This window comes from Lolium rigidum, chromosome 4 (genome assembly GCF_022539505.1).
Source record: "Lolium rigidum isolate FL_2022 chromosome 4, APGP_CSIRO_Lrig_0.1, whole genome shotgun sequence".
NCBI lineage: Eukaryota > Viridiplantae > Streptophyta > Magnoliopsida > Poales > Poaceae > Lolium > Lolium rigidum.
This window is the reverse complement of record NC_061511.1, coordinates 210,127,152-210,195,832: the sequence shown is the minus strand read 5'-3', so window position 1 is coordinate 210,195,832 and position 68,681 is coordinate 210,127,152. Positions and strand designations below refer to the sequence as shown.

Below are 68,681 nucleotides of genomic sequence, written 5' to 3'. Positions count from 1 at the left end.
GTCATCATTAATTTTAGGAAAACGCTTCAAATCCGTCGACCGATCGCGTTCGCAGAATCGGTCGCTCTAGCTCCCGCTCGCGCGCTCTTTCCGCTGGTCCCAGCCGAGCAAGCTCGACAGTCGACACCCACCTCCTTTTCCACGGCGCGCAGCTAGTTTGCATGCTCATATCTCTCTCCTCACCTTGCAACTTGATTTTCTCGCGTGGGGTGGACCACTGCTGCTGCTTTATTGTTGTTGAGTACTAGTACTTGCTACAGTCTGCAAAAGAAATGGAGAGAGAGAGGCTAGGACGTGACACTAGCTAGTACAATATTATTTTATTTTCCATGCTACAAATATGTCAGTGATTAACGAGAATTTTAGTGGAAAAATGTAATTATATTTTTTGATTATATATTATTGATAAACTGGTGTGTCGTTAGTCTTTCGCTAAAAACACACGATGGACCAATATGGATGAGTCGGACGTCGATGGATCTAGTGCCGCCAGCCTCCGCAAGCTGGGTATGTGGTCGCCGTGTCGAATCGGTGAGTACAGGGTCGTGGTGGACGATATGTTTTGCCACAGAATTTGTTGAAACAACATATAAATCTTTTTGTAAATAGATATCCCACAAGCATTTTGCTATTGTTAGATTAGTTGATTGATTTAGTTAAGATAGTTATGGAATAATGTTGTAAATAACTAATTTATTTCTTTTGAATTTTTTTAGCACAGGAAATTGTTAATATTGTTGGCTATTATTGTAAACAACACACAAAACAATTGTTGGTTTCGTTGTTAACTATTGTTGTAAATATATCGATAATTTGTTGTAAAGATATTGTTCGCATGGGATTTTTTGAAGTGTTGAAATTATTATTATTTTTTTGTAAAAATCGTTGTCCCCTATTGTTGTAAACAACCATTTGTTTTGTTGGTTTTGTTCTTAATTATTATTGTAAATATACTGGTGATTTGTTGTAAAGATATTTTTTCCTTGGGAAATTCTTTAGTGTTGGATTTTTTTTGTAAAAATCGTTGTCCCCTATTGTTGTAAACATCCATTTGTTTTATTGGTTTTGTTCTTAATTATTATTGTAAATATACTGGTGATTTGCTGTAAAGATATTTTGGCACCAATTATTTTTGCTAAAACCGTTGCTTTTGTAAAAATCATCGTTGAGTATTGTTGTAAACACCCAGCATTTGTTTAGCTTACTTTTACCGTAAACACTCAACAACAATACATGGTGGTTTCTTCCCAGATGACCAAAATAAAATAAACAGTACATGTGTGCTCTTCCGTGATGATGACCAAAATAAAATAAGCTACCTCCACCCACGCAAGGCAGCAGAAAAGACGTGCAGGGCAGCAGCGCAGCAGGGGGAAGGGACTTGCCTGACACATCGTACCAGCAGGAGAAAGCAGCAAGACCACGTGAGGTGAGAGGGAGTGATTGCTGATCACAGGATCTTGATCGAACGGTGGAAACAACAACCGAAGTTTTGACCGGAATCGGCCGACCGACGGCTAGCACGCGCCTTAATTTTAATGACCACACTACCTCCCTTGAAAAAATGATGGATCCAAGCACTCCACGGTTCGTACAAACCCTTCATTTTGTCCCTATTACACGGCTCGGTCCACTCTTGGATCAACTACACGAGACAAGAACGTTCGTTGTAGGTTTTTATATTTTAGAACATTTTTATAGTTTTTATTAGAACTTTTTACTAGTGGTAAGATTGTAGTAGCACAATGAGGAGCCAGCCAATGTGTTTTTATATAAGAGACATTTTGTTAAATCAAAAGTTTACATCAAGATTAAACCAATTATACCCAATCTTTATACAGTATATTATTATTTAGGATGCACACAGCCGCAAGAACACATATTGTACAACAAAATAGCAAAATAGAGCTAGGTTTTGAATTTTTCATAACTGGATACGCGCGTACCCAGGTTCCGTTTGGCATTTTCGAATAGAGCTAGTCATACTAGTAGACAGAGAAAACAAGGAAAAGATAAGCAGACGACGTCAGCTGAAATTTTGGGGCACGCAGCCCCGCAGCCAGGAGCAGTGTATCTGATGTATGGTGAACGGAACAGCAATTTTGTTTGACCTAGTAGTTTATCAGTTTCTCATTGATAAGAAGGAACAAGCTTCGGCGAGTTGACTTTTACCAGACGGTTGGTATCCACTGCTGGATCTGCTCTGCTCCTGCTTAGTCCTAGCTCGCTGCAAGGTCAAAGCCTCCGTCGATCATCCAGCCTAGCTGGAGTATATATAGTTTGCGATCCGGCAAGAATACAAGAAAATCTGACATGATCTCCACCTCCCAGATCCCTGGCAGCCATTAATCGCGCTCTTAATTGCACTCCATACATATACGCATGGTGGAGAACTGATCGACCAGGAGGAAGAGTCAAGAATCGATCCCATGGCCGGCCACACCCACACCGGATTGACCCCGTTCCTCGTCTCGCCGGCGAGCGGGCACGGCACGCCCACCTCTTCCTACGCCGGCGACGGCAAGGCGGCGGCGGCTGCGGAGGCGGGCGACGCCGGGGCGGCGTTCGTGCTGGAGTCCAAGGGGACGTGGTGGCACGCGGGGTTCCACCTCACGACGGCCATGGTCGGGCCGACGGTGCTGACGCTGCCGTACGCGCTCCGGGGCATGGGCTGGGGCGTGGGCCTCGCCGCGCTCACCGCCATCGCCGCCGTCACCTTCTACACCTACTACCTCATGTCCAGGGTGCTCGACCACTGCGAGGCCGCCGGCCGCCGACACATCCGCTTCCGGGAGCTCGCCGCCGACGTCCTCGGTATGTTCCTCTGCTTCGTCAACAATTAATCTGCAACTAATTAATGTTAACCGATTAATTAGCAGCGTTATTAATCTGCGGTTATTATCTCGGCAGGATCTGGGTGGATATTCTACCTGGTGGTGACGGTGCAGACGTTGATCAACGCCGGGATCACCATCGGCAGCATCCTCATCGCCGGCAACTGCCTACAGGTACACACATACAGTATATAGTTAACCACACATGGTTTGATTTTCAGAAACTCCATACTCCCTCCCGGTCGTAGAAAAAGTTGAGAAGCTTTGTTTAGAACAGAGGAAGTATGTACTTCCTTAAAAAAGAGCTCCTATGAACTTTATTTGGCACCCTCTTGCAATCCCCAAACATGGGACGTGTAACCAATAGTCCAAGACTGAAGTTGCGCACTGAATTAGCCGCGATCACGTCGTTGACTGAATTAGAAATAATGTTAGGCTCGTGTAATGCAATCGCGCGCGTCCGTACGTGAAGTTAAGGCTGGACGGACGACGTAGGAACACAGGGGGTGCGCGCAGCTACTGCTGCAGGTCGATTCGCGCGCGCTCGTTTGGTTGACCGAGATCCGGCCCGCTGCCAGCCTGGAACCAAAAAGCGCACACACGTCGGCGTGACACCTCCAGGCTCCAGGCTCCAGCTCGTGCGTGCGTATTCCGCTCGGCAACGCACCCCGCACTACTCCCTCCATTTCCGCTTTTATGCTCGTGCATGCAAGTCAAGTGTGAAACGGAGGAAAAGGTGGGCAATTCAGTTTGGATACCTCTATAGTGTCTCGATGAATGATCTAGCGTCGTGAGCTACTACTTCCTTCACGTACGTGGCCGTGTGTCGTTCATTCATTCCGCTCTACGCCTCACATTTACCTAGTCAGCTACTACTACCACTCCACCGTACTCTACTCTACACACGCCTATAGTTTGCGTGGAACACGGTGACGACTTCAGTCACCGCGTGATGCGCGCAGACGAGAACAACACCAGGGTGCCCATCAGCAGATCCGACAACAACGAATTCGCCGAGAATCCCCTCCCAATATCCATCACCATGATGACCATAGAGAGGGGAAAACATAGCGGAAACACCCAGATCTGGTGAGCAGCCGACGAGCTTTATTGAAGAGGTCGCAGTCGCGCCGCCGCCGTCCGCCTTCGGCTCCTTCCATAGGAGTGCCGCAGCGAGCAGCCACGCCACCACGGACCACCGGGAGCCGCTCCAGCTCCACCGTGGCCGAACCCCTAATGGCATAACGCCAATCTCCACATGGTCAAAGCAGCAGCAAAGCTAATCCTACTACTAGATCTAACCCTACCTACCCCGGTGCCTCTCCGAGACCTACTCCGGCCGGCTACTCCGGCGGAGGTGGCCCTGGATCAGCCCGGTCGCACACAGGCGACTCTCAAGGGAACTGTAGAGGCTAGAGAGAGGGGAGGGGGGAAATGAGAGACTCCCCGCCTCACAATTAAGTGGACTCCTTTTTTTTTCTCCTTCCTGGGCGCGCGCGCTACAATTCTGGTGTGCATGCGCGGATTCTGATGACGCGAACGTGTCCAGAGATGTTTGGCTCCGCCGTGCAAAATACGGAATTAATTAATTGATTAAGAGTGTTTTCTCTCTACTTTCTTCCATGGGAACGCGCTTCATTCGGTTGCTCCGATCCACCACAACTCATCGATCCCCCACTTCACTTTGCACCTAATTAACCACTATTAATTTCGCGCATGCACAAGCAGTACTCCAATTTGTTTGCTTCAACAATAAATAAATACTACTATACTCCCACTCAGTTTTCTCTACATAAAAACGAGACGCTCTACATACTACAGTACATCCTTATCTCAAGAATTATTTAGACACAAGTTCAAAATTCACGTACTACAACCTAGTAGGCAACTCATATTTTTTTTAGTACGTACATGTTGTTGGTCATTCCCTTCGTCGCTTCAAAGGAAGAGCTTCTAGAAACCTGCACTAGAGGTTTCTACTCGCCCTCGCCATCTTCACTGCAATGAAAGAGCATCCAAAAACCTAAACCATAGGCTTTTGATCATCGTCGCTATTGATGTTGTCGTACTGCATGCGACATGATGTGTCGTCATCGCCTTCCCACAAGATGTTCACCAAGCAACCGACCTCCAGGTTGTGGGCGCGGGCCAAAATTCTCCCAACAAATGTGGATAAACATCTAGCCTTCGCCGTCGAATAGGACCTCGACATGCATGACAAAAGCAAAAAAAAAAAAAAACGCAACTTGCTCCCGCAGGTGCATCCCGACCGGCCAGAAATCGCATGAACTTCTTCGGGAGCCTCTTTGGGCCGAAAGAGTCCTCGTTGATGAGGACGACAAACTCAAATAACTTGTCATGGAAGCAACCCATCTCCTCCTCCTTCAGCGACGACAAGTGTTCATGCGGTGGGGATCCTACACCGTAGCCCCTGCCTTAGCGGCCTCGGTGGCCTCGGCCGCGACCGTGGCCCCTAGAACCTGCCATGGATTGCATGAGAGAGAAGGTGGAGGGCGGCGCTAGGGTTTGTGTGAGAAGGAGCCGGTGCCAAATCACCCTGTTTTATACCCAGAGGCATGCGTGGAAGTGGTGGTGCGCATCAAGGCCGACATGCATGGCTAGGGCATTTATTTTGTGTGGTCGGAGGTTGGTTGGCGGTTGCAGCATTAATCTCCAGCGCCCTCGAAAGTGGAGCCACCGTAGAATGTCGTCACTTGTTTGACCCGCATGCCAATGCTTACGCTGCGGCTGCCAAGCGGGTCCGCGGGATTTCATTCGACGTGGAGCGAGGCGCCGATCGACGCCCCAGGCGAAAGAACCGACACGGGGTTGCCGACCTTCGGAGGCACTTAACACATGCACTCGCCCGAAGCGACGACATCGATTGATTTGAGCACTCCTTGCTGCAACTTGAATGCAGGCAGGTTTCTTATCTCCAAGAGAAAAAAAAAATGTAAGAAACGAAAAGAAAACGACTACTCTTACCGATTCTTTCTCCATTAATTCGCGCAGTGCACGCTTGGAAATTGGCGTTCGTGCGGATTGGTTGCGATGACGACCCAACAATATTTGGCACATAGTACGGTGCGAGGGTCTTTTTCTCTCTCCAGAAAATGCCACCACCTGTCTGGCTCCACCAAACACGGACTTGATTAATGGTTTTGCTCTGTTTGTTCTCTGTTTATGAATCATTCGGAATTTGATTGGCACTTCTGGTTCGACCGTGCGTGCGTGCCTGCCTTGTGTACGTGCTCGGTGCTCTACCACCACCACAGCTGATCGATCCATCCACCCCGCCTGGCCGCTTCACTTTTGCACCTAATTAACCAAGGCTACACGTACTAGTACCAAACTCCAACGCGTGCGCGTCGATCATGACTAGTCCGAATCAATGTGCGCTGACCGTCCCACACAACACGACATGAACGGTCGATTTTCTTTTTCTTTACTTTGAAATGGAAGATCGCAGTCTTCTGTTACGACACGGAATCAAAGGAACAACGCTACGGAGAAAACCAAAACACACGATTTCGACTCTGCCCTCCTCCCGTTCTCACTCCTCACGCGTACCACCACCCCCATTCCCGTCCTAGCGATGCCAACATCGTTGTCTGATTTCGGCCAGTTCTGGCGAGGCCTAAAGCTGCTGAGCCCCCTCACCGACACCAACAACTACAAGGCGTAGAACCGCGTCCATCTGTAGCCCGTCCGACGAACCCTAGCCTGCAATGGAGGAGCTCTGTTGTGGTCAAACTGTACCGTGGCCCGCACACCTCAGTCCAAAACACCAAAGAGACAAGAGAAAAATTAGTCTCTTCTTTGGGCTTGCCCATCCAACAATTTGGCTGGAGCTCCGCTAGTGCTAGCCCACGATTTTGGCTACCCAACTCCCTATGCAGCCCGCTGACAAGCGCACCGGCTGGGCTCCCAACGCCGCCCTGCTACCCCACATCAGAATCCCCTTCTCTGGTGGGAGCAAGCATGGCGGCGTGATGGTGAACCTCGGTGAGGGCCACGACAGACGGGAGGAACGAGGCTGGCAGAAGCTTGCGCTGGCGCAAGACATGCAAGGGGGGGGGGGGACGAGCAGTTGGTCGCCTCCCCGACCTTCTACTGCCGCCGTTCATGGTGAGATCATTTTCGGTGACTTCCTCGACCACCTCATCGAGATACTGCTAGCACCGACGTCCGCGACATCCTGCCGGTGCAAGCCACATCCCAACATGAACCAACGCCCCATCAAAGGAACAACGGTACGGGAAACGCACAATACACACACACGGGTTCGACTCTATCCTCGCTCGCGTCCTCACTTCTCACTAGCACCAGCACATCAATCTCCTCCTAGCGCCGCCATAGTTGTTTCCTGATTTCGGCTAGCTCCGGCGAGGCCTCGCATTGTTGAGCCCCTCACCGACACCACATCCTCCTTCTCAACCGACTAAATGGTGCGTAGAGCCATCGATCTTCAGCCCGCCCGACCCACCACCCAACCCATCCATTGAGGGGAGGCGTGGAGGAAGAGCAGTTGGTCGCCTCCCGGACCTTCTAATGTCGTCGTTCATGGGGATCCCCTATCGGAAACTTCCCCGGCATACTGCATGTTGCCGTCGTTCATGGGGAGCCCCTACCGGCGATTTCCTCGACCACCTCCCCGAGATGCTGTCGGATTGATGTCCTCGATATCCTGCTAGTGCAGGCCACACCCCAACATGCTATGCCCGAGTGTGCTCATTCTTCCCCTACCACATCTATTATATTTCTAAACGCCGTTTGTCATGGAGGGATCATCAACTACGTCCCACACAAGTAGACCGACCTCCACCTCAAGGAGGCACCACTAGAAGGGTAAAAAAGGAGGGACAATGTCAACTAGCTAGCTACATGTTTGCTTTTACTTGCCAAATGGAACTATATAAGCTACCCATTCTGTAGTCCAGACGAGTGTGAGTGCTATTGAGAATGGCATGAAGGACGTGTGCATGTACTACGTATTCGTTTGTCTATAGCACGTACTACATGGCATGCATAATGATAATGAAGCCTATCAAAATAATTAATTACTCCTATTTTTTAATAGTTTGAGCACAGATTCTTAGGTGGGATCGAAGCTCACGCCCAGCCGTAGCGTAGTAAAGTAAAAATCTTGTTTTCGAGGGAACCCAAAAGTAAAATCTGGAGACGGAGAAACTCTTTTCAGCATTTCAATTCGAAGTTAACCCGAAAACCCCGCAGACCATCATCGTCCCAGAAGGCAACCAAGCGACACCACCTCCTCCCTCTTCTCTTTTCTCGGGGTGCGATCCCCCTTTGCGCCACCGTCGCCGGCCGGCTCACGCTATCCCCGGTGACCCCACGTGCTCCAGACCACCCTCCCGACGCCACCTCCTCCTCCTTCATCGATTTCATAGCCGGGAACCGTCGATTCGCCACGCTGCCGGCCGACGAACCCTAGCCGTCCAAGATCACGTCTTGCGCGTGCTCCTCCGGTGGGCGGTGCCTTGGCCATCAGACGCGACGCTGGTGCTCAGATTGAGCCATCTCCAAGCGTGGCCGAGCAAGTTCCCCGGTGGGCGAGAGCGCCAACGTCATGCTTCTCGACGTCCTCGGGGTCGAAACCCAGGTAACACCACGCTCCCAACTCCGGCCTGCGGTTTGCCCTGTTTATCCGTCTATTTGCTTCAAGAATTTGACACACGGGTCTCTATTCCAGGTGTTCAAAGGGATCAAAATGGTGCAGTATCGACTCTACTACTAATACTCCCCTACAGGGATTTGATTGCAGCAGCAGCAGCTCGTTGCAGAGTAAGAGCACTACTCAACCACACTTCCAATCTGTATGAGTGATCTGCCTATTGTGTATCTTCCGTGACAGTGCAGTTGCAGTTCGACTTCAGTTCTATAGCTTGTCTTATTGATGAATGAATCGGTCATTCAGATCCGTAGATAGTCTCTTGAGTTCGCTATGTGTAGTAGGTGTTTGAGTTTGCTAACTGCAATTCTACTTTTAGGAAGTACAAGGAAACATCAAAGATTTGCAATCAGTTTTGACGAGGATGCTCCATATGATTACTGATCTGTTATTGTGTACGTGAAGCACTGATACGGCGGGACCAATACGGCGACACGGGTACGGCGATACAGGATACGGAAATTTCAGAAAATAGCGATACGGCAAGTACATATGTTGAACTTCTAGTTTGAATTTGCCTGTCCATGCTGCAACTAATGTTGATCTATTTCAGATACTTTCAGCATTTGCCACTGATAGGTGTTTGCAGAGGTTCTCTTTGGGACGCTTTGAAGTCCTAGGTGATGATTTTTTGAAGTACGTACTTCACAACTTTATTTCATATGAACGACTTGATGAAGTGTCTGTTCAAGAAAATAATAATGCATAAATCTTAACTTTAAACAATCTTGAATGGATTATGTTACATCTTCGTTCTCTTGTTCCTGTTCCCAAGGTTTAGTAAACTAAGCAGATTTTTTTCCAACAGAGAATTTCAAGTACCCGATGGTGTGGAAAGCTGTGCAATTACTGATAGTAGGCAAACGATGGATTCAAATGAAGGCGTGGTTCTTCAGCTGATCGTCAAATCCTGGTGTTTATTTAAGTGTCCGATGGATTCAAAAGAGGGGGAGAAGAAAAGGAGGACTGGTTGTGCATAAATTTGGTTGCACGATTAGCATGGCGCCTATGCAATTCATTCTTCTCCTAACGTGAACCTAGGGAGCTAGCAGATTAGATCGATCTTGTTTTTCTGTTTCTTTCTATTCAGTATGTTATTACAAGCTGCTCACGATCCATCACTATCTAACTAGCTTAATTACCCACCAGTATAAATCATGCATCCATCCCAAACACGTGTGCGTACACATGCATAGGGCACTGGTACAGTACAACTTGATGCAACAACTCGCATGGAGGAGTGTTCGTTCGCGCTTAATGTTCGGATCTAGCTGCTACATACTAACGATATCAGTTGATATTCATTCCTAGGTAACTTCAGATTCTTTGCGTCTATAGGATAGTCCCTGCTTGTCAGGCACTTGGATTTTCACATCATGGCCCCCGCTTCGCTCGCTCGCCCCCCCGCGGGCGACGGGCGAAAACCCTAGCCCCCTTCCCTCAGCTCCTCCCCCCAGCTCTCTCCTGCCGCCGCCGTCGGCGTGGGCCGCCGGGCGTTGTCCGTGCGGTGCCGGCGGCGGCGGGGCCGCCTCTACCCGTCGCGCGGAGGGGGGCGCGGGCGGCCTCTCGATGGCGGCGGTGCGATTCGGCCGGCGGAGGTCGATCTGGCGGCGTGGTATCCGCAGGTCGGCTGGGAGGTGACGCGGGGCTGCGGGGTGGCCGGACGGCTGGTGGCGCCCGCTCTGCCCTGATCTGGGCCCATATGGGCCCGATCTGGGCTGGGGCGGGCCTCTGGCCCCTGGCTCGACGTCATTCTCCTGGAAGCAGCGGAGGTGTGGTGGCAGGGGTTGGCGACGGCGGCACACATCCGGCCGCAGCGGCGTGGCGGCGAGTACTTGGACGGGCCAGTTCGGGCCTGACTTGGTCTCGCTACTACGTCCGGTCGACTACCGCCAGTTCGGCCGGTGGAGGTTGTTTCCTCCGGCGTGGTTGTGCTGCTGCTATCTCCGACCTTGCGCTCGCCTTATCTGTTTCTAGGCCTCGCGTGGGTGACCTTTGAGCGATAGCGACGATGGCTTCAAGACCGTGGTGGCGTACGCTGGTGGACGACAGGAGGTGGAGCAGTTCGGATTGTTCGGGGTGGTGGCGGTGTGGGTCGGGAGAAATCCTTGTCGGCTTGTCCGACACCGACGCGGCGACGCCTGCGGGTGCCGTCTTTCCTTCCTGATGGGTGTCGCGTGTACCTCTCCCCCATCACCTCCGCGTACCGGGGGAAACCCTAGGACTTGTCCGGGCAGCAGCGGCGGCGTCGTCGTTTTTCCTTGTTGAAGGTGTTGCTTGGTATGCGGCGATTCGGACTGCTAGGAGCGTGGTGGTACTGTTCCGGATGGGCGCAGCGGTTGCGAGTTGTTTTCGTGTTCGTTGCTCAGCCGTAGTCGGCATTTGTTCTCTTATCTTTCTTTTTCTTTATGTTTGGGCTTTGTTGTGCTGCGGTCCCAGCAAGCTTGTTGTATCTTGGTTGCTATATTAATATAGCGGGGCGAAAGCCTATTTCGAGGAGGATAGTCCATTTCTGAATGTAGCCGTGTGTATCCTGGAATGCAATGGAAGACCACATTTCACATTTTAGCATCGATTGGCAGTCGCCGGTGTTTCTGTTTCTTGAATGTCACCATCTAGATACACTATTTTTCCGTGTGATGTCATGTTGCCAGAAACAAAGATAGGTCTGAAACTTGATTCTGCTACATATGGGGTCAGAATAGATTGGTTTGGCAGGCTACGTGTATGTATAATGCATAAGCTAGGTTGGAAGGTATTTCTGAGATGATTTTGCCAACTTCCCATTGCTCCCAGTCAGGAGATTCTAGAATTTGGTGGCAAAAGACTTATTTATAAGTGATGGACTCCTTTTATTGTAGCAGTCTTTACTCTGAAGCTGATCATAATTGTGTTGATATTTTGATTGATCTAGAGTTGAGTTATATCAAGTTCTTTATGTACGGAATGCCCTACCCTAATTAGCATTCTTACTAATGAAGTACACACCTACGATATCTAAGAGAGATTCCTTCGCAAAAAAAAAGATATCTAAGAGAGATTGAGAGTTTTACTGATTATTGGAGTAATTACTGGTTGGTTTCTTCTTTTTAGCGTTATGAAATCATTGCTAATGTGTGCTAATTGTATAGGGACGACAAAGAGTTGATTAGGGAGAGAAAGAGGGCGGGAGGAGTTGTGCAACTCACTGGCACGTGGTGACAACAATGGCATTCTCCATGCCGCCATTGCCATGCCACGTGCTCCTGCTCGGGCATTCCTTGGACCAATTGTTGAGAGGGGCGTGCGAGCACCTCATGCCCGACCTAGATGATGATCCAAAGCCATGGCTGCTGCCTTTCTTCATCGTATGATTTATGTTGGCCTTGTTTGCCTTTTATTTCTGTTGGTGTCATATGATTTATGTGTGTTAAGTTGTTCCATTGGTTTTCAAGCAAAGGATCGAGCATTGGTGTCTATGGCGGCGGGGGTGTGGCACGGAGCCGATGAGGCCGAATAGTACTATTCAGTGGAGTTCTACCAGTAGCATATTGTGATTGGAGCAACTACTCTGTATTCTCAAAATGAGCGCAGAACTTTATGAAAATTGGCACATAGGAACTGTATGTATGCTTCAATCGTGGTAACTACATGACCCATGTGTAGTGCTAGAATTGAATCCTTGTGTCTTATTTATCATCAGGTTGTTTAGCTGCTTGCCACGTGTTTTTCCCATGTGTGCTTTCAACTATTAGAATCACACATAATGAAATTTGAGCTTCATTTGATTTGTGTCCTCTCTTGATTTGTGTTCACTCTCGTATCCATCCACTACAGGCAACAAAAGTCTGAGTGCTTTCTTTTGTACTAGGAAAAGAAACATTTATGTGTTCTTAGATAGACAGCAACAGATGTAATCATTAAGCATTTCAAGAAGAGGCTAATAGAAATTGCAGGCTAAAAGCAGGAGCCTGATTTGTTCCTCCATTTGATACTCAATTAGTCTTTTTTCTTATGGGAATTGCTAGTTCTCTGGGTGGGGTTTAGTCATATCCTATATTGTTGGATTAGGATTTGGTTTTTGTCCGGGTCGGTTGTCTTCGGCATGTTTAGTGGCGCAGACGGTCTTTTAGCTTATTGGGCTTCATTGTTTGGTCCTCGGGTTTGTTTCGCAGGTTTTGTTTTCCCTCTCGTTTTCTCTATTTTTTTATTACAGGCTTTTCGCTAGTTGGGATTTGTATTTTTGGCCTGGGTATTGTTTCTTATCGTGGTTTTCTCTTGTTTTCTTCCCTTTCTAGTTTCTATTATCATTTTTGTTGTTGTTTGATTGAAGCAAATTTATTGGGTCGTTGAACACATTTTATTTTTGTTATGGCAAAATGTGCCAAAATGTTTTTCAGTGGAACAAGTCCTCTACAATAGTGATCATATGATGTAATGTAGTAGTTTTTTTACTTTATTTTATGTGGAGGTTCCAATTCTTACTGCTCATTTATTCTCCTTTTTCCAGTTTTAGCAAGTTGACTTGCAATTGAGTTTCTTCCTAGTTGCAAGTCGGGTTGAAACTGGGATTTTTTTCCAGTTGCAAGTCGGGTTGCAATTGAAATTTCCCCAGGTACATATCGAGTATGACGCTGTTGTCCCAGGCTGAATCCAAACTCAGCAAGTACGAGAATGTTTGTTAGTTTTCGCAAAGATTTTACTATAGCTTGAAAAAACTTTTTCCTCATGGTATCCATTTATTCCTATTTTTGGCAGCAGAAATGCATCCTCTTCTTTTGTCAGTTTGCAATGTGATGGAAGCTCAAAGTTTGCCTATGTAGCTAGTTCCTTATAAAATATTTGAGAGTGTCCTTTCCATATATTCATAAACGGCGAGATAATCTATCGCATTTCTTTTTTATATTATTAGACATCTTTGTTTTTGTTACCTTAATGAACTATTCTACATTTTCAGAACCACTTAGTACCATTGTTTGTACTGGAACAGCAAGTGTGCTCATGTAAGAAATATTTGTGGCATAATTAACCATCTTGTCGTTCTCGTGCTTACTAGTTGTGTGGTTCTGCATCTCATCTGAACAAAAGAGCAGTCATACTAGAGTCGGTGCTAATAAATGTATTTTATTTTGTGTATGTATATATATTATCGCTTATATTGATAATTCTGTGACACTAATTGAATTTGGCTAATTTGGTGAATGTTCTCATGTGCAAACATAGTTGTAGTATTTCTTATGAACACTATTAACCATCTCTATTTTATTACCTTGATAATGATCTATTCTTTATTTTCTGAACCACTTACTAATATATTTTGTATCGAAACAGCTGGCGCTAGTGGAGTTTCTTGTCCTAATCCTGGAGATGTCGGGCCGCACGAGCTCTCAGGCACTTGACCAATCGCCTCCGGGAAACCTGGAGATGACATAAGGTTTGGGAGACGATGTGACGGTTAGTAACCCGATAACAACTTGATCAGATCTGGTCGCCTCCCAACCGTTCCAGGGTATGTTTTGCTTCATCATCTGCAACTCCGCCTCATTTGTCCGATGTATGCTTTGGAAAACTTCGAAGTTTGATACCTCTGAGCACCAATTTAGATATTGTTTCCTAATTCCAGTTCATCTAGATCAGGTGTAAAATTTAAGGTTCAGTATCCAAAAACTACATGATTAATATTTGCAACTAAAATATATGATTAATTCATGTTATTTTGAGTACTTGATTCAGCGTGCTGTGAGTATGTTGACATCATAAAACCTCTCTAACTTTGGTATTGACTGAAATGTTCTGGACATGAATGGGTATTATTCTTGGAGCAATGTTCTGGACATGAATGGGTATTATTCTTGGGTATTATTCTTGGGTATTATTCTTTAAGCTCTTTTATTCCTTCGCTCAAACTGATTTGCATTGCAAATTGTTTTACAAGCAGTTGTTCTCTTGCATTATCCTATATAACTAAGAAGTTCATCCCCACTAACTATTTCTCTAAACATGCAAGACGTCCACATCAGCAAGTGTCCATGGGCAATCCTATACTGCCATGTCATCATGTTTATTCATAATTAATCTCAAAGATTAGCAACTTTTGCTAGAGCATTAGCAGACATTTTACCAACAGGCGCTTTAAATTTCCCACGTAGAAAATAACTAAGGGACGGAGGCTGCTGCACTTCGAAGCAGTTAACTGGCCAAATGGAGTCTGTGCTGCACTTCATATCCTAATCTTTATCTTCCCATGAAGCAAATAATTAACGGATGGAGGCTGTTGCACTTCATCTAAATAAGGAATATGTCCAGTAAAATGGTTTTAGTATTGAATTAAGCCCAGTAAAATGTCCTAAATTGGACCTACTTAGTGGCAGCCTATATTTTCATTTGAAGAAAATAACATGAGCAAACCAGGGTATCTATCTAAATAAGGAATATGCCTCAATAAATAAATAATCAATTTGCTTGTTGATTGGATGGCATCTACTCATTGTGATTGCCACACCACAGTTCTTACTTCTTACTCTCTTCTAGATAGGCCCAGGGGAGTCAGGCGATGCTAAAGGATGGATGGAGCCTGGATGCTATCTCTGTTATTGCTGCTTAATGCCCTATTTATACCGATCTAGCTTATAGCTTGGATTTCCACAAAGATAAGCTCCCTCAGGGAAACTAAATAGAGGTAGAAGATATGTAAATCGTACCTAAAAGGGGAAATGCACTATTGTTACGCGGTTAGCGGATGAAGGGAATATTCCTAGAGGAAGAACAATCAGAAAATAAGGAGATAGTCAGAAAATAAGGAGCTAATTGTTTTTGGAATAAGACAAGAGGAACTACTTTTAACTCCATTTCCTACTATAAGGTTTATGCTGCACTTTGGTGAGTTATTGTTTATACCTGCATATCTGTAACATATTGTCTAGAAATCGCATTTCATTTCCTCTGAATCTTGGTAACATTTCATTTACTTTGCATAGTCAATATTCCTATTACATTACCTATATATGACATGCTATTTGTGGACTATGTCCTGCTGCTCGCATATATGATGCAGTTTTGATAAGGTAGTACTCTGCTAGTTTGATTTTTTGCAGTAAACAAGTCATATCGTATTTGGCAAAGGCTGAAATTACAATTTGTAGTGATCTTGTTGCCTTCTTACCTTTTAGAAATTAGTCAATAAAAGACGGTAATGCTACTGGGCTATAGAAAAATAGAACTTGGCAAGCCTCAGGATCATTTCCCGGTGGAGGTATCAAGTTCTACTCTTCTTCTAGTTAGTGACTGTCATTTATTGTATCGCCAAAGTAATCTGTTACATATTGATGTTATGGAACTTGGCTTCATTGCATTCCAAGAAAAAAAGGTTTATACTCTTGTTGTCCTGATGTTACTTTGTTTGTAGGGTTTTTTGGTCTCTAAGGTGTGGCTGCCAGGATTCAACATGAAGGACCTTGAGGAGGCAAGCTTGATTTGCCATGATAGGTTATATGATTTTGTCTTTGCTTAATTTCTGTGCAATTAACATGTGTAGTAGGACTAGGTTGTGTTATATTGTATGGCAGCATCATTTACAAATCTTGGCAATGATTTTTTGCAGGTTTAACATGTACATCAGCAAATAGTCCAGGCGATATGGTATTTGGCACTGTGAAGAATCTGAAATCCAAAACGAAATCATCCTTGCGAGGATGTAGATTGCGAACGACAACATTACTTGACAGTTTACAAGGCCATTTGTGAGCATGTTTTGTACACGTGACAACCCAAGAACATGCATGTTGGTCTAGGTTGTTTCCACATGGCTACGCAGCATGTGAAGGTGCAACCTCTGAGTACTTGGTCGGCTCGCAATCATTGCTGGATTGTGTCCAGTAATATTTATATTGTGAATTGAGCATTGGTAGCAACTATTGTTTATCCCTTAGCACTGTGTCGTTCAACAACTTATTGACCATTGTTAGATCAATGGACATGAATATCGTGTGTTGATGTATTTGTTGGTTCTTGCAGGCAGAGATATGGAAGAAACGATGTCCACTCCATGTTTGGAAGGTCAGAGAGCGGGGTTGAGCTCGCCAAGCCATTCCTTGATGTCTGTAAGCATATCCTTCCTGTGTTGGGTACCTACCTCCGCCTATGGAATGTTTAATTATTTATTACTTTGTTTACTGAAGTGGTAGGGTATAGGAGTGAACAACCTAGATTTCTTTTACCGGTCCCAGTTATATTGTCATAGGAAGATGCCTTTCTTGGTTTTCCCTTGCAGAATTTCTCTGGGAATTTAGTATTGCTCATACTTGTTAGTTGCTACGCCATTGAGCCTTCTAACTATTTTCAACATTTTAGGAAAGTGGTGTTGGGTGCATGCTACGTTGCTCTATATGATTTTGCCGTGCATGTAGTCCTCAAGATCCCATTTTAAAAAGTTGATACATATGTCACTTGATCCAGGACCTTCTGTGAGAAAACAATGTTTGGTTTATTGTGGGTAGCAAAGCCATCTTATTCTGGAAGTTTTTGTCGCTCTGGCTGCCATGGTAAATCTTGAAACTGTTTAGGACTGATATATGTTGTGGTATGCTAATAGGTGGCAGATTTTTTTCCCCTTTTGGTTGAGCTTTGCGGTGCTGCCGTCTCGTTTGTCGATTAAGTTGAAACTTTGTAAATTTATTTTTGCTAAATATGTTGTTCTGACCACTCTTTTTTTTTTCTTCTTGTCAAGGACATCGAAAAGGATGGAGGACAGAGAAGGCAGGTCAGAGTAGTTGAAAATTTGCAAGACCACTTGTGAGCCTGCATTGTACACGTGAGAAAAGCCAATATGAGGCTGTATGTTGATGGTTGTGTTTCACCTGTGCCATCTTTTGTTGATCATTGCTAGCTGTGCATAAACAACCGTGTGCGTTCAGCTACAATTATTTGAGTTGAGGCTTGTTTCCTCTTGTTTTGAATGGTAAGCAACTAGTAACATGTAATATTTGTGCCCTGGTAGTCGGCTTGTGAATGTGCTTGCGGCGACTGGAATTTGAGGCTACGATTATGCTCCAGGCTTGCAATAATTAGCTTGGAAGGCTTACATGTTCCTTGGCTCCTGGTAGCTTAGTCGCTCCAGGTTTACTCGTGTGTCTATGTTGTAAACTGAACAAGTCAATGAGTAAATTGTGAAAAGAAAAAGTTGGAATTATATGTTAGGATGAATATTTGTTTCAAAAATTGCCGGTGTTATGAATTTCTCTAGCTCATTCCTATTCACGTGTGGCATGATGAATGTTACAGGAAAATTCACTTATCCTGATCGATTAGAGCTTGTAGCTTGCATGCAATTGACCAGAGGAAACCTACCAGATGCATGCAATTGAACATATAATTAAAGAGGAAATGATTGAGGCAAAGCAAGTATATATAACCAACCCCATTAGGGAACAAACCGAATACACACAGAGCGGGAAGTCCAGCCGTACTGTTAGGAAACAAGACAAAAACAGTTGCAGAAAAACGGATGAATCAAAGCGATTCATGGATCGAAACAGAGCGGGAAGTTCAGCCGTACTGTTAGGAAACAAGACTGTAGAAAAACGGCTGAATCAAACCGAGTACACACAGAGCGATTCATGGATGGAAACAACTAGCAACTAATTAGGAGGGGAAGCCCAAAATCAGTTGAGGCAGCAGTTATTACAGTGACCCATCGTTTCCCACAAGCAACAGATAACCACACACCTCGTTTTCTCCTCTATTCATCTCGATCGGTCATACCATCTCATCTAATCACCTCCCACCTCAAGATTCAAAGCATGCTTCCTCTCTTTTCCCTCTAACCTCTTGGCCTCTATAAGTACATGCCCGTGGTGACATACCGCGTGTGGTTAGCGCGTGTGACTATGACTTAGACTTTGACTTTTACTTGTCGAGGAGAGGAGCTCCATCATGGCGGCCGGCGAGCTGGGACGAGATGTCCGGATGGATGATGGATTGCGGCCACGAGCGAGCGATTTACCAGGTGATACATACAGATTCTTCCTCTGTCTCTATTTGGGTCTGGTTTTCGTTCAGATTTGAGAAGGCTGGCCTTTCGAAATAGAAGGATTGATGGTTTTCGTTCAGATTTGGGTCTGGTTTTCGTTCAGACTTTTACTTGTCGAGTCGAGGAGAGGAGGAGCTCTGTCATGGCGGTCGGCGACCCGGGACGAGATGGCCGGATGGATGATGGATTGCGGCCACGAGCGAGCGATTTACCAGGTGATACATACAGACTCTTCCTCTGTCTCTATTTGGGTCTGGTTATAGAAGGATTCATTGGAAGATGAGCAGGTCGAGAGATCTAGATTTGCTGATAGCCCAAAAGATAAGTTAGCTTTTTTTTATCTATGGTGTTATTTCCTTGTTTGATACGGGGTATCCTCCATCTTACTGCACCCATAAGTAGTCATCACGCGCCATCAGCGTCCTTCACCTTCTACCTACCGGCCATCACCGGCTACTGGGCCTTTGTCTGCCTTTGGCAAGACGGTGCGGTCCAACGCCATGCAAAGCCTGATGCCCGAGACGGGGCCCTCGCTAGCACCGACATGGATTCTCGGCCTCGCCGTTGTGCTCGTCCTCCTCCAGCTCCTCGCCATCGCATTGTTGTACGCACAAGTGGCGTACGAGGTGATGGAGAAGATGATGGCGGACCCGACGCAAGGGAGGTTCTCACGGCGGAACCTCATGCCGCGGTTGGCGCTGAGGATCATCTATGTGGCGTTCTGCTCGTTTGTTGCGGCGGCACTGCCGTTCTTCGGTGCCATTGTGGGCGTGATTGGGTCTGTGGGGTTCATCCCGCTCGACTTTGTGATTCCAGTCGTCATGTACAACATGGCCGTGTCTCCACCTAGGAGGTCGCTGGTGTACATAACCAATTTGATGATCATGGTTGTGTTCACCGGCGTCGGGGTCATTGGCGCCGTCGCCTCCATTCGGAAACTTGTGCTCAACGCCGGGCGATTCAAGCTCTTCAGCGACCATGCCTTCAACTGAATCCATTTCTGGCTTCTACCACACCGGCCCATATATTACATCTTTTTCTGTTAGAAATATTCATCCAATATTTCTTCTAGTAGTCAGCTCCAAGTTAAACAACTCGTGGTTAGATTGTTAACATCAGAGATCAAATCTTAGCTTTAGTCCTCCTTCAGGAAAATTTCTTCGGGTTCCTCCTTCAGGAAAATTTCTTCGGGTCCTATTTGAGGACAATTCTTCGGGTTCTCTTTGAGGACAATTCTTCGGGTCCTATTTGAGGATAATTCTTCGGCACCTCCTTGAGTATAATTCTTCAGCACCTCCTTGAGGATAATTCTTCGGCACCTCCTTGAGTATAATTCTTCGGCACCTCCTTGAGGATAATTCTTCGGCACCTCCTTGAGTATAATTCTTCGGCACCTCCTTGAGTATAATTCTTCGACACCTCCTTGAGTATAATTCTTCGGGTCCTCCCTGAATAAGATTTCGTCGGGTTCTCTTTTGAAGACAATTTCGTCGGGTTCTCTTTTGAAGAAGATTTCGTCGGGTTCTCTTTTGATTTCGTCGGGTTCCTCCCTGAAAAAGATAAGTTAGCTTTTTATCTATGGTGTTGTTTCCTGAAGAGATAAGTTAGCTTTTTATCTATGGTGTTGTTTCCTCGTTTGATACGGGGTATCCTCCATCTTACTACACCCATAAGCTGCCTATGGGGGTAAACTCTTTGGACCCTGCCACCCTGGTATGAAGTAGCTTTTTAAATCATGCCCCGACTACAATCTGTGTGAGTGTGCAGCAGCCGCAATACTCCAGAAATTGAGGCCACTACATGCTACCACTATTACTCGTCCAACCTATTTCCACAAATTTCAGTCCTGTTACTTGCAATGTTCGTTGGATATATCTGCTAATCATCTGGGCAGCTTCAAGTGTCTCCTGTTATGATGTTTTTCTCATCTACCACATATGCTCTCGATACAGTTTTCCTCAGCATAGGTAGCACTGGAATGTTTGTCTGTATGGGCTTCTAATGTACTGGTAGAATCTTTCTACCTGCTAGAACTGTAAATATCATCTCCTAAGTCCTAAACCACCTCCTGCTTGGTGGCTGATGTGTGTGTCCACTTTGCTATCTGAAATGCAACCCTGGTTTTCTTTGTATGATAGGCCTGTACCCGGTTCTCAAGAATCAGAAGTGTTTATCTGTTTGGAACACGGCTGTTTGAGATGTTTTAGTGTTGTATATACTGCTGAATCAAAAGTATTATTTTTCCTGCCTGAAGACCAACACTAGTGTTTTTCCTAGTCAATGTTTTTGGCACATGGGCAAGGTGGAAGCTGAAACAATTGAATCGACCAAGCCACTATTTTTTTATATGATGATGAAATGGTTGAAGCTGAAGACCAATCCTTGTATTCGAGTCGAGCTGACACGTCATACATATATTAATAACTACTGGGTGAAAGGAATTTATCTACGGTTTAGTAATTTATAACAAGTTTGCAGTACAAGCACGTTGCCACATTCCACAGACTTTTGTTTCAGCCGTTAGGGATTCAGTCTCTGAAGTGGGCAGTGTTGTGCTGACACTCCACACATTTTTATTTTGTTTCAGTTATCAGGACTCGGTCTCTGAAATGCCGGCCTATGATCTGTAGTTGGACCCTTGTACTTTGAATGTTTCTCCAGGTTGCTTGTTCTCCCTAAGGCAGTGCTCAGACCAATTGAAACTGGTTGCTGGTGCACGATTCATTTTGGAAATATATTTATAGTACTCCATCGAGAGAGTCATGATGCCGTTGGTTTTAGGGTTCAGTATGGGAAGTGCCTTATGATGATACATACTAGCGTTAACAGCCTAGAATATCAATCCAAAAAAACAAAACTTGTTGTCTGTTTCTTTGTGAGATCATTTAGAAAGAAATATGATGATACGTTCACGCCTGTCTCTGTACCGCGCCTATCCGTTCGATCGGCAATTCGTCCGTACTAGGCTGACTACGGTGATCAGTTTTGTGCGGCACGCAGTAGTCATCAGTGTATATCTACTTGAGTTTTTTTTTAACATGACACATACCCTTTGATTGCACTTTGACGCAGCCGTGCAATTTTTTAATAGAAAATTGACATATGCCCTTTGATTTTGACATAACAGTATGTCATTTTGTCAAAAAAGCTTATATATATTTGGGGATGTAGAACAGAACAGGTCAGCTTTGACTTCTTTCTCACTGCTGCATCTGCATGCAATGCAAACAAGAAGCTGCTTTTTTCGGGTTAGGAGAAACAAGCCTTACACTATCTGCATACTTAGGATGCATACAAGCGTAAAAATCCAGTTATTGCAAACTAATAAAAATTATACTTTTAGGAAAGTGTTCAAGTGTTCAACAAATGAAATAAAATGCTGCTATGGCAAAAGAGGGCCAATCGATCACGTTGTTATCCATGTTGGAAAAATATTTCTTCCCGTATCATCTAACTGTGTAGACACCGTAAGATATCTCGATGATCCGCACGCTGTAGAGGCAACTAGTGACCCTGCCGACGTGCCCCATCCTGCTGGTGATGCGCTGACATCTCCGAGCTTGCTTTGGGTTGTTTCTTTGTGCTCAGACGATGACGACGACGATGATAAAGAGTTGGCTCCGCGGTCGCCGTTGGCCTCCACCAAAGGCGTTGTTTCTGTCTTGGTTCGCGGCACCACCGATGCACGCCATGTTGCGGAGGCGCCAACGGAGTCGTTCGGAGACCTCGCTCCTGCCGCTAACGCTCGTGGAGATGAGGAAGACTTGGTACAGGCGGGCCGGGGCCGCAGCTCCAGCCGTGAGCCATCGTCTTTGCTTCGAAAGGAGGGCCTTGAGCGTAGCCTCGCCTTCAAGCGTTGGGCTCGTGGGAGATGCTTTCGGTGCCTTGAGCGTGACCACCAGGTCAGCTCATGTCGTGCGCCCTTCAGATGCATCTGTTGTCACCGTCCTGGTCATCGTGAGTGTTTCTGCCGTGCGCGGTTTCCTGCCGCTCGTTCTTGCTCTCCGTACGGTCGTGATCGTTCTCCGGACGCACTTGCTCCTTGTTCGCGGCGCCGCTCTCCGCCCGCACAGCCACGTCGTTTATCGGCGTCCCGGAGTTGGGTCAAGGTCGTGTGCCACTCGTCGTCTCCTACAACATCGCCGCCAGGGCCCTCTCCAAGGTATTGTGAGGAGTTCAATGTCAACGCCAGTTTGGACTCCCCCTTTTAGTGCCAGCTTTCCTTGCTACACATGGAGCTCACCCAGTTGGTTGCTATGCGCGTCGAGGAGGCGACTCGCCCCCTCCGTGAGGAGGTGGCAAGCCTCAAGTTGTTGTTGGCACATGTTGGTGATTCTTTGGAGCCGACGGAGGCATGTTCTTCAGGTGGACATGAGCTCGCCACCGTGCAGGTTTCACTTGCACTTGGCTCCGTTGAGGAGAAGTCATCTGTGGTCGAGGAAGAATATCTCTACAGCTGTTTCTCTCCTCGTGGCAGCCCCGGCCAGTCGCTGCAACCTGTTGTGTCGGCTGCCTCGAAGAGCGAGGGCATAGACAAGACCTTGGCTCCGGTGTTGCAGATCACGCCAGAGCGACATGAGTTGCGTGGTGATTCTCCTGCGGTGCTTCCACTGGCGTTATGCTCTTTTGAGACCTTGGAGGTGGCCATGACACCCCCGCCACCACAGTTGGAACCTTGCTAGTCCCTCGCCTCTTTGGACTATGGAGCAGTGTTGGCGCCTAGTTCTGAGGCTCTTTTTGCAAAAGAGATTTGCGGCTTGCTCGCTAGTTTGGAGGCGGCAAGCCCTGGATATGGCAAGGACATTGACTGCGTCTTGGCGGGAAAGGCCTCAGAGGATATGATTAGGAGGGTGGAGAAGTCTCTCAGGAAAATATCTATCTACCAGGAGCATAAGAAGGAAGAGGGCCGATTGATTAGTTGTTGGACTCATTTTGGTTGTCATGTCCTTTTAGTGGGACGTTGTGCTTTTGGGTGTCGGTTCTAGTTGGTTTAGAGGTTGCATTCTTTCGATGTTTTCTCTCTTGTGGGTGTGCTGTTGGTATGAGCTTGGCACTGTCATTGTAGGTTTTCGCTCGGTTTTCTCCTAAAAAATAAGCAACTTTTTCTTAATTTGCCTCCGTTTCGAAAAACAAAACTACAAAGGAAGCTTAGCTATGCAAACAAGAAGCTGCTGCAAGCCGTCATCTCTACGGTGTTTGACTTCCAGTAAGTCTGTTGTTGTTAGCCGCCTGAAGCTGTCTCTCCATGTGGTGTGATCTAGTCTTGCCTCGATCCATGTGACACGTAGGAGAGCAAGCTTTAAGTAGTAGCAGCGACCAGTGAGCAAACCATCCAGCGTCTCGCGGCATGCGCATGGTGGCGCGGCCGTGACGGACCAACATCAACCGGCAACGTCGAGCCGGCGCGCGTGGTTGCACAAGCAGCTAAGGAAGGAAGGGAGGATCCATGGCCGACAACAGCGGAGGCAACCCGTTCCTTGTCTCGCCGTCGACGGGCCACCGCGCCTCCTTCTCCCTTTCGTCCATGGCCTCCGGCGCCGTCGCCGATGAAGCCGCGACACGCCGCCGCGCGCCCGGCGCCGTCGACGGCAAGCCGGAGGCGGACGCAGGGTCAGCGTTCGTGCTGGAGTCGAAGGGGACGTGGTGGCACGCGGGCTTCCACCTCACGACGGCCATGGTGGGGCCGGCGGTGCTGTCGCTGCCGTACGCGTTCCGGGGCATCGGCTGGGGGCTGGGGCTCGGGGTGCTCACCGCCCTTGGAGCCATCTCCTTCTATACCTACTACATCATGTCCAGGGTGCTAGACCACTGCGAGGCCGCCGGCCGTCGCCACATCCGATTCCGAGACCTCGCCGCCGACATCTTTGGTAAGACAACACATGCTACATAGTTGCTTCATCGCCATACTTGTGTGATTTCTGAGCATGCACTCGCCTACACGCATGGCTTCAAATTTCAGTTTCGGAAAAAATTTCAACCCTAATAAATCACTGAAAAATTTCAGTGAATTTCACTGATTTCGGTTTTCATTTCGGCCAAAAGAGTAAAATTTTCTATCAAAATTAATTAAAATATTCAGAAATTTCAAAATATTTTGAATATTTTTTAGATCCATGTGTATTACTGAAATGACTGAAATATTTTGGCCATGTGTATTACTGAAATGACTGAAATATTTTGGCCGAAAGGTAATTATTTCGGTGTCCACCGAAATTACTGGAATTCAGTGCATTACGAGTTGAAATCTCAGCGAAAATGAAACCCATGCCTACACGTACACCCTTATCTATTGTAGCAACTTCTCGTAAATAGAAAATATATAAGAACTTGAAGCTTTGCAGATCACCAAAACATTTAAACTGAAATGTGCAGAAATAGTTCGGATTTTTTATTACCATATAAATATATTAAATTATTTTTTATGTAAAATATTCTTATTACATACTGTAACTGTATACTTTATAGTTTGAGAGAAACAAAAAAAGTGAAGCTCCAAATAGTGTGGAGATGTAGGTGAGTCCCAGCTTAGACACAACTTTTCCTATTTTGGACTGTGCGGACAATTTTCTCTTATGAACATTTTTTTCAATCTTATTAACAATTATTTTCTACTATATGAATGATTATTTTATACTGCATGAACATCAGTGATATGCCAATCTCCTGCGATTGGATTTGACAGACGAAAATATAGCGTTCGGAATTTCTTTCAATAGTTCACAGTACACATTTTGCAGTCAAATTGATGATCGAAGTCAAGTTTAAAAAATAAGGAGAGTTTGTGTACCCAAATGGTAAGTGCATGAACTAACTAACAGATGAGCGGCATGTTTTTCTGCAGGATCTGGATGGGCGTTCTACCTGGTGGTGGCCGTGCAGACTGCAATCAACACCGGAACAACCATTGGCAGCATCTTGCTCGCCGCCAACTGTGTCGAGGTGATTGAGTAGTTTTTTCTAGGAAAGTTGATTAAGTAGATAGTATAGTATTATTCGTGCACATAAATCTGCATTGGATAATATAGTATTATGTTTTCTTACTGCAAAATTGTGCTCCCACTGGTATTTTTTTCATGGTCTGAAATTTGGTGTTTATTGCATTGGTTACAATTTTTACATGGTTATTTACCTGCTTAAAGGCTATTTTTCCTAATTTTGTCAAAATATTTGTCTGACATATGAATAATGCGTGCAGATTCTGTATTCGAGCTTGAGAACTGATGGCCCTTTGAAACTGTACCATTTCATCCTTCTTATCGCCGTCGTGTTGGCTTTACTATCCCAAATGCCGTCATTTCACTCTCTCCGCTACATCAACCTCGGCTCGCTGCTCCTTAGCTTGGGCTACACCATCCTCCTTTCCGCCGCCTGCATTCGGGCAGGTAATGCACTCACACAAATCATGAATTCATGTCTATGTTTCACTACATCCATTCCGAAATGCAAACCTTTAAAAAAATCTAATTTAGCTTTCTGAACATACATTTTAGAACTGAGGTTGTATTTGGTGTTTCTGAACATAATCTGATATGAAAAGTGCGTGTCAATCTCTACATGATAGGTCTCTCGAGCAATGCTCCGACGAAGGATTACTCGCTGAGCACTTCCAAGTCGGAGAAAACATTTGACGCCTTCCTCTCCGTCGCCATCCTAGCTGCCGCGTATGGCAACGGCATCCTGCCGGAGATCCAAGCCACGCTAGCGCCACCGGCCGCCGGGAAGATGGCGAAGGCGCTTGTGATCTGCTACTCGGTAGCGTCCTTCACCTTCTACCTACCGGCCATCACCGGCTACTGGGCCTTTGGCAAGACGGTGCGGTCCAACGCCATGCAGAGCTTGATGCTCGAGACGGGGCCCTCGCTAGCACCGACATGGCTTCTCGGCCTTGCCGTTGTGCTCGTCCTCCTCCAGCTCCTCGCCATCGCGTTGTTGTACGCGCAAGTGGCGTATGAGGTGATGGAGAAGATGCTGGCAGACCCGACGCAAGGGAGGTTCTCACAGCGGAACCTCATGCCAAGGTTGGCACTGAGGACCATCTATGTGGCGTTCTGCGCGTTTGTGGCGGCGGCGCTGCCGTTCTTCGGTGCCATTGTGGGCGTGATTGGGTCTGTGGGGTTCATCCCGCTCGACTTCGTGATTCCCGTCGTCATGTACAACATGGCCGTGTCTCCACCTAGGAGGTCGCTGGTGTACATAACCAATTTTGTGATCATGGTTGTGTTCACCGGCGTCGGGGTCATTGGCGCCATCGCCTCCGTTCGGAAACTTGTGCTCAACGCCGGGCGGTTCAAGCTCTTCAGCGACCATGCCTTCAACTGAATCCATTTCTTGCTTCTACCACACCGGCCCATATATTACATTTTTTTTTGTTAGAAATATTCATCCAATATTTCTTCTAGTAGTCAGCTCCAAGTTATGCAATTCGTGGTTAGATTGTCAACATCACAGATCAAATCCTAGCTTTAGCGCTTTAATGTCTCATAAAAGCGAATATTTTTTCATTGGGGCGACATTAGAGAGGCGATTGTTTTGATTTCGCCAATCTCAAGACCCGTTGGATCCTTCTTTCAGTCCCAATCTCTTGGAGAGATTCATAGGGATATGGTGTCCCTTCATATGGTTGAGTGTACGCACGTATTTGTGAGCGCCCGCGTAAGTACCATGTTTCACAAAATATAGATTTTACTCAACATAGGTGGTATTTGAAATATACTCCATGTTGGCAGAATTCTTCAACCTTGTATTGGAAGAATAAATGGTTGTTGATCTCGTCATGATGAAAAAATACAATGGCATTACCAAGAAGGGGGTGTGTTTTTTACTTAAAGCTCGTGGATACCAAGAGCATCTGATCTTTCCGACGGGAACCACATTCCATTTACACCATCGGTGTTTCTTGTATGTATTGCTATAGCCTTGCCAATAGAACGGTGATCCAAAGTAATCCAATCTATGAGTGACTCCTTTTGACAGCTGAAAGGATCATATCATAACCATGTTGTTTAGTGCTGAATTAATGATAATCAATAGTAGATTTTCCTTCTATCCACTTAACTTTTTCTCAATGCCTTCCTCAACGTGTTCTTTTGTTAGTCTCCGATAGTTGAAACTGGCTCTGATCACATCCAAATAATTCAACGTACTGGATGGCCGCATCTTGGGCTTAGAAACATTCACTCTGATGTAAAGCAATTTTAATATAAGAGTGTTAGTGAAACGTTGATAGTATCAACTTCAAGCTCTCGTCCTTTTTGAGGACGTGAGCATAAAAAAGTACCAGTAGCATATTAAAAGATAGATGTCAACCATTCACTAGGTGTAGAACTACCCCTCAATTTGGCCAATTATTTTTACGCGTTCAATCGTAATGCTAACATTCTGCCACAATTTTAATGAACATTGGTGATAGTAGGTCGTCTTTCTTTAATTCTTTTTCGTTTGCAAGTAATGATCAACGTTATTATCAACTTTAATGGCCGCACTACCTCCCTTGAAGAAATGATGAATCCAAGCACTCCACAGTTTATACAAACCCTTCATTGTCCTTAACACGTGGCTCGGTCCACTCTTGGATCAACTACAGGAGACAAGAAGCGTTCGTTGTAGGTTTTTATCATTTAGGACATTTTTATAGTCGTTAATACAATTTTTTACTAGTAAGATTGTACTAGTACAATGAGGAGCTAGCCAATGGGAAGCGGATTTGGTGCACATTTAAATGAGCACCAGCGCTCCTAGTTTTTAAAATATTTAAAAAAATTATATCTACGTATCAAAAAATCATCACATTTATTCCATGAATACATATACATGTTCTGAATACTCGTGCGAAGTTTCGGTAGAAATTACATTGTATTTTAAGCTACAGGAAACAAAATTTGTGGCATATATTTGTCAAAAATTTGTCTTTTTTGTATAGCTCAAAATATAACATATTTTTCTCCAAAATTACTACCGTAACTTCGGAATGTTTATATGTATCTAGGTATTTAATTTCAGTTGTTTTGAAATCCAAAAAATATGATTTTAAAGAACCATGAGCACTGGTACTTATGTGCCAAAGGCAGTTTTCGCAGCCAATGTCCTTTTTTTATAAGAGACATTTTGTTAAATCAAAAGCTTACATCAGGATGATATAAAACAATTATACCCAATCTTTGTGTATTATTTAGGATGCACACAAGAGTAAGAACACCTATCGTACAAACACATAGTAGCAAAATAGAGGAGGTGGTGTTTTGGCACATAGGTGCGTATGAACCTATTATATAAAATGCAGAAAAATAATATTAAAAAAATTAAAAAAATCAGATAAAATTTCACGTGTACTTATGGACAGCCTATATTCGCACACAAGTTTTCCGAGAAAACGAACATTTTATGTGGTCTATATAAAAAATTTAAAAAAATGTCCTGTGAATAGTCATGTTTTGAACATTAAAATTTATCTTTTTTACATGGGACGCAAAAAATGTTTTTTTTCCGAAAACTTGTGTGCCAACATACAATGCTAGATATAAATGCACAAATTTATTTCAGAATTTTTTAATACTTTAAAATGTGTTTCCACATAGTGGGTTCAAATGCACCCGTGAGCCAAAATGAATATGTCCAAAATAGAGCTAGTTATACATACGCCAGTACGTCAAATGAAAATTTTAACTAGCCAGGAAAAAAACAAGGAAAAGATAAGCAGATGACATCAGCTGAGCTTGTGTGGCACACAGCCCCGCAGCCAGGAGTAGTGTATCTGGTGAAAAGAAAGAACAAGCTTCGGCGTGTTGACTTTTATCAGACGGTTGGTATCTAGTGCTGGATCTGCTGTAGTTTGCCAAGCTTGCTGCAAGGTCAAAGCCTCCGTTGATCATCCAGCCTAGCTGGAATATGTATAGATTGCGATCCGGCAAGAATACAGGATAATCTGACATGATCTCCACCTCCCAGATCCCTGGCAGCCATTAATCGCGCTCTTAATTGCACTCCATACATATACGCATGGTGCAAAGCTGATCGACCAGGAACCAAGAATCGATCCCATGGCCGGCCACACCCACACCGGATTGACCCCGTTCCTCGTCTCGCCGGCGAGTGGGCACGGCACGCCCACCTCTTCCTACGCCGGCTCCTGCTCCTATGCCGGCGACCACAAGGCGGCGGCGGCGGCTGCTGCGGAGGCGGGCGACGCCGGGGCGGCGTTCGTGCTGGAGTCCAAGGGGACGTGGTGGCACGCGGGGTTCCACCTCACGACGGCCATGGTCGGGCCGACGGTGCTGACGCTGCCGTACGCGCTCCGGGGCATGGGCTGGGGCGTGGGCCTCACGGCGCTCACCGCCGTCGCCGCCGTGACCTTCTACACCTACTACCTCATGTCCAGGGTGCTCGACCACTGCGAGGCCGCCGGCCGCCGCCACATCCGATTCCGGGAGCTCGCCGCCGATGTGCTCGGTATGTACATACCATAACTGTCGTGTAGTACTAATTAATATATGTGCCGATTAATTAGCAGCATGGTTAATCCGCGGTGATTAAGATTGTATACTGTGTATCTTGGTAGGATCTGGGTGGGTGTTCTACCTGGTTGTCACCGTGCAGACTATAATCAACGCCGGGATCACCATCGGCAGCATCCTCATCGCCGGCAACTGTCTACAGGTACACACATATATACTTAACCACACATGGTTTGATTTTCAGAAACTCATATGTAAATTTACTTAAAACCGAGCTCCTATGAACTTTATTTCGCACCCTCCTGCAATCCCCAAACATGGGACGTGCAACCAAGAGTCCAAAACTGAACTTGCGCCCTGATGTCATGGACAAACCAACCGTGCCAAAAAAACTGAAAGAAAATGATGTATAGATGGGAATAAATGTTTTCCCTAGCTTAATAAGCACGTCTAATTTAAGTGATTTTCCTTTCCCAGATTATGTACACGAGCCTGACGCCAGTTGGCCCGTTGAAGCTGTACCATTTCATCATGATCGTGGCCGTCGTACTGGCTCTGTTCTCGCAGATGCCGTCGTTCCACTCGCTGCGCTACATAAACCTAGGCTCCCTGCTCCTCTGCTTTGGCTACACCATTCTCGTCTCCGGCGCTTGCATCCGGGCAGGTACACACAAACTCTGAATGATCATGTATGTTTCTTAAAGAGATGGTCAGAAGAAGAAATCTATTGAAGATCACATACTACCTTCATTTCTGAAAACGAGATGTAGAATTTTCTTTCAAAGTTAAAATAATATAGAGTTTGATCAAGTTTATTGAAAAAATTGTCAAAAATTATACTCCACGACGTACAATGAAATATACTTAATGATGTACAGTATCTACTAAGATTGATTGACATTGTAGAGGTTGTTAGTTTTGTCTAAAAATTTGGGCAAACTTTACAATGTCCAACTACTTGCAAAATGTGTACACCTTCTTTTGTGGAAGGGAGGGAGCATGTCTACATGTTCACACGCATACGTTGTAGTTGATGTTTCATAAGAAGTTAAGAACACATAAAGAGAAATATCTTTTATAGGTATGTTGAACACATAAAGAGAAATCATGTCAATCTCAGCTCTTGATTTTTGATAGGTATAGAAATCATGTCAATCTCAGCTCTTGAATTTTGATAGGTATGTCGAGCAATGCTCCTGTGAAGGATTACTCGTTGAGTCCGTCCAACTCCGTGAAGACCTTCGACGCATTCCTCTCCATCTCCATCCTGGCCACCGTGTTCGGCAACGGCATCCTACCGGAGATCCAGGCCACGCTGGCGCCACCGGCGGCTGGGAAGATGGTGAAGGCGCTGACGATGTGCTACGCCGTGGTCTTCTTCACATTCTACCTGTCGGCCATCTCCGGCTACTGGGCCTTCGGCAACGCGGTGCAGTCCAACGCCCTGCAGAGCCTGATGCCAGACGAGGGTCCCGCGCTGGCGCCGACGTGGCTGCTTGGCCTCTCGGTGGTGCTCGTCCTCCTCCAGCTACTGGCCATCGCGCTGGTGTACTCGCAGGTGGCGTACGAGATCATGGAGAAGCGGTCGGCGGACGCGGCGCACGGGAGGTTCTCGCGGCGGAACCTGGTGCCGCGCGTGGCGCTGCGGACCGGGTACGTGGCGGCATGCGCGTTCGTGGCGGCGGCGCTGCCGTTCTTCGGCGACATCGTCGGCGTGGTCGGTGCCGTCGGGTTCATCCCGCTCGACTTTGTGCTCCCCGTCGTCATGTACAACGTGGCGCTGGCACCGCCTAGGAGATCCCTGGTGTACGTTGCCAATGTGGTGATCGTCTTCGTGTTTACTGCCGTCGGGGTCATTGGCGCCGTCGCGTCCGTGAGGAAGCTTGTGCTCGATGCCGGGCAGTTCAAGCCCTTTAGCGATCACGTCGTTGACTGAATTTGAAACTATGTTAGGATCGTGTACTTCAATCGTGCCGGTGAAGTTAACCTTGTTAAATATAAATACACTACCTAGTCTCTTTCCATCAGTTTGGAGTTTTGATTCAGTTAGCTAGTGCAGCAATCTTTCATAGTAATCAGAGTTACCTCTTCCTGACATCCATCGAGAGAAACACCCAATACCAACTTAACCAAAACAACACAGCGAGAAAAGAAAAGAAGGCCATCGTCTTCAACCTCTATCCCGCCCTTCCATGGTAGCCTCCTCCCCAACAGAAAAACTACACCGGGAAAACTTCCTCTTTTGGCAAGCACAAGTCTTCCCGGCCATGCGAGGCGCGCAGGTCATGGGGCTGCTCGATGGCACCGATCCCGCGCCCGCGAAAACGTTGGAGGTAGAGGATGAAGAAAAGAAGAAAATTAAGATTCCCAATTCGGCCTATGGCCTGTGGATTGCAAGGGTCAGAAGGTCGTGAGTTTCCTGCACAAAGGTATGTCTCAAGATGTTCTTGCCCATGTTCTTGGGTTAGAGCATGCCGCTGAGATCTGGGCTGCTGTTGTCGGTCTTTTTTCCGCCCAATCTTGAGCTCGGATTGGTATGCTGCAGGCAGCCCTCGCCAACACAAAGAAACTTGAACTCACCGCCCTAGTTTTTATTTCCAAGATGAAAGGTTTCGCCTCCGAGTTAGCTGCTGCAGGTCGTGTCATCAGCGATGAAGAGATCAATGAGTATGTGCTTCCTGGTCTTGATGGGGAATACAACGCCCTCGTCGCCTCTGTCAACGCTAACCCGAGCACCTCCTTCGCCGATGTGTGCAACCAACTCACTGTCTATGACTATAGGCAGCATATGTTGTCCGAGTCGGGGCAGTCCTCGGGCTCCTTCCAATCATCGGTGCACGCTGCCTCACGTCATGATGAGCGCTACGACAACAATGGTGGTGGCTATCGCCATAACAATCATGGTGGTGGTCGCCACCACCAGCGCGGTCGTTCTCCTCGTCGCCATAATCAGCGCTACGACAACCCAAGCTCCACGTCATCATGATCAGCGCTACGACAACTACGACCCAGCTCCACGTCATCATGATCAGCGCTACGACAACTACGACCAAACTCCACGATGTCATGATCAGCGCTACGACAACGCTCGACGCCAACCATAAAGGGTAGGGCGTCGCCGTGGCGGCGGTCATGGTGGTGGCCGCGGCCATGGCGGTGGTTGTGTACCATCTCCATACCAGAGACGTGAGGGGGGGGGGGGGGTGTTCGAGTGTATTAACCGACCATCTCTATCAGTTCGGACTGATGGGTGAATTGGTTAGGTGCATTAAACTTGAAAACAGAGGTTGAGGGTTCAATACCCAAGAAAAGCAATAAAAATATATATTACGGCCTGCCCTTGTTCCCGCTGCGCACGTCAAGACTCCAAAAGAAAAATAGGAGCATAGACATGAGGGGAGTGTTACAGTGTAGTGGCCGACCCTCTCTCTGAGTTCGCACTTTTGGTTCAATTGGCTAATGCAGCAATCTTTTATCGTACACGCAGTTTTATAAAAATATAAAGAAAAAAGATTATGCGGCCTACACCGAACCCACGATAATGACTAAAATATATCCTAGACGTGAGGAAGAGTGTTAAATATAAATACACTGTCTAATCTATTTTCATCAGTTCGGATTTTTGGTACAGTTGGCTAGTGCAGCAATCTTTCAAACACTGCACTGTAGTTGAGTTCCCGCGGTGTGTTTGGTGCTCACGCAAACCAAATTAAGTCCTTCTTTTGAATGAATATGATTGGATAAATGAGAGGAGGGGTGAACCAAAAATGTAGATCATAAGGATCTTGTCAATTTTGCTCAGTTCCCTAGGGTACGACACTGTAAACACGCGAATTGAAGAAACTAACAATTGCATAAAGTGTTTCCATATCCGCAAAGAGTACTTGCGAGGCAAGGATATGGATCGGGTAACAGTAATGGCTAGTCTTGACAATTTGAGGTTACCCTTAATGTCGATGTTGTCCCGGTGTGGCTAATGAAGACGCAGTTGTGCTTCAAGTATCTAGGCCTCAATAACAGCCACGAGTCCTAACTCTGAAGCATCTGCTTTTGGATATGAGACACAAGGGTGTGACTCTTTCTTAGTCGATTGAAAACTAATGTCATTCTCAGTCACATGATGTTATCAAATTTCAGTTGCAACTCATGACTAACACGAATCACAATGCAAATTAAATGATGTAGAATTTGACTGAATATGAAATTAGTTCTCAGCTAGCAAATCCCGAGACACAATTCTCAACACAAGTTTACTTTAGCATGCAGCCATATGTTCAAACTAGTATCTTAAGATATCCAACTCAGAGTGATACTTCAAGAATTTTCTTGGGGTTTTGGGTATTGTGTATATATGGTGTATAGGTTTATATGAGCAGTTAACAACTTGATTAGGTGTTTCAACATGTTCACTTAAGCACTTAATGGGAAGGTAGTGTTCGTGTATCGTTCTACATCTTCGTCGTCGCTACAAATAGTCTTCAAGGGCATTCTGTTGAGTCCTTGATTTTGTAAAAGGATACACCATGAGTCCTTTGTTGATTTTATTTTTACCAAAAAGCGGTAGCTAGAGGTCACCACCAAGCAGTTCTTCGTCGTCATAATAGCATTAATAAAGCTAGACTAACTGAAAGGTGTGGCTACGGAAATTCTACGAACAAATGTGGACTGAATTGGTTGGCTAAGCTTGCTAAAAAAAATCAGGGGCAGTTTCAGTTTCAGGCCTACGTGATGTGCCATGTCCTAGTCGGCTCTGTGGGTGCATCCTCAGCGACGGGGAACTCCCATGTGCTCATATGGGTAGGGTGTGCGTGTGTGTTCATATGAGTGAGTGTATGTACGTTTTTTGTGAGTGTCTGCGTCTATATTGTGTTTCATAAGAAAAAAAAAAGAAATTGACTCAGAGGTGTTTCTTTTTCTCTTCTTCTAGCAATCCTGCAAAGCAAAGTGTTGCCTTATGTCCCCAACTCCACCGTGTGGTTGTCAGGCACAAGGTTTTGTATTAGTAATTGTAGATAAAAGATGTACTCCCTCCGGTTCATATTAATTGACTCTAATATGAATGTATCTGGACACATTTTAGTTCTGGATACATCCATATTGAAGTCAATTAATATGAATCGGAGGGAGTAGTAAAATTAAAGTAAAGTAAATAAGCAATGTAAACTAACCAAAAACCACTGTTCAAAAATAGGCCGATTCAGCGATTCCTAGGCCAATTAATCGCTACTAGGGGCCCGGCCGTCTCAATTACCATTAATCGCTTGAGTTAATCCTTGAGCCTGAGTATTCAGTCCGAAAGTCTGATTACTAGGTATATTTCCGATTAACTAATATAGTTGATCAAAAAAGTTACAAAAATTTCAATGCATATCGCTAGTACAGGCGCTACCCCTCCCAATACAATAGGTTTTGCGAAGCTCCCGTTTGATTCCAGCCTCCAGTAGCTCGATTTCCACTGTTGGCAACTAGTTCCTTGCTCTCCCAAACCAGTTACTCGTAGTTGCCGAGACCTCAAATACAGGAGATCGACCACCTTGAGGATCTCGTCGAGGAGCTCGAGGACGCCTTCAATAGGTTAGGTGGTTGAGGTGTAAGAGGGGTCGTACCCTAGGTAGGTGGTGGGAGAAGATAAACTTCAGAGGTGAGAGGAGAAGAAGTGAAAGAAAGGAACGCGGCTTTGGCTAGTGGATCCTGATTTTCTCGTGACTTTGAAGATTAGGTCACGGAGGAGAAGCATACATATTTTTCTGGAATTTTAGGCTCCAGAGAAGTAAGGACAGATATATAGAGGCTCATATACTATTATTTTTCTTATACAAATTGTTTTAAGTGCTAATTTGTGTAGGTTGCACCAATTAATAGCCGACCGACTAAATCAGTTAATCGTTCGAATTTCGATTAATTGCTACTCCCAAGCTGAGCGAGCAGTTAACGATTACCGATTTCGTTACCGTTGCCAAAAACAGTAAAGAGATAGTTGTTTTCGGGTTTTGTGTGTGATTAAGTAAACATAGAATATGCATTCACTTTCTCCCTAGTGAGGTAGCAAAGGAAAATGTAGAACTATAATAGATCATAAATTTGTTGTCAATATTCAATAACTAAAATCATGCAACTACATCTAATACACACATCTATCCACACATATTCTTGCATACAAGTTGGATCAGAACAAGCACTTAAGAACATGGTACATAATATGCATCTATCAATACATCACATAATAGATTCCAATCTCATATCACAATATCATAGAATAAAGATCCACCATATAGGAATTACATATATGACCATAATCATGTTGGTCAGCTCATATGGTACTAAGATCTATGAAGAACAAGAGATAAATAGATCAAGCTACTGCTAAAAACACATAGTCCAGAGGTAGACTATTCCTTCATCATGATGTTGATGTGGAAGACATTGAAGAAGTTGGAGATCCCTCCGACGGCAGCTCCGATGGAGTTTCCCCCTCCAATCTTATTAGGAGGTGTAGATGGTTTGGAGCCACTTCTGAGGGGTGCTAGGTTGAGTTAGCTCATTTTCATACCCAGTGGATTGTAAATCAAAACAACAGAAATAGCATTTGTACGGTATTACGGTTTTAGGTTGAGTACAAAGTTATTTTGAGTATATAGTTATCATTAATACCCTGATAGCTTATTTTATAAAAAATCATTTAAAGGGACATACTTTATAATGTTTTGTTAGCTATGTGAATGATAGTTAATTAATCCTACTATCTAGAACTTAACCTATCCCGAGATATTTGTTACGTGGCACTTTGGAGTACTTCACAAAATATATCGAAGGATACTAGTGAATATTGAACAGGAACACATACATATAAACTATAATTCATCTAAGTGTCACAAAGTGATATATGGAGGCATGTGATTTCAGCTACTTTTTTCTACGTTCATAAGAAACCCCGCTTAATGAATGTTCATTTAAGAGAAAATGTCTCAGACACTAACATAATTATCCTTTCGATACACTATTTGAATGTATCATAGATGGTACTTGCAATGAGAGAACATTGAATTTATAACATAGTATCATAAATTTTAGCAGTATTTAAATGTATTTAGTTTTGCTAAGTGTAATGCAAAATACATCACTTAATAAATGAGAAAAAATTACTATGAACAATTTATAACCATTCAAAACTTGGGTTGATCTCACCAATTAGCATTAAGATTGTTTGAATTTTTTCGATTGTTAGGTATATATATATCTAAGATGCAATAGACACCGAGAGCCAAAACCTTTCGGCATCCTGTACAACCCTAATGTTGATCATGGTGCAGACGTGGCATTACCAACATAGTGCTGGACACAATAGTCACAATAGTCTGTTGCACGTCGATGCCATCAGTGAGCTCGATGCCCACCGGGGTCACTTATTGTAAATGCAGGTGTAATGTTCTAGTGAAGTGATAGCAAGATTGGGGGTTGTGTAGCCTTCTAGGGTAGACTGATCTGGCTCCATCTTTATTTTAGATATTGAATGAAATGATAACAAATTCGGGATTTGAAATTGAGCTTTGATAGCTTTCAAGACTTGGGTTGGATGAAATTTGTAGAATTGTTTCTAATATTCCTATTGTGCACCTTAGAAGCATAGATGAGTGGAAGATGAGGTTGAGAACTTTGAGAACGATTTTCTCAAGATTGGAACATAAATACAAAGAGTGCTTATAGAGAACATATATATGATGGATTTTCTTGCTCATGGGTGGTTGAAATAGATAAAGATAGTGAAATTCTAGCACTTTTCTCATAGGGCCAGATATAGCTTCGTGAGGGAGGAGGAAATTAAGTGGTGGAAACGGTACAAGGACAAGGAATTGTTGTTTGGGTGATGGCAATACTAAATATTTCATGACAAAAGCTAGAAGAGACGAATATCATTTTTTTTATAGAAATGGAGAGGAGGTGGCGACTTGAGGTTGATATTATAAAGCATGTGACAAGTTTCTACAAATCTTTGTTTAGTAGAATGGCCATATTTTAATTCGAAAACAAATTTTTATTGTGAGAAAATGTTTGTTGATTTTGAGAATAATTTTATTAATTATTTTTTAAAAATGTGTTGTGTATTAACCAAAAAAAACATTGTTTTAATTACAGTCATCCAAGGCCGCTTTCGACACGCAGGACGGACCGTACCTTGTAACACCCCACAACACAACACATTACGACTAAATTGGCATAAACCATGAGCAACATTATTACAAGTTTTGCTAACTTTAGAGATGCCATTTGTCGTTCTGGTGGTCTCAACGAGTTGAATTCCTTCGCAATGAAACACACCTTAGATCGGTCACAACTCTATAAAATACTCCAAAACTGAAGAACAATATGTTCCAATGATAAGATTTGAAGTACGATTTGCAAGTCCCAATCTCCTTCGAGGCATGCAATAGCTTCTCCCGTTACTGCTGACTGGCAGTGAGTGATGCCATCCCAAGCTGATTGTCGAATGTTACCCATGTGATCCCGTAGAACCACACCCAAGACACCATTCTTCTCTTCCTTTAGAAAACTTGCATAAACATTGCATTTAATCCATCCATCACATGGTTTTTCCCAGTTTGTTTTACCTTGTACCGCATTTTGGACCTTGTCACCAATGTTTAGAATTGGTCTATTTTTCTTTTCCATTTCTATCCACTACGAGCTCTCCTTTCTTCAAATTTTGTAAGGTACCTAAATAACTGTAAAAGAATTGATCGAGCTTTGGATAGAAGCTTTACCTTCGCCAAAGATTATGTTATGTTTGTGATGCCACACTCTCCACCAAATGAACGTTAGTTTGTCTCTCATTTCTTTGGGCATTTTTTCTAGCAAGACAAGGACCCACTTATTTCCTATAAAGACAAGTTCAGATTCATGTGGTAGTTCCGAAATTCAACACAGACCTTGCCTTAGAGCCTTTTCCTGTATGCAATTTATACTCGCATGGTTTCCAGTTTCTTTCTCCATTCGACAAATATTGCAAGTGTACATGACATTGGGGAGTCTTCTACTTTTGTTTACCTAAACTGCTAAGCTTTTAGTAGATAACTTCTAGGTGAATATTTTTACTTTGGGAGGTACATTAGCACTCCAAATAGTATGCAATAGACGTGTGTCCCCATCGATATGAGATCGGGAGCCAAATTATAGGAATTCTTTACATTAAACATGACATGTTTTCCTGGGATCCAAGATATGAATCCTCCTCCCAATTCTTGGTAGGCGAAATTTGATTATTTCGTCGGCATCATGAGGCAGATATACTTTTATTGTCAGGTTCTCCTTCCATGATCAGTCCTTGTGATTATTAAGCTTATCTACTCGTCTAACTCTCGAGTTTGTCAAGTTCGTGGTGGCTTTCATGTCTCCCCTGGATCCAATTATTTCTCCAAATCTTTACTTTTGCCCCGTTTCCACTACGCCATAAAATACCTTTTTCAGGAGCTCGAGACCATATACGATACCTTGCCAACATGGTGATGGGATTCCTACTATACTTGTTCTTTCCTTCAACATCTATGATTTCTAGTTGCCTCAGCCCATACAGTCACGCGACCTGTGAAGGTAAGACTAGTAACATATGCACATTACTAGTTAAAATTATGACCAGCTTAGGGCGATGGTTTTGCCGCTGGCTCACTTATTGGACTCACCGTAAGTACACCGTGTGTCTCCTTGTAAATTGAAGTTAATGTTTTACTCCCTCTGATCCATAATAAGTATTGTTAATTTAATACAACACTTATTATGGATCATATAGGTGTTTTAATATTAAAAAAATACGACGGAAAATCCACAGGTTGCACTTGCACTTCCACACAATTGACATTTGATAAGTTTTTCCACTTTACCAACCGAAAAAAAGACAAGTTTTTCCACTTTTCCAAAGGAAAAAAAGCCAAGTTTTTTCCAAGGAGAACATGGACAATTTGAAGTCAAACTCGATGTGTCAATCCAGTACTGTACATGCTTTGTGGCGCTCAAATTTCGACGTATTTCTCCATCGTTTCGGAACAAAATTTCCCGTGGGCACGGCCACTCTGTTTTTCTCACGGCACTGTTTTTCTCTGCCTTACTCTGCACGAGGCGCCTCCACGTCCGTCTGCCCTGTAGGCCCTGGATTCATGGCCCCAGGAATATGGTGCATCTTATGGCGCTCGTCCACGTGGCGGCCGCCTCATCCACGCACCTCCTCCCGCGCCGCTCCCACTCCACGACTCCGCCCTCCTCACCGTCCGATGCCTCACCTGCAACGCCTCCCGTCCGTTAGATCGCCCCGCGCCGGCTGGTGGCCGCCGTTCCTCCGCCTACCGCCGACGTACGTGTCCGGCTGCTCGCCTGGCCATATATGGCGCCAAGCCAAGGAGACCGGCCAGCATCGCGTCGCACTGCTTCCACACGAACGCGCGCGCAACACCCAGCCGAGCTCACACATTCCAGACGGTTCTAGCTACCGCGATCCGATCGACCCCGATCATCGCCGATGACGTCCACCGTGACCACGCCGAGCCGGCCGCTCCCGGCGGGGAGCCAGCGCCGGCGGTACAGGCCAACGGTGCTCGCCATCGCCGGCGCCGGCAAGCCGCGCCGGCGCCGCGCTCCGGCCGCCGCCACCAGCTGCTCCGCGCTCGCGTCCAAGCAGAGCACGGCCGCGGCCAAGCTCCTTCCTCCTGCGGAGGTGGAGGAGGCGGCGGCCGGGATCAGCACGGATTACAACGAGGTAGCCGCCGCGCTGGAGACGCTGTACCAGTTGAGCCCAACCCTGGTGGAAGACGAGCAACTGGACCAGACCAAGAAGGCCACCAAGAAGAAGAGGAAGGTGAGGAAGAAGGCGGCGGCCAAGACGACGATCCCGATAAGGAAGGTGGTGGTGAAGAGCCAGCGGCCGCGACGAATGGATCTGGGGAAGAGGGTGGAGATGAGGGAGGCCGCCGGCAAGGAGGAGGTGGGCGAAGAGCGCGGGTTCGAGGAGGCGCTGCTGAGGGAGCACGCCGTGTCCACGGACATGGGCAGCCTCGACTGGAGGCGGATGAAGATCCCGCCTGTGCTCACCTCCGCGCAGAGCGCCCGGCTCTTCAAGATCGTGCAGCCCATGAAGGTAGTCACTCGCTTGTGTGATTGTGTCCCTGAACCATCCAATTCTATCTTGTTGATTTGATCGAACAGCAGTTAAGTTGAGGCCCTGACTCTGACTGAAGAACATGTTCCAGGCGATTTTGAAGGTGCACGAGAACCTGCAGAACGAACTGGAGAGGGAGCCGACGGACGTCGAGGTTGCCGAGGCCATGAACATGCCGGTTCAGCGGCTGCGGCGGTGCCGCGAGGTCGGACGGGCAGCCAGGAACAAGCTAATCAAGGTACCTAGATCATACTAACGTTAGTCTGTACTGTTGCAACAATGAGCTAAACGCTGAACTTTGAAGTATGGAAAAATCTGAAACTTCATATGTATACTGAATTGCTAATGTCACTGCTTGGTTACAGCATAACCTGCGTCTGGTGCTGTACGCGATCAACAAGTACTACCCGGACATGACCGGCGACGAGCGGTTCGCCGACCTGTGCCAGGCCGGCGCCAACGGGCTCATCACGGCAATCGACCGCTTCGACCCCAAGCGCGGCTTCCGCATCTCCACCTACGCGCTCTTCTGGATCCGCCACTCCGTCGTCCGCGCCATGACGCTCTCCAGCTTCACCCGCTTCCCCTTCGCCATGGAATCGGTAACGACAAATGTGCTCAACCTTCAGTGGAGCATTGCACGCTCTGCTCATCAGTTTCAAGAAATTTCTAATACTGAATCTACTGATTGCGTCGTGCAGGAGAGGCAGGAGGTCAACAGGGCGAGGGAGGAGCTGTCCTTCGAGCTCGGCAGGGCGCCGACGGACGAGGAGACGATGAAGAAAGTGGGGCTGTCTCCGGCGAGGTACCGCGACGTGGTGCGGATGACGAGACCGACCTACTCGCTCCACTCGCGGAACCGTGTCACGCAGGAGGAGCTCATCAACGAGGTCACCGACGGCGACGCCATCGGGGTCGACACCCACAAGCACAACCGCCTCCTCCGCCTCGCCATCGACGACCTCGTAAGCACAAGAACCATCAATAATTTTAATGATTTTTTGCTTCTTGGTCCATATGATCGAGCTCGAAGTTGATGATGAATGTTGGTGTGATATAGCTCGATTCGCTGAAGCCCAAGGAGAGCGTGGTCATCCGGCAGAGGTTTGGGCTGGATGGTAGGGGGAGGCGAACACTGAGCGAGATCGCCGGAAACCTGAGAATCTCCAGAGAAATGGTGCGCAAGTACGAGCTCAAGGCGCTCATGAAGCTCAAGCACCCCACCCGGGTCGACTACCTCAGAAGATACATGTGAAATTAGCTGTATATATCCCTCATGACGCACTTATACACCATCTCTAACACTGCCTACATTATTCAGTTCACTATTCTGATTATTCCCGTGTATATAGGCGATATGCCATAGGGTAATTCCGTGTTTCAGACATGTATATATGTGGCGTGTTCATAAATATAAAAGGTTTTAGATATTTTAAAGCAAACTAGATACAAACGGATAGGATAATTTTCGTACCGAACCAGCGTCGAATCCGTTTTGAGGTATCCATATTCAAATTTTAAGAATCCATCGGATAAGAATATCCGGTTCTGAAATGGTGCTCCGGATACGGTAATATGGTATAGCAAATAGCATGCATATATGAATTATCCAAAATTTAATTAGAATAATTCGAATGTTTTAAACCGGATAATCTGATATTTTAGTTAAAAGCCAAGAACAATCTCACAATGTAAGTAGTTATTGACTTACCAAATTCATTTGGCAACCCTCTTTAGCTCTAAATTTCTACCAATGCTTAAGTTTTAGCATATTGTGTCTCTTTTTTTTTTTAACTACACAAGACTGAAAGTTAAAATCCCTCTTCTAATTTGCAAGAACTATAACTTACTAATGATGAGAGTATATATCCGACTATTTTTGTTTTCGATCCAATGATGTTCCATTTTCAATTCAAATCCGCAGTCTGATATATCCGCATTGGAATCCAAAACCGATTAAAATCCGCTCCAATCCGAATTCGAGAATATTCTAAGATATCTTCGGGGTACCAAAAATCTTGGTTTGTTGTATCCAAAAAATCAAGAGAGAACCATGGTGGGGATATTACGATGTTGGATACTTATCAGATTTCCATAATGCTAGATCACAGACTGAATATGTCTTTCTACATGGAGGTACAGCATTCTCTTGGAAGTCGACAAAGCAAACCTTGGTGGCTACATAATTTCTTTTATGAAGCATCACTGAAATGTGTATGGCTTCCCAGAGTGATGAACTTTGTCCAAAGTTTAAGTGGGATTGATTTTCTGAAATCGCCCACCATTATCTATGAAGATAATGATGCGTGTATTGTACAGATGCAGGCGACTTAAATTAAGGGTAATATTACAAAGCATATTGCTCCTAAGCTGTTTTTTTCACATGAGCTACAGAAAGAAGGAAAGATAAAGTGTCCAAGTCATGTGATAATCTTGCTGATTTGTTTACCATGTCCTTATAGAGTTCATTGTTTCATAAATATGTACATGAAATTGGTACGAGGAGACTTCATGACTTGCAAGATTCAGGGGAGAAATCTCCCGGTTATAACCTATTGAAGATAGTCAAATCTTTGTTATTGCACTTTTTTGTGAGTTTTCCTAATGGTTTCTCATGTAAGGTTTTTAACGAGGAAATAACAGTACAAGCATTGATAACTTATTTCATTTTATCCTTATTTCCCACTGGGTTTTCGGAAGGAGTTTTTCATGGCATATTGTACATTTCTTATCTATTTTCCCACATGATTTTTGGGAAGATTATTCCCAGGATGATCGATCGCAAGGACAAACAAAGATTAGGAGAAATGTTAGGATTACATTTTAGTATTTAATTAAGGAATAATCTTTTATTTGTATAACCATGTGCGGATGATCATATAACAACTGTCACGATGGTTCTCTCGCATCCGCTCCCTCACTTACAAACGCGAATCTATGTTCACATCCATTGCCTATGTATATAAATTTGTATCATCGATGGAATAAGTTCGGTTATTGAATCAGTCACTCAATCCCCTATTCTCTCTCAACAATACAAACCAATTGGATCATCTAAGATCATCCAATTGACATGGCTAGCACAATGCTAGTTTTTATACTAAACTCCTTTATTTCTTTCTATATTATTTTGTCACTAAGTCTACACAATTTTTTTTTTCCAGTAATGCAACATTTAGCTTACAACTTCAAAGTAAGGAGCATTCGTTAAGAAAAAGTTATGTTTATCATATTATGACTTAATGTTTCCCAATTCATTCTAAAATATCCTATAATAGATCTTTTACGAGCGATTTTGTTGAATTAATTGGCTCACCAATATATATCGTTAAGTCAGAATCAAATGCAGTATTGCTAAATTATCAATGTACTTTTATAGCAAAAGTTGTGATACTTTAAAGTTTAGTTTTAGATATTCCTTCCACGTGAATACTACGAAACAAAGAATGAAATATATACTTCAAGATAAAATTAACCTATGGAATTAGATGTACTGAATGTGTCTATAAATGGTGTTCCTTTTACTTAGAGCATCTTTAGTAGTGCCCATATAAACACGAACCGGAAACACGGAGTTCGGTCTCCCGAATCTTTCCGTTTCGATGATTTTAATCACGGCACATAACAGAAACCAAAAACACGAACTAAAAATGAAAATCAAATGTCGCGGGAAATTTTGCTCCAATGAACCATGCAAAATGAAACGAAATTTTGCTCCGATCGAGCTACATGCGAAGATAATTTACATAGACGAATCAAAATACTAACTAACCCTACATTTGCGCGCTAATTTGATCCAAAATTGGCCCCAGGGCTCTATGCGCGGCGGCGGAGGGGAAGGGTTTTTGCGCCGGCGATGCCTATGCGACGACTACTGCGGCCACCTCGAACGGCGCTGCCTCCGCCGAGCTCCCGCAGGTGAGAGTCAGCCCGTCTTTGTCTGCGCGGCACCTGCGGGCCGCCCGCTTCCACGCTCCATCGGACTGCGCCCGCCTAGCGCGGTCCGCCTCCGACCGCACACCTGGCGGATGCGGCGGCGAGCCTCCGCCACTGATTCGCCCCCCTCCCCTACAGGCCCGTCATGCGCGCGCCATTGCGAAGGGAGGGGTGGTCGCGGCGGAGCGGCTTAGCCGAAGACGGCGAAGAAATTGCCCGCCGGAGGACGAGCTTTTTTGCGGCGGCAGTGGAGCCAGTAGCTTTTCACCATCGTGAGCAAGGGGAGAAGGTCAGGACAACACACACACACACACACACACAAGTGTTATCGACCAAGGAGCACATCACCTTGTGCTATAAATTGCACAGTGCTTAGAGATAGGGTTGGATTCATCAGTTCATCAAGAAGAACAATAAGAACAGCTTTAGAACCACCAGTAGACCATATCCATATTCATCCAGAGAAATCAAACCCAAAAACCAAACCCAACCATCCATAGATCATGGTGACCTAAGGATAGATCATCCAGGAGCTAGGAGGTGAATGGTTGTGATCAAATCAACCATCCAGAAGCACTGCATGAACACAAAACATCTATCTAGGAGCTGGAGCAAGGTATACATCATACCTGGATGGATCTCATGATCCAATCCATCATAAGCATGCTCATACACACACTTGGTGTGGACCAGATGCTTCACAGGGTATATCATCATTTGGTATTTACCAAGTGATGCTAGGAAGAAGAGGCCAGACCAAGAACTAGAGCTTTAGTCACTGGATATGCATAAGTGTATCTAGTACTAGCCATCCAATCCACTAGAAACCTAGAATAGTAGCCAACTAATGAACCTAGCACCATATGGTGTATTAAACCATCAGATCAACCCAGTTTTCATCAAAAGCATCCACAGGGCATTCATATAGATGATTCCCAACTATGGATCTTGTTTATATTTTCATAAAATCCACCAAATAGCCAAATAGGATGCAACCAGATGCAGTAGCAAGCTACTGAGGTCACAACACTAGTCTAACAAGCAAACTAAGCCACAAACGCTAGTTTTCTTCATTACCATATAGGTTCAAACAAGCAGATTCATTCCAAAAGCATATTGGAATTCATATAGGCAACTGTTTATGTAATTGAATCACTACCAACACATGGTTCATCAAATATAACTGATAGAAATCAACACAGGGTAATAGCATGACATGCACTAAAGGATTACTGAAGCAATTGCTTCAGTAATGCGTATCTGGCTATCAAAACCATTTAACCAAGTATTAATGCAAGCATAAGTAGCTTAATTATCCACTAAGCATGCACATAAGCCACTGGTAAAGCACCAGTAGCATCACAAGCCATTCAGAGAGATAGACAATCATAAATAGGCATCACAGGCTAACCAAATGGCAACCAGCAAAGACTGGAAGCTTAGCCAAAGGCTAGAGCAACAACCAGACAAGACATAGAGCCTAGCCACTAGTATCTATTGATCCAATGGATCAATTGGATCATGTGTAAGACACAGGAGAGCACCACAAATATCACAAGTGTCAGCGTAATGGCCAACACCGACAGCAAGCATCACCAGTAAGCAATTGAATAGAAGTAGACCTAGACAAGCAAGAGTATGGCACCAGTAAGCCTAGGCATCGCATCAAGCATAGCATAGCAGAAGCAATGGAGTAGAGCAGCCATAGCCATGAACAACACAGCAGCAGCATACAGTGACCAGTGACCAGTAATGGTTTGGCTGGACAGGGCTTGCAAAGAGGGAGGATTTGATGTTGGAGATATGCTCAAGAGGCAATAATAAAAGTGTTTATTGTTATATCTTAGTGTTCATGATAAATGTTTACATCCCATGCTATAATTGTATTAACCGGAAACATTAATACTTGTGTGTTTTGTAAACATAAAGGAGTCCCTAGTAAGCCTCTTGTTAAACTAGCTTGTTGATTAATAGATGATCATGGTTTCCTGATCATGAACATTGGATGTTATTAATAACAAGATCATATCATTAGGTGAATGATGTGATGGACATACACCCATAGTAAGCGTAGCATATGATCAAGTCATTTAGTTCTTTATGCTTCAAGCTTTAATATGCATAGTAACTTAATCCTTCGACCATGAGATCATGTTAATCACCTACACCGGATGGATGCTTTGATGACACCAAACACTACTGCGTAAATGGGTTGTTATAAAGGTGGCATTAAGTGTTCGGAAAGTATAGGGTTGAGGCACTTGTATCAATAGTGGGATTTGTCCATCCTAATGACGGATAGATATACTCTGGGCCCTCTCGGTGGAATGACATCCGATTAGCTTGCAAGCATGTGACTGGTTCACAAGGGATATCATATCACGGTACGAGTAAAGAGTACTTATCGGTAACGAGGTCGAACTAGGTATGGAGATACCGACGATCAAACTTCGGATAAGTAAAATATCGCGAGACAAAGGGATTTGTTATTTTATGTAAATGGTTCTTTCGATCACGAAGTCATCGTTGAATATGTGGGAGCTATTATGGATCTCCAGGTCCCGCTGTTAGTTATTGATCGGAGAGGAGTCTCGATCATGTCCGCATAGTTCTCGAACCGTAGGGTGACACACTTAAGGTTTGATGTCGTTATAAGTAGATATGGAATATGGAATGGAGTTCGAATGTTGTTCGGAGTCTCGGATGGGATCTAGGACATCACGAGGAGTTCCGGAATGGTCCGGAGAATAAGATTCATATATAGGAAGTCACTTTCCAAGTTTGGAAATGATCCGGTGCATTTATGGAAGGTGCTAGAATGTTCTACGACCTTCCGAAAGAAATCACCATGGAAGGTGGAGTCCCGGATGGACTCCACCAACCCTAGCCGGCCAGCCAAAGGGGAAGGTGGAGTCCATGGTGGACTCCACCTCTATGGCCGGCCATAGGGGAAGGAAAGGGAGCAATCCCACTTCCCCTAGGTTTCACCCATATGGAAGGTTTTGAGTTGGACTCTTATTCGGATTTTGGGCAAACCCTTGGGGGTTCCACCTATATAAAGAGAGGGAGAGGGAGAGGGCTGGCTACCACTTGGCCGCACCACCAAGGGGCTTGATGACCCACAAGTATAGGGGGTGTATCGTAGTATCTTCGATAAGTAAGAATGTCGATCCCAACGAGGAGCAGAAGGTGTTGACAAGCAGTTTCGATGAAGGATTCACTGTAAATGCTCACGGACAAGTATTCGGGGGTTTTGATGTAACAGATGAATAAAGTACAAGTAAGTAAAATGCGAGAGAAATAATTGCAGCGAGTGGCCCAATCCTTTTTAGCACAAAGGACAAGCCGGTTTGTTTACTTATAATGACCAAACGTTCTTGAGGACACACGGGATTTTAGTCTAGTGCTTTCGCTACATACAGCTGATTAATCTTCATTGTTTTGATAAGTGTTGTGTGGGTGAACCTATGCTAATGTACTGCCCTTCCTAGGACTAATACATACTTGTGATTATACCCCTTGCAAGCATCCGCAACTACAAGAAAGTAATTAAGATAAATCTAACCACAGCCTTAAACTCTGAGTTCCTGCGATCCCTCCTGCATCGATGTACCAACGGGGGCTCAGGTTTCTGTCACTCCGGCAACCCCGCAATTGGCAAACGAATACAAGATGCATTCCCCTAGGCCCATAAATGGTGAAGTATCGTGTAGTCGACGTTCACATGACACCACTAGAAGAATGACACCACAACTTAAATATCATAACATTGAATATTACTCAACCATAATTCATTACTAACATTTAGACTTCACCCATGTCCTCAAGAACTAAACGAACTACTCACGAGACATCATATGGAACATGATCAGAGGTGATATGATAATGAATAACAATCTGAACATAAATCTTGGTTCAACAGTTTCACTCAATAGCATCAATAACAAGTAGAAATCAACACCGGGAGAGTTTCCCCTATCAAACAATCAAGATCAAACCCAAATTGCTACTGCGGTGACGAGGTGCAGCGGTGGAGATGGCGGTGATGATGATGAAGATGATGGTGATGGTGATGGAGATGATGTCCAGCTTGATGGCGGTGACGATGGCGTCGATTTCCCCCTCCGGGAGGGAATTTCCCCGGCGGATTCCTGCCCGCCGGAGAACTCTTTTCTCTCTGGTGTTCTCCGCCCCGCAGAGGCGGTTGTGGCTCTTCGCGACGTACCCTCTGGAGCTTAGGTTTTCGGGACGAAGGGTTTCGCGAAGAAAAGGAGGCCAAAGGGGCTGTGGGGCCCCCTCACCACCAGGTGGCGCGGCCAGGCCATGGGCCGCGCCGCCCTATGGTCTGGGCCCACCTTGGGTCCAGCTGGCTCCCCCTTCTGGCTTCCTTCGTCATCTGGAAAAATAGGATTTTTGGTATAATTTCCTTCCACGGTTGATCTTCCGAAATATTGCGTTCGACGGTGCTTTTTCCAGCGAGAATCCTCGGTTCCGGTGCGCGATCTCCAAATAATCATGAAACATGCAAAATAGATGAAATAACATAAGTATTGTGTCCCAGTATGAAATATATCAATGAATAACAGCAAATTATGATATAAAATAGTGATGCAAATTGGACGTATCAGGGCTCCCTGGCCGGCGCCCCAAGCCCCCCTCTCTCCCAAACCCTAGCTACTCCCTCCTCCTTCTTCTCCCGCGGCGCTTACGGTGAAGCCCTGCCGGAGATCTCCACCACCACCGTCACCACGCCGTCGTGCTGGCGGGATTCCGGGGAGTATCTACTACATCCGCTGCCCGCTGGAACGGGGAGAAGGACATCGTCATCAACACCGTACGTGTGACCGAGTGCGGAGGTGATGCCCGATTGTGGCACCGTCAAGATCTTCTACGCGCTTTTGAAAGCGGCAAGTGATCGACTACACCCACCACGAGATTTATCTCGTTAACGCTTAGTGATCTTCGAGGGTATGTTGATCTTCACCTCATTGCTACCATCTACTAGATTAGATATTGGCTTGTCATTCGTTCTTGTGGTAGGAAATTTTTTGTTTTCTATGCTACGAATCCCTACATTTGATGCAAAGGGCATCAGCAGCAATGTCTTGCATGATCCTTGGATCATCAAGAAGCTAGGAGATAAGAAGAGGAGTAGCAGAGACATGGAGTCGTACAGACAAGGAGAAGAGAGGGAGGAGGACCTAGAGGACATACCTGCGCTTGGAAGCAGAAGCTACGGCATGGCGAGGCAGTGCCCGCGCGGCCGTAGCAGCTGCAAGTCCAGGGTAGACGCCACCGTTACGCCGACGACCCCAAACCTCAGCACAGCGCCATGGCATCACCTGGGCCAGGACAGTCCTAGGTGCACGCGACAGATGATGGCGATCTGGAGAAGGAGGAAGAAGTCGACGAATCCACGCGGACAGATCGAAAGATCGTCGCGTGGCGGTTCGAGCGCTATCAGTGGCGTGGCCGGGGATGGCCGGAGCTGGCCGGAGCGTGAAGATGACCGTGGCGGTGACGCCATCGCCACGGTGTCGCCAAGGGTTAGGGGTTAGGAACGTGCAAGAGAGAGAGAGGCGAGTGGGTTGGGCCGACTCAGTCGGATCCCACCGAGATGGTTTGGTTCAGCCAAGTGGGCTGACCGAAATGGGCCAAGTGGGCTAACCCAAATGGGCTAGGGGCATTTTAGTACTTTCACAATTTAAATAACCCTGAAATCTTGAAAAGATCCAAACAAATTATAAATACCTCCAAAAATTCAAGAAAAATATGAAAAACTCATAGAAAATATTCCTTAACCAAAATAAAATGTGAAATGCAATAAACAATGAGCATTGAATTTTTTTTATATGAAATTAAAATGGAAAATTCAAATTTGAAATTTTCCTTGGGTATATAAAATCAAGGAGAATTCCAAATAACTTTAATATTTTCAAAAATAGAAATATGCTATTATTATTAACCTTTTCATTTAAGATTGATATTTTCCAAAGGAAAAATCTATTAATCCTAAATCTTTTGTTTTATAAGAAAACAATATAGAAGGATTATAAATTACTGCCTAAGGCATATATATTCCAATTAAATCTAAACAATCCAAATTTAATAAGTACTGCGGGGAAAGGGATTCAACATAAAATAATGCACATGCATGCATCATTTGGATTTTATAACATTGTCCTCACCGGACAATAATGCTTCTTTACAGAACCCGAGGTCCAGGTTCCATCTAAAACATCGAACTGCACTATCTCGCAGTCACCAGGCAAGTTCACTCTTGCTCATGCCATCTTGATTTCTATCAATTTACTCGCAAAGCTATATACTTATCACTCCTGCATTGAAAATCAAATGTTATTTTTCCAATTATGAATATGACTATGTGGTTTGCAATGGAACCATGGTATACGTTGATGGTGGAAGTTCCATTGCAAGGGTTCTACTCATCTAGGACTAATCACCAATGCTGTCTAGTGATTCTAGCATTGTACATTTCGCGTTAACCATGATATCTATAATGGCTCTAGGGAAGTCAGTTGTATCTTTTCCCTCTCGCATATCAACGGACTAATGATAAGAGTTGCCTGTATCAGTCTATCTATTGGTAAAGGTGAGGACAGTGGTCCGTAACAATCTACCATTAGATTGGAGAGGGCGGACTTATTAAAGGTCTATGATGGATTGTAAGGGTTGTCCGAGTTAGTATATCTATAGTGTATAGGATCAGGCATGTGGATTGTTTGTATCAGTCTACCTTAATGGTAAAGGAGTCTACCTTAATGGTAAAGGAGAGAACAAATGCCCGTGTTAGTCTACCTATTGATAAAGGACATGACAGACTTACAAAAGGGTGGGTCTGCGGGGTCGCGGAGAAGATAGTGATTGGCTTGGTTCTTATGTCGGGCCTCACACCAAGGAAGTGTGGACGGGAAAGTACGCCCGGTTGGCAACAAGGATAAGTTCTCTTATGGGAAATTAACGCACCTCTGCAGAGTGTATCAAATTGTGGCTTGTCACTCCCAGTTCCGGGAAGGGAACTACGAACGCGGCAGGAAAGGAACTCCATGAAGTTCTGGTCAACCTATGAAGACTGGCGGGCATAGTTTTCAAAATAGAATAAACCTTTTGAAGAAATGTTTTTGAAACATGCATTGACCTGAGATTTTCTGGTCAATGGTCGTAGCTAGTGCATAAAACATCTTTTCTCTTTTGAACTTGTTGAGTACCTCTGTACTCACTTTCTTTCGACACCCTTGCTAGACTGTGACAATGAAGAGGAGGCCTGCACCGGAGCACCGAAAGGGCACTACAAGTTGGTTTACGAAGAGCCTGACCTAAAAGGTCATTATGTCTCTTAAGTTGAGTTGTAAGAGTACCTTAGTAATAGGGTGTTCTATTTCCTGTTCCGACACAGCCTCCATTCCTGTTGTGGTTAAGATTAACTCACACTTAAATACACAAAGCTTTGTCAACGAGACCGGTTCTGGTGGGCAGTGTAGATGATCATTTTCTAGTCTCAAGATCGCGATGAAGACGAGCATTGCAAACGGGTAGCACCTCCATACTCGGTCACACGTACGGTTTGACGACGACCTCTGATCCCTAGTTCCAGCGGGGCAATGGAAGTAGAGGATCCACCGAGACACTCCAACAACACAATTGCGTGGTGGTGTTGGTGGAGAAACTATTTGAGCAGGGCCATGCCTAAGCCATAGCTCGTAAGATGAATCAGCGGGAAGAGGGAGAAGAGACCAACCAAAGAGCAAGGTGAATAGCCAACTAGGAAGATATGCTTGATGGCGTGTATTTCACACGTTCGTTGGGCAACCCCAAGAGGAAGGTATGATGCGCACAGCAGCAAGTTTTCCCTCAGAAAGAAACCAAGGTTTATCGAACCGGGAGGAGCCAAGAAGCACGTTGAAGGTTGATGGCGGCGGGATGTAGTGCGGCGCAACACCAGAGATTCCGGCGCCAACGTGGAACCTGCACAACACAACCAAAGTACTTTGCCCCAACGAAACAGATGAGGTTGTCAATCTCACCGGCTTGCTCGTAACAAAGGATTAACCGTATTGTGTGGAAGATGATTGTTTGCGAGAGAAAACGGTAAAAACAAGTATTGCAGCAGATTTGTATTTCAGTATTAAAAGAATGGACCGGGGTCCACAGTTCACTAGAGGTGTCTCTCCCATAAGATAAAAGCATGTTGGGTGAACAAATTACAGTCGGGCAATTGACAAATAGAGAGGGCATAACAATGCACATACATGACATGATAAGTATAGTGAGATTTAATTGGGCATTACGACAAAGTACATAGACCGCCATCCATCTGCATCTATGCCTAAAAAGTCCACCTTCAGGTTATCATCCGAACCCCCTCCGGTATTAAGTTGCTAAACAACAGACAATTGCATTAAGTATGGTGCGTAATGTAATCAACAACTACATCCTCGGACATAGCGCCAATGTTTTATCCCTAGTGGCAACAGCACAACACAACCTTAGAACTTTCGTCACCTTGTCCCGGTGTCAATGCGGGCATGAACCCACTATCGAGCATAAGTACTCCCTCTTGGAGTTAAAAGTAAAAACTTGGCCGAGCCTCTACTAGAAACGGAGAGCATGCAAGATCATAAACAACACATGTATAATAACTTGATAATTAACATGACATGGTATTCTCTATCCATCGGATCCCGACAAACACAACATATAGAATTACGGATAGATGATCTTGATCATGTTAGGCAGCTCACAAGATCCAACAATGAAGCACAATGAGGAGAAGACAACCATCTAGCTACTGCTATGGACCCATAGTCCAGGGGTGAACTACTCACTCATCACTCCGGAGGCGACCATGGCGGTGTAGAGTCCTCCGGGAGATGATTCCCCTCTCCGGCAGGGTGCCGGAGGCGATCTCTCGGATCCCCCGAGATGGGATCGGCGGCGGCGGCGTCTCGGTAAGGTTTTCCGTATCGTGGCTCTCGGTGCTTGGGGGTTTCGTCACGGAGGCTTTAAGTAGGCGGAAGGGCAAGTCAAGAGGCGGCACGGGGGCCCACACCATAGGCCGGCGCGGCCGAGGGGTGGGGCCGCGCCGCCCTAGGGTTTGGCCACCCCGTGGCCCCTCTTCGTCTCGTCTTCGGACTTCCGGAAGCTTCGTGGAAAAATAGGCCCCCGGGCTTTGATTTCGTCCAATTCCGAGAATATTTCCTTACTAGGATTTCTGAAACCAAAAATAGCGAGAAAACAAGAATCGGCACTTCGGCATCTTGTTAATAGGTTAGTTCCGGAAAATGCACGAATATGACATAAAGTGTGCATAAAACATGTAGGTATCATCAATAATATGGCATAGAACATAAGAAATTATCGATACGTCGGAGACGTATCAAGCATCCCCAAGCTTAGTTCCGCTCGTCCCGAGCGGGTAAAACGATAACAAAGATAATTTCTGAAGTGATATGCCATCATAACCTTGATCATACTATTTGTAAACATATGTAGTGGATGCAGCGATCAAAACAATGGTGATGACATGAGTAAACAAGTGAATCATAAAGCAAAGACTTTTCATGAATAGTACTTCAAGACAAGCATCAATAAGTCTTGCATAAGAGTTAACTCATAAAGCAATAAATCAAAGTAAAGGTATTGAAGCAACACAAAGGAAGATTAAGTTTCAGCGGTTGCTTTCAACTTGTAACATGTATATCTCATGGATAATAGTCAACATAGAGTAATATAACAAGTACAATATGCAAGTATGTAGAAATCAATGCACAGTTCACACAAGTGTTTGCTTCTTGAGGTGGAGAGAGATAGGTGAACTGACTCAACATAAAAGTAAAGAGAATGGTCCTTCAAAGAGGAAAGCATCGATTGCTATATTTGTGCTAGAGCTTTTATTTTGAAAACATGAAACAATTTTGTCAACGGTAGTAATAAAGCATATGAGTTATGTACATTATATCTTACAAGTTGCAAGTCTCATGCATAGTATACTAATAGTGCCCGCACCTTGTCCTAATTAACTTGGACTACCGGATCTTTGCAATGCACATGTTTTGACCAAGTGTCACAATGGGGTACCTCCATGCCGCCTGTACAAAGGTCTAAGGAGAAAGCTCGCATTTTGGATTTCTCGCTTTTGATTATTCTCAACTTAGACATCCATACCGGGACAACATGGACAACAGATAATGGACTCCTCTTTTATGCATAAGCATGTGGCAACAATTATTATTCTCATATGAGATTGAGGATATATGTCCAAACTGAAACTTCCACCATGAATCATGGCTTTAGTTAGCGGCCCAAAGTTCTTCTCTAACAATATGCATGCTCCAACCATGAAGGTGGTAGATCTCTCTTGCTTCCGACAAGACGGACATGCATAGCAACTCACATGATATCCAACAAAGAATAGTTGATGGCGTCCCCAGAAACATGGTTACCGCTCAACAAGCAACTTAATAAGAGATAAAGTGCATAAGTACATATTCAATACTACAATAGTTTTTAAGCTATTTGTCCCATGAGCTATATATTGCAAAGGTGAATGATGGAATTTTAAAGGTAGCACTCAAGCAATTTACTTTGGAATGGCGGATAAATACCATGTAGTAGGTAGGTATGGTGGACACAAATGGCATAGTGGTTGGCTCAAGTATTTTGGATGCATGAGAAGTATTCCCTCTCGATACAAGGTTTAGGCTAGCAAGGCTATTTGAAACAAACACAAGGATGAATGGTACAGCAAAACTCACATAAAAGACATATGGTAAATATTATAAGACTCCATACCGTCTTCCTTGTTGTTCAAAACTCAATACTAGATGTTATCTAGACTCTAGAGAAACCAAATATGCAAACCAAATTAGCAAGCTCTAAGTATTTCTTCATTAATGGGTGCAAAGTATATGATGCAAGAGCTTAAACATGAGCACAACAATTGCCAAGTATCAAATTATCCAAGACATTTTAGAGTTACTACATGTAGCATTTTCCAATTCCAACCATATAACAATTTAACGAAGGAGAAACTTCGCCATGAATACTATGAGTAGAGCCTAAGGACATATTTGTCCATATGCAACAGCGGAGCGTGTCTCTCTCCCATAAAGTGAATGCTAGGATCCATTTTATTCAAACAAAACAAAAAACAAAAACAAACCGACGCTCCAAGCAAAGTACATAAGATGTGGCCGAATAAAAATATAGTTTCGGGGGAGGAACCCGATAATGTTGTCGATGAAGAAGGGGATGCCTTGGGCATCCCCAAGCTTAGACGCTTGAGTCTTCTTAATATATGCAGGGTGAACCACCGGGGCATCCCCAAGCTTAGAGCTTTCACTCTCCTTGATCATATTGCATCATACTCCTCTCTTGACCCTTGAAAACTTCCTCCACACCAAACTCGAAACAACTCATTAGAGGGTTAGTGCATAATAAAAATTCACATGTTCAGAGGTGACACAATCATTCTTAACACTTCTGGACATTGCATAAAGCTACTGGACATTAATGGATCAAAGAAATTCATCCAACATAGCAAAAGAGGCAATGCGAAATAAAAAGACAGAATCTGTCAAAACAGAACAGTCCGTAAAGATGGATTTTATTAGGCCACCAGACTTGCTCAAACGAAAATGCTCAAATTGAATGAAAGTTGCGTACATATCTGAGGATCATGCTCGTAAATTGGCGTAATTTTCTGAGCTACCTACAGGGAGATAGACCCAGATTCGTGACAGCAAAGAATTCTGGAACTGCGCAGTAATCCAAATCTAGTACTTACTTTACTATCAAAGACTTTACTTGGCACAACAAAACTCAAAACTAAGATAAGGAGAGGTTGCTACAGTAGTAAACAACTTCCAAGACTCAAAATAAAAACCAAGTACTGTAGCAAAATAACACATGGGTTATCTCCCATAAGCGCTTTTCTTTAACGCCTTTCAGCTAGGCGCAGAAAGTGTATCTCAAGTGTTATCGAAGGGTGGTGCACCTACAGCGGGGTTTGGAGTTTTCTCAACCATGCATAATATATTGGATACATAAGTTTCAGCGTCTCCCTTTTCATTAGTCTTGGGCTTGCTACTCTCATCGAACAAATTTTCAGGAACAAGCCAAGCATAGTTATTTTCTAGTGCATCATTCATAGCTAGGAGTTTGCATGGTATTGGTGCTTTGATCTCCCCACCATCATTAATATTATTAGTGTATCTTATTCTATCCATGTCCATCTTTTCAAGGAGACTAACAAAATTAGTATGAGAACCAAGCATATTAAATTTAGCAAAGACCTTTCTAGCTTCTCTTGCTAGACCACCAAATTCTCTAAGAAGGGTTTCTAAAACAAAATCTTTCTTCTCCCCCTCTTCCATATCACCAAGTGTAAGAAACATGTGTTGGATTATAGGATTGAGATTAACAAATTTAGTTTCCAACAGGCGAACTAAAGCAGCAGCAGCAATTTCATAGGTGGGAGCAAGGTCTACCAAGTGTCTATCTTCGAAATCTTCAACGGTACTAACATGGGTGAAAAATTCTTCTATATTGTTCCTCCCAATTATAGACCCTTGTCCTACCGGTATGTTCTTTGCGGTAAAATCAAAAGGAAACATGATGAATCAAGTAAAGTAAATGCAAGTAAACTAATTTTTTGTGTTTTTGATATAGCAAACAAGACAGTAAATAAAGTAAAGCTAGCAACTAATTTTTTTGTGTTTTGATATAATGCAGCAAACAAAGTAGTAAATAAAATAAAGCAAGACAAAAACAAAGTAAAGTGATTGAGAAGTGGAGACTCCCGTTGCAGCGTGTCTTGATCTCCCGGCAACGGCGCCGGAAAATATGCTTGATGGCGTGTATTTCACACGTTCGTTGGGCAACCCCAAGAGGAAGGTATGATGCGCACAGCAGCAAGTTTTCCCTCGAGAAAGAAACCAAGGTTTATCGAACCAGGAGGAGCCAAGAAGCACGTTGAAGGTTGATGGCGGCGGGATGTAGTGCGACGCAACACCAGAGATTCCGGCGCCAACGTGGAACCTGCACAACACAACCAAAGTACTTTGCCCCAACGAAACAGTGAGGTTGTCAATCTCACCGGCTTGCTTGTAACAAAGGATTAACCGTATTGTGTGGAAGATGATTGTTTGCAGAGAAAACAGTAAAAACAAGTATTGCAAGCAGATTTGTATTTCAGTATTAAAAGAATGGACCGGGGTCCACAGTTCACTAGAGGTGTCTCTCCCATAAGATAAAAGCATGTTGGGTGAACAAATTACAGTCGGGCAATTGACAAATAGAGAGGGCATAACAATGCACATTGATGGCGTGTATTTCACACGTTCGTTGGGCAACCCCAAGAGGAAGGTATGATGCGCACAGCAGCAAGTTTTCCCTCAGAAAGAAACCAAGGTTTATCGAACCAGGAGGAGCCAAGAAGCACGTTGAAGGTTGATGGCGGCGGGATGTAGTGCGGCGCAACACCGGAGATTCCGGCGCCAACGTGGAACCTGCACAACACAACCAAAGTACTTTGCCCCAACGAAACAAGTGAGGTTGTCAATCTCACCGGCTTGCTGTAACAAAGGATTAACCGTATTGTGTGGAAGATGATTGTTTGCAGAGAAAATAGTAAAAACAAGTATTGCAGAAGATTTGTATTTCAGTATTAAAGAATGGACCGGGGTCCACAGTTCACTAGAGGTGTCTCTCCCATAAGATAAAAGCATGTTGGGTGAACAAATTACAGTCGGGCAATTGACAAATAGAGAGAGCATAACAATGCACATACATGACATGATAAGTATAGTGAGATTTAATTGGGCATTACGACAAAGTACATAGACCGCCATCCAACTGCATCTATGCCTAAAAAGTCCACCTTCGAGGTTATCATCCGAACCCCTCCAGTATTAAGTTGCTAAACAACGGACAATTGCATTAAGTATGGTGCGTAATGTAATCAACAACTACATCCTCGGACATAGCGTCAATGTTTTATCCCTAGTGGCAACAAGCACAACACAACCTTAGAACTTTCTCGTCATCTGTCCTGTGTGTCAATGCGAGCATGAACCCACTATCGAGCATAAGTACTCCCTCTTGGAGTTAAAAGTAAAAACTTGGCCGAGCCTCTACTAGAAACGGAGAGCATGCAAGATCATAAACAACACATGTATAATAACTTGATAATTAACATGACATAGTATTCTCTATCCATCGGATCCCGACAAACACAACATATAGAATTACAGATAGATGATCTTGATCATGTTAGGCAGCTCACAAGATCCAACAATGAAGCACAATGAGGAGAAGACAACCATCTAGCTACTGCTATGGACCCATAGTCCAGGGGTAGACTACTCACTCATCACTCCGGAGGCGACCATGGCGGTGTAGAGTCCTCCGGGAGATGATTCCCCTCTCCGGCAGGGTGCCGGAGGCGATCTCCTGGATCCCCCGAGATGGGATCGGCGGCGACGGCGTCTCAGCAAGGTTTTCCGTATCGTGGCTCTCGGTACTGGGGGTTTCGTCACGGAGGCTTTAAGTAGGCGGAAGGGCAAGTCAAGAGGCGGCACGGGGGCCCGCACCATAGGCCGGCGCGGCCGGGGGTGGGGCCGCGCCGCCCTAGGGTTTGGCCACCCCGTGGCCCCTCTTCGTCTCGTCTTCGGACTTCCGGAAGCTTCGTGGAAAAATAGGCCCCTGGGCTTTGATTTCGTCCAATTCCGAGAATATTTCGTTACTAGGATTTCTGAAACCAAAAACAGCAGAAAACAAGCAATCGGCACTTCGGCATCTTGTTAATAGGTTAGTTCCGGAAAATGCACGAATATGACATAAAGTGTGCATAAAACATGTAGGTATCATCAATAATATGGCATAGAACATAAGAAATTATCGATACGTCGGAGACGTATCAAGCATCCCCAAGCTTAGTTCTCGCTCGTCCCGAGCAGGTAAAACGATAACAAAGATAATTTCTGAAGTGATATGCCATCATAACCTTGATCATACTATTTGTAAACATATGTAGTGGATGCAGCGATCATAACAATGGTGATGACATGATTAAACAGGTGAATCATAAAGCAAATACTTTTCATGAATAGTACTTCAAGACAAGCATTAATAAGTCTTGCATAAGAGTTAACTCATAAAGCAATAAATCAAAGTAAAGGTATTGAAGCAACACAAAGGAAGATTAAGTTTCAGCGGTTGCTTTCAACTTGTAACATGTATATCTCATGGATAATAGTCAACATAGAGTAATATAACAAGTACAATATGCAAGTATGTAGGAATCAATGCACAGTTCACACAAGTGTTTGCTTCTTGAGGTGGAGAGAGATAGGTGAACCGACTCAACATAAAAGTAAAGAGAATGGTCCTTCAAAGAGGAAAGCATCGATTGCTATATTTGTGCTAGAGCTTTTATTTTGAAAACATGAAACAATTTTGTCAACGGTAGTAATAAAGCATATGAGTTATGTACATTATATCTTACAAGTTGCAAGTCTCATGCATAATATGCTAATAGTGCCCGCACCTTGTCCTAATTAACTTGGACTACCGGATCTTTGCAATGCACATGTTTTTACCAAGTGTCACAATGGGGTACCTCCATGCCGCCTCGTACAAAGGTCTAAGGAGAAAGCTCGCATTTTGGATTTCTCGCTTTTGATTATTCTCAACTTAGACATCCATACCGGGACAACATGGACAACAGATAATGGACTCCTCTTTTATGAATAAGCATGTGGCAACAATTATTATTCTCATATGAGATTGAGGATATATGTCCAAGACTCGAAACTTCCACCATGAATCATGGCTTTAGTTAGCGGCCCAAAGTTCTTCTCTAACAACATGCATGCTCCAACCATGAAGGTGGTAGATCTCTCTTGCTTCGTACAAGACGGACATGCATAGCAACTCACATGATATCCAACAAGGAATAGTTGATGGCGTCCCCGTAAACATGGTTATCGCTCAACAAGCAACTTAATAAGAGATAAAGTGCATAAGTACATATTCAATACTACAATAGTTTTTAAGCTATTTGTCCCATGAGCTATATATTGCAAAGGTGAATGATGGAGTTTTAAAGGTAGCACTCAAGCAATTTACTTTGGAATGGCGGATAAATACCATGTAGTAGGTAGGTATGGTGGACACAAATGGCATAGTGGTTGGCTCAAGTATTTTGGATGCATGAGAAGTATTCCCTCTCGATACAAGGTTTAGGCTAGCAAGGTTATTTGAAACAAACACAAGGATGAACGGTACAGCAAAACTCACATAAAAGACATATGGTAAACATTATAAGACTCCATACCGTCTTCCTTGTTGTTCAAAACTCAATACTAGATGTTATCTAGACTCTAGAGAAACCAAATATGCAAACCAAATTAGCAAGCTCTAAGTATTTCTTCATTAATGGGTACAAAGTATATGATGCAAGAGCTTAAACATGAGCACAACAATTGCCAAGTATCAAATTATCCAAGACATTTTAGAGTTACTACATGTAGCATTTTCCAATTCCAATCATATAACAATTTAACGAAGGAGAAACTTCGCCATGAATACTATGAGTAGAACCTAAGGACATATTTGTCCATATGCAACAGCGGAGCGTGTCTCTCTCCCATAAAGTGAATGCTAGGATCCATTTTATTCAAACAAAACAAAAACAAAAACAAACCGACGCTCCAAGCAAAGTACATAAGATGTGGCCGAATAAAAATATAGTTTCAGGGGAGGAACCTGATAATTTTGTTGATGAAGAAGGGGATGCCTTGGGCATCCCCAAGCTTAGACGCTTGAGTCTTCTTAATATATGCAGGGGTGAACCACCGGGGCATCCCCAAGCTTAGAGCTTTCACTCTCCTTGATCGTATTGCATCATACTCCTCTCTTGATCCTTGAAAACTTCCTCCACACCAAACTCGAAACAACTCATTAGAGGGTTAGTGCATAATAAAAATTCACATGTTCAGAGGTGACACAATCATTCTTAACACTTCTGGACATTGCATAAAGCTACTGGACATTAGTGGATCAAAGAAATTCATCCAACATAGCAAAAGAGGCAATGCGAAATAAAAGACAGAATCTGTCAAAACAGAACAGTCCGTAAAGATGGATTTTATTAGGCCACCAGACTTGCTCAAACGAAAATGCTCAAATTGAATGAAAGTTGCGTACATATCTGAGGATCACTCACGTAAATTGGCATAATTTTCTGAGTTACCTACAGAGAATTAGACCCAGATTCGTGACAGCAAAGAAATCTGTTTCTGCGCAGTAATCCAAATCTAGTACTTACTTTTCTATCAAAGACTTTACTTGGCACAACAAAACATAAAACTAAGATAAGGAGAGGTTGCTACAGTAGTAAACAACTTCCAAGACACAAATATAAAACAAAGTACTGTAGGTAAAAACATGGGTTGTCTCCCATAAGCGCTTTCTTTAACGCCTTTCAGCCTAGGCGCAGAAAGTGTAACTCAAGTAACATCAAGAGATGAAGCATCAACATCATAATTTGTTCTAATAATAGAATCATAAGGTACCTTCATTCTCTTTCTAGGGAAGTGTTCCATACCTTTCTTGAGAGGAAATTGATATTTAATATTACCTTCCTTCATATCAATAGTAGCACCAACGGTTCGAAGAAAAGGTCTTCCCAATATAATGGGGCAAGATGCATTGCATTCAATATCCAAGACAACAAAATCAACGGGGACAAGGTTATTGTTAACCATAATATGAACATTATCAACTTTCCCCAAAGGTTTCTTTTTAGCATTATCAGCGAGATTAACATCCAAATAACAATTCTTCAATGGTGGCAAGTCAAGCATATCATAGACTTTTTTAGGCATAACAGAAATACTTGCACCAAGATCACATAAAGCATTACAATCAAAATCTTTGATTCTCATTTTAATGATGGGCTCCCAACCATCCTCTAGCTTTCTAGGAATAGAAGTTTCAAGTTTTAGTTTCTCTTCTCTAGCTTTTATGAGAGCATTTGTAATATGTTTTGTGAAAGCCAAATTTATAGCGCTAGCATTAGGACTCTTAGCAAGTTTTTGCAAGAACTTTATAACTTCAGAGATGTGGCAATCATCAAAATCTAAATCATTACAATCTAAAGCAATGGGATTATCATCCCCAAGGTTGGAAAAAATTTCAGCAGTTCTATCACAAGCGGTTTCAGCAGTTTTAGCAGTTTCAGGTAATTTTGCGCGCTTTGCACTAGGAGTAGAAGCTTTGCTAACACCAATTATTTTATCATGGATAGTAGGAGGTGCAGCAACATATGAATCTTTAGCATTGCTAGTGGTGGTAATAGTCCAAACTTTAGCTACATTTTCCTTTTTAGCTAGTTTTTCATTTTCTTCTCTATCCCACCTAGCACGCAGTTCAGCCATTAATCTTATATTCTCATTAATTCTAACTTGGATGGCATTTGCTGTAGTAGTAATTTTATCATCTAAATCCTCAGGTTTAGCAGCCATTTTATTAATTAAAGAAGATTGTGATGCGTGACATGTATGAGATTCGGGTTTCAAGACTAGCAAGTTTAGTTTGCAACCCCGAGATTTCCCTATTCAGATTTTCAAGTTGATTTCCTATATTCTTCAACAAGGTAGATTGCTCATTCATAATTTTAGTAAACAATTTATTTTGCTCATATTGTGATTGCATAAAACTCTTGGTGGATCTTTCAATTTCTAACATCTTTTCTTCATTAGGTGAAGCATATCTACCATAAGAGTTACCATTAGCAGAGTATGGCCTAGAATCATTGTGATTGTTATTTTTAATGAAATCCACATCAACATATTCTTTTTGAGCAACTAATGACGCTAACGGAACATTATTAGAATTAACATTAGGCCTACCGTTCACAAGCATAGACATAATAGCATCAATATTATCGCTCAGGGAAGAGGTTTCTTCGACAGAATTTACCTTCTTACCTTGCGGAGCTCTTTCCGTGTGCCATTCAGAGTAGTTGATCATCATATTATCAAGAAGCTTTGTTGCTTCACCAAGAGTGATGGACATAAATGTACCTCCAGCAGCTGAATCCAATAAATTCCGCGAAGAAAAATTTAGTCCTGCATAGAAGGTTTGGATGATCATCCAAGTAGTCAGTCCATGGGTTGGGCAATTTTTAACCAGAGATTTCATTCTTTCCCAAGCTTGAGCAACATGTTCAGTATCTAATTGTTTAAAATTCATTATGCTACTCCTCAAAGATATAATTTTAGCAGGGGGATAATATCTACCAATAAAAGCATCCTTGCATTTAGTCCATGAATCAATACTATTCTTAGACAGAGATAGCAACCAATCTTTAGCTCTTCCTCTTAATGAGAAAGGGAACAATTTTAATTTTATAATGTCACCATCTACATCTTTATACTTTTGCATTTCACATAGTTCAACAAAATTATTGAGATGGGCAGCAGCATCGTCAGAACTAACACCAGAAAATTGCTCTCGCATAACAAGATTTAGTAAAGCAGGTTTAATTTCAAAGAATTCTGCTGTAGTAGCAGGTGGAGCAATAGGTGTGCATAAGAAATCATTATTATTTGTGCTAGTGAAGTCACACAACTTAGTATTTTCAGGGTTGGCCATTTTAGCAACAGTAAATAAAGCAATCTAGATAAAGTAAATGCAAGTAAACTAATTTTTTTTGTGTTTTTGATATAGCAAACAAGACAGTAAATAAAGTAAAACTAGCAACTAATTTTTTTGTGTTTTGATATAATGCAGCAAACAAAGTAGTAAATAAAATAAAGCAAGACAAAAACAAAGTAAAGAGATTGAGAAGTGGAGACTCCCTTGCAGCGGGTCTTGATCTCCCCGAGCAACGGCGCCGGAAAATATGCTTGATGGCGTGTATTTCACACGTTCGTTGGGCAACCCCAAGAGGAAGGTATGATGCGCACAGCAGCAAGTTTTCCCTCGAAAAGAAACCAAGGTTTATCGAACCAGGAGGAGCCAAGAAGCACGTTGAAGGTTGATGGCGGCGGGATGTAGTGCGGCGCAACACCGAGATTCCGGCGCCAACGTGGAACCTGCACAACACAACCAAAGTACTTTGCCCCAACGAAACAGATGAGGTTGTCAATCTCACCGGCTTGCTGTAACAAAGGATTAACCGTATTGTGTGGAAGATGATTGTTTGCAGAGAAAATAGTAAAACAAGTATTGCAGCAGATTTGTATTTCAGTATTAAAGAATGGACCGGGGTCCACAGCTCACTAGAGGTGTCTCTCCCATAAGATAAAAGCATGTTGGGTGAACAAATTACAGTCGGGCAATTGACAAATAGAGAGAGCATAACAATGCACATACATGACATGATAAGTATAGTGAGATTTAATTGGGCATTACGACAAAGTACATAGACCGCCATCCAACCGCATCTATGCCTAAAAAGTCCACCTTCAGGTTATCATCCGAACCCTCCAGCATTAAGTTGCTAAACAACGGACAATTGCATTAAGTATGGTGCGTAATGTAATCAACAACTACATCCTCGGACATAGCGTCAATGTTTTATCCCTAGTGGCAACAAGCACAACACAACCTTAGAACTTTCGTCACATCGTCCCAGGTGTCAATGCGGCATGAACCCACTATCGAGCATAAGTACTCCCTCTTGGAGTTAAAAGTAAAAACTTGGCCGTAGCCTCTACTAGAAACGGAGAGCATGCAAGATCATAAACAACACATGTATAATAACTTGATAATTAACATGACATAGTATTCTCTATCCATCGGATCCCGACAAACACAACATATAGAATTACGGATAGATGATCTTGATCATGTTAGGCAGCTCACAAGATCCAACAATGAAGCACAATGAGGAGAAGACAACCATCTAGCTACCGCTATGGACCCATAGTCCAGGGGTAGACTACTCACTCATCACTCCGGAGGCGACCATGGCGGTGTAGAGTCCTCCGGGAGATGATTCCCCTCTCCGGCAGGGGTGCCGGAGGCGATCTCCTGGATCCCCCGAGATGGGATCGGCGGCGACGGCGTCTCGGCAAGGTTTTCCGTATCGTGGCTCTCGGTACTGGGGGTTTCGTCACGGAGGCTTTAAGTAGGCGGAAGGGCAAGTCAAGAGGCGGCACGGGGGCCCGCACCATAGGCCGGCGCGGCCAGGGGTGGGGCCGCGCCGCCCTAGGGTTTGGCCACCCCGTGGCCCCTCTTCGTCTCGTCTTCGGACTTCCGGAAGCTTCGTGGAAAAATAGGCCCCCGGGCTTTGATTTCGTCCAATTCCGAGAATATTTCGTTACTAGGATTTCTGAAACCAAAAACAGCAGAAAACAAGCAATCGGCACTTCGGCATCTTGTTAATAGGTTAGTTCCAGAAAATACACGAATATGACATAAAGTGTGCATAAAACATGTAGGTATCATCAATAATATGGCATAGAACATAAGAAATTATCGATACGTCGGAGACGTATCACACATACATGACATGATAAGTATAGTGAGATTTAATTGGGCATTACGACAAAGTACATAGACCGCCATCCAACTGCATCTATGCCTAAAAAGTCCACCTTCAGGTTATCATCCGAACCCCTCCGGTATTAAGTTGCTAAACAACGGACAATTGCATTAAGTATGGTGCGTAATGTAATCAACAACTACATCCTCGGACATAGCGCCAATGTTTTATCCCTAGTGGCAACAAGCACAACACAACCTTAGAACTTTCTCGTCATCGTCCCGTGTGTCAATGCGGCATGAACCCACTATCGAGCATAAGTACTCCCTCTTGGAGTTAAAAGTAAAAACTTGGCCGGAGCCTCTACTAGAAACGGAGAGCATGCAAGATCATAAACAACACATGTATAATAACTTGATAATTAACATGACATGGTATTCTCTATCCATCGGATCCCGACAAACACAACATATAGAATTACAGATAGATGATCTTGATCATGTTAGGCAGCTCACAAGATCCAACAATGAAGCACAATGAGGAGAAGACAACCATCTAGCTACCGCTATGGACCCATAGTCCAGGGGTGAACTACTCACTCATCACTCCGGAGGCGACCATGGCGGTGTAGAGTCCTCCGGGAGATGATTCCCCTCTCCGGCAGGGTGCCGGAGGCGATCTCCTGGATCCCCCGAGATGGGATCGGCGGCGGCGGCGTCTCGACAAGGTTTTCCGTATCGTGGCTCTCGGTACCGGGGGTTTCGTCACGGAGGCTTTAAGTAGGCGGAAGGGCAAGTCAAGAGGCGGCACGGGGGCCCACACCATAGGCCGGCGCGGCCGGGGGTGGGGCCGCGCCGCCCTAGGGTTTGGCCACCCCGTGGCCCCTCTTCGTCTCGTCTTCGGACTTCCGGAAGCTTCGTGGAAAAATAGGCCCCCGGGCTTTGATTTCGTCCAATTCCGAGAATATTTCCTTACTAGGATTTCTGAAACCAAAAACAGCAGTAAAACAAAGAATCGGCACTTCGGCATCTTGTTAATAGGTTAGTTCCAGAAAATGCACGAATATGACATAAAGTGTGCATAAAACATGTAGGTATCATCAATAATATGGCATAGAACATAAGAAATTATCGATACGTCGGAGACGTATCAATGCTCCACCTATCTATATATAGGAGGAGGGAGCAGCAGCCCCAAGGGGTGCGTCGGCCCCTAGAGGGTGCCCCCCACCTCTTCCCTCATCATGTGGGTTGACACTCCACTCACAAACTCAAAAGTCTCCATAATTGATATAAAAATCCACTAAAATGAAGGGGTTTCTCCTATAAAAAATAAAATATTTTTAAATATTTTATTTAATATTTGTCAATTATTTTAATTAACAAACATTAATATTCAACTCCTTGAACTATTCCGATATCCTGAGATTGTTCCGGCGATTCTTGAAATATTTCATGTGTTGTCCAATCTTTTCTCCGGTGTTCCGGATGCACTCAAAAGCATCGATGAACCTTAGTGTGTCACCCTATGGTTCGTGAATAATATGAGCATGATCGACACACATTTCTAATCAATAATCATCAGCGGAATTTGGAGATTTGTAATGACTTCCACTCATTAAACGATGAAACTTGTGGTCGTGAACCATAAACGACGTAATCAATTACTTTTATCTCGTGATATTTTACTTGTCCGGGATCTGATCATTCGTATCAACTATACCTAGTTCGATCTCGTTAACGATAAGTAATATTTATGCGTTTCGTGATATGATATTTATGTGACCTAGTCACGTGCTTGCAAGCGGTGTCATTGTGATATCACTGAGATGGCTCATAGTATCTCTCTTCTTCGTCATGATGGGTAAATCTCATTCTTGATACATGAGCCTCAACTAATACTTCCATAGTACCGTCACTCTTTTACAGTGTGAAGTTTGATGTATAAAAGTACTCTTCCGGTGTTAGTGATTGACATGATCTCATGGTCTAAGGAATAGACCTGCTTCATGTGTTTGATATAACAATGTAAACTTAATGACTTGATCAAATTGCTCTACATACTTGGATGTGTGTTCATCACATCATTTTTCTAATGATGTGGCTC

The 68,681-nt window shown here is 44.3% G+C and overlaps 3 protein-coding genes and 1 long non-coding RNA gene across 4 annotated transcripts; all 4 read left to right on the top strand.

Annotated features, from left to right (window-relative positions):
• Positions 1-8,366: 8,366 nt before the first annotated feature.
• LOC124706960 lies at positions 8,367-9,002 on the top strand. The gene is made up of 3 exons (XR_007004636.1): positions 8,367-8,457; positions 8,548-8,639; positions 8,846-9,002. It is a non-coding gene; the product is annotated as an uncharacterized LOC124706960 (long non-coding RNA).
• Positions 9,003-23,978: 14,976 nt separating this feature from the next.
• On the top strand, positions 23,979-26,953 carry LOC124648160 (probable GABA transporter 2). Its single transcript, XM_047187962.1, has 4 exons — positions 23,979-24,399; positions 25,374-25,471; positions 25,728-25,914; positions 26,094-26,953. Exons 1-4 carry the CDS (start codon positions 23,979-23,981, stop codon positions 26,849-26,851), a joined length of 1,464 nt encoding a protein of 487 aa, XP_047043918.1. The 3' UTR covers positions 26,852-26,953.
• A 2,615-nt stretch (positions 26,954-29,568) lies between these two features.
• Positions 29,569-32,074, top strand: LOC124648159 (probable GABA transporter 2). Its single transcript, XM_047187960.1, has 4 exons — positions 29,569-29,977; positions 30,087-30,184; positions 30,460-30,646; positions 31,161-32,074. Exons 1-4 carry the CDS (start codon positions 29,569-29,571, stop codon positions 31,916-31,918), a joined length of 1,452 nt encoding a protein of 483 aa, XP_047043916.1. The 3' UTR covers positions 31,919-32,074.
• An 8,312-nt stretch (positions 32,075-40,386) lies between these two features.
• Positions 40,387-42,552, top strand: LOC124706959 (RNA polymerase sigma factor sigE, chloroplastic/mitochondrial-like). The gene is made up of 5 exons (XM_047238619.1): positions 40,387-41,101; positions 41,214-41,360; positions 41,488-41,724; positions 41,824-42,087; positions 42,183-42,552. The coding sequence occupies exons 1-5, from the start codon at positions 40,487-40,489 to the stop codon at positions 42,375-42,377; spliced, it is 1,458 nt and encodes a 485-aa protein (XP_047094575.1). The 5' UTR covers positions 40,387-40,486; the 3' UTR covers positions 42,378-42,552.
• The last annotated feature ends 26,129 nt before the right edge of the window (positions 42,553-68,681 follow it).

Excerpts from the sequence above, each read along its gene's own strand:
- LOC124706959 (XM_047238619.1), top strand. The coding sequence starts at position 40,487 with ATGACGTCCACCGTGACCACGCCGAGCCGGCCGCTCCCGGCGGGGAGC. Across the intron at positions 41,102-41,213 it reads AGATCGTGCAGCCCATGAAG|GCGATTTTGAAGGTGCACGA; the intron begins GTAGTCACTCGC and ends AACATGTTCCAG. Across the intron at positions 41,361-41,487 it reads CCAGGAACAAGCTAATCAAG|CATAACCTGCGTCTGGTGCT; the intron begins GTACCTAGATCA and ends GCTTGGTTACAG.
- LOC124648159 (XM_047187960.1), top strand. The coding sequence starts at position 29,569 with ATGGCCGGCCACACCCACACCGGATTGACCCCGTTCCTCGTCTCGCCG. Across the intron at positions 30,185-30,459 it reads TCGCCGGCAACTGTCTACAG|ATTATGTACACGAGCCTGAC; the intron begins GTACACACATAT and ends TTCCTTTCCCAG. Across the intron at positions 30,647-31,160 it reads CGGCGCTTGCATCCGGGCAG|GTATGTCGAGCAATGCTCCT; the intron begins GTACACACAAAC and ends GAATTTTGATAG.
- LOC124648160 (XM_047187962.1), top strand. The coding sequence starts at position 23,979 with ATGGCCGACAACAGCGGAGGCAACCCGTTCCTTGTCTCGCCGTCGACG. Across the intron at positions 24,400-25,373 it reads CCTCGCCGCCGACATCTTTG|GATCTGGATGGGCGTTCTAC; the intron begins GTAAGACAACAC and ends GTTTTTCTGCAG. Across the intron at positions 25,915-26,093 it reads CGCCGCCTGCATTCGGGCAG|GTCTCTCGAGCAATGCTCCG; the intron begins GTAATGCACTCA and ends TCTACATGATAG.